General features: G+C 42.1%; 3 protein-coding genes across 4 annotated transcripts; all 3 read left to right on the forward strand.

Moving 5' to 3' along the window:
• The first annotated feature begins 11,109 nt into the window (after window positions 1-11,109).
• LOC115678278 (ABC transporter G family member 29-like) lies at window positions 11,110-20,836 on the forward strand. Of its 2 annotated transcripts, XM_056311953.1 has the most exons (23): window positions 11,218-11,374; window positions 11,743-12,143; window positions 12,530-12,739; window positions 13,215-13,299; window positions 13,416-13,575; window positions 13,687-13,763; window positions 14,017-14,070; window positions 14,781-14,871; window positions 15,234-15,535; window positions 16,066-16,664; window positions 16,837-16,997; window positions 17,090-17,199; window positions 17,332-17,485; window positions 17,565-17,720; window positions 17,806-17,978; window positions 18,071-18,403; window positions 18,502-18,792; window positions 18,883-18,966; window positions 19,050-19,183; window positions 19,275-19,502; window positions 19,620-19,791; window positions 19,994-20,248; window positions 20,352-20,836. In XM_056311953.1, the coding sequence occupies exons 2-23, from the start codon at window positions 11,752-11,754 to the stop codon at window positions 20,622-20,624; spliced, it is 4,494 nt and encodes a 1,497-aa protein (XP_056167928.1). In that variant the 5' UTR covers window positions 11,218-11,374; window positions 11,743-11,751; the 3' UTR covers window positions 20,625-20,836. The 2 variants fall into 2 exon arrangements, with proteins under 2 accessions (XP_056167929.1, XP_056167928.1); XM_056311954.1 differs by lacking the exon at window positions 14,017-14,070 and having other exon boundaries at window positions 11,110-11,374.
• Window positions 20,837-21,367: 531 nt separating this feature from the next.
• Window positions 21,368-39,022, forward strand: LOC115678486 (ABC transporter G family member 29-like). Its single transcript, XM_056311660.1, has 43 exons — window positions 21,368-21,719; window positions 22,108-22,541; window positions 22,645-22,854; window positions 23,221-23,305; window positions 23,518-23,677; window positions 23,771-23,847; window positions 23,967-24,017; window positions 24,139-24,229; window positions 24,529-24,830; window positions 25,134-25,729; window positions 25,812-25,972; window positions 26,127-26,236; window positions 26,339-26,489; window positions 26,603-26,716; window positions 26,855-27,012; window positions 27,103-27,435; window positions 27,528-27,818; window positions 27,898-27,981; window positions 28,074-28,207; window positions 28,310-28,537; window positions 28,706-28,877; window positions 28,980-29,234; window positions 29,326-29,594; window positions 32,228-32,237; window positions 32,533-32,846; window positions 34,030-34,150; window positions 34,264-34,338; window positions 34,755-34,906; window positions 35,026-35,131; window positions 35,287-35,352; window positions 35,846-35,941; window positions 36,039-36,110; window positions 36,199-36,282; window positions 36,351-36,449; window positions 36,662-36,709; window positions 36,815-36,868; window positions 36,960-37,058; window positions 37,195-37,284; window positions 37,361-37,438; window positions 37,556-37,630; window positions 37,720-37,810; window positions 37,989-38,117; window positions 38,680-39,022. Exons 2-43 carry the CDS (start codon window positions 22,222-22,224, stop codon window positions 38,766-38,768), a joined length of 6,300 nt encoding a protein of 2,099 aa, XP_056167635.1. The 5' UTR covers window positions 21,368-21,719; window positions 22,108-22,221; the 3' UTR covers window positions 38,769-39,022.
• Window positions 39,023-41,135: 2,113 nt separating this feature from the next.
• On the forward strand, window positions 41,136-44,528 carry LOC115662618 (transcription factor MYBS3-like). Its single transcript, XM_030584736.2, has 3 exons — window positions 41,136-41,601; window positions 42,933-43,141; window positions 43,766-44,528. The coding sequence occupies exons 1-3, from the start codon at window positions 41,193-41,195 to the stop codon at window positions 44,276-44,278; spliced, it is 1,131 nt and encodes a 376-aa protein (XP_030440596.2). The 5' UTR covers window positions 41,136-41,192; the 3' UTR covers window positions 44,279-44,528.
• Window positions 44,529-56,473: the final 11,945 nt, after the last annotated feature.

Consider the following 56,473-nt stretch of genomic DNA (forward strand, 5'->3'; position numbering starts at 1 on the left):
TTGCTTCGAGAGAAAATCTTGGAAATCTAACATGCCACGTGCATGTGCCACCGTCAAATTCCGCTTGATGATTACAGATTGACCCTTTCTTTTTCCATTTAATCTGAAAAGTCGTTCTTTCTAATTCTATGAGTGGTTTTCTTGTTTACGTTTGGAATCATTGGGGCCAAAAAAAAAAAAAGCCCTTGAAAAATTCGTCGGGTAAAAATAAGTTCGTAAAGTGAATTTGAAATTAACTCAAGCGATGCTTTGTGATGTAGCTAGCAAGGATCACCTAGAGGGGGGTGAATAGGTGATCTTAAACAATTTTTTTATAATTTATGCGGAAACAAAATAAATCACAGAAGAGTCTAAATAAAATTCAGATTCAAGACAGATTATATAGACGGTGCTTTTGATGTGTAGAATGTAAAGTAAGAGATAAGGGATAAAGAATCTGCACACAAATTTATAGTGGTTCGGCTTATAGCAAGCCTACGTCCACTCTCCTACGCTTATAGCCTACCGGCTGGATTTCACTATGTAATCAAGAGGACTTACAACTTCTAAGTGTTAATACTCTTGTGTATGATAGGACTCTCTATCTCACACAATCACTCTTACAAAGTGTTCCTCAAGATCTTAATGTATGGCTCAGAAAGACAAGAGAAAATGATCGGAATATGCTCAGACTTTAGACTTGTTGATTCTTGATTTTGTACTTCCTTCTGCTGCTCGTTGATCTCCTTAAATACTCCTCTACTTCCAAACTAGCCGTTGGACAGCATTCAGATGATCATCTTCCAATCTTCACCTTGGACACATTTGTATAGAAAGGATTGAGTAGCCGTTGGATGACAGATTCTGAATCCCGCTGATTCTGGTCGCCCATACAATCAGAATCTTGGTTTCCATAAGTAGAGCTTTGTCCGTTGTAATGCTTTTCTTGTCGTAATGTTTGATTGTCAATCAATTTGATTGAGATTGAGACAATCAGAACATTCCTTCTGTGAAATCCATGCCAGATCACTAGCTGTTGTGTTTCGTTCTGAATTCTGCGTTTGAATAATTTCTGCGTCTGCGTCTTCAGAACTAAGATTATGTGGATCTTCAATAAGGTATTTGCCAGCTTGTAAAATCTGAATAACTTCCTTCTAAGCTTCCAGAATATACATACCTGAAATAAATTAGTTCAGAATAAGTATTAGATTTACAATAATATGGAAGGTTTTGTCAACTTCAAAATCAATAGGAGTTTTCCTCAACACTTTGAATTCGAAGAACGTGAGAGGAAAAATCTCATTCTCGATCTCGTTAAGTTAGGTCGATTTTGCAGCTTAATCCATGACAAGGTCACGTATTGGTCTCCAAACTTTTTTCGGTACGCCATTTGGCATCTTATATCAGCTGCATTTACCCGATAGACTGGTGGAAATATTGCAAAAGCGACACGAGAAATCGAAAATATTACATTCTCGATAATAATATACGCCAATTAAGAAGGAAAAAAACATTAGTTATTGATTAAATCGAAAACATGGGGACAGCTGAGTTGCATTGCATGGAAGTTTCGTGCACCGTCGTGGTGCACCTTCCCCAACCAAGTCAACGTTTGACTGCATTGGGTCAACAGTCAACACCAGTTCACCTTTTGGACTTTTCCTCTGGTTTTTTTTTCTTCTTTGTTCTATTTTTTTTCCCACCCTCTCTCCAAGTTGCCCTTCCAATCGCTCCCCTCTCTTGCGTTCTTGTGCACGATGATTCCATCATGTACTCGAGCTGAATCGGCCTTTCATCACATGCCGGAAGGGGAAAAGTTTGACCCGGACGGTGTTCGAGCTTTAACTCAACGTGTAATGTCGTTCCTGAATTTTTTATTTGTTCAATGTAGGTCTCCCGTATGCTCAAACGACAAATTATACGTTATTTGACGATGCGGATTATTATATGCCGAGTTGTGCTTTTTTTAAAAACGATGAGTCGGTATGTCCATCTTTTTTATCTACCTCCTTTAGAAGATGGAAAAAAAAGATTAGGGCGATGTAGATTATTACATCTCATTACTTTGGAAATCCAAGTTTAACTTTTCTTTTTTTGGTTGTGCACCGCTCAAAGTTAATGGATTGGAAACCATATCAGCAAGTTCTGTTTACTTGAATTAACGGAAGGACGACATTGAACATTTTCCTATAGTTTAGAGACCAGATTGGACATTTACTAAAAGCACATGAACGGTATTCACGTTGGACCAAAGTTCAGGTACTGTTTGGAGTCTCTTGATAAAAATTGGCCTGTTAAAATCTTTCGCATCTTCGACGGGGTTGATTCCGGTGCTTTACCTAGCCTCATATTAGTGGTACTTCTCTGGGCAAATTGGACGTTGGTTCCTCCATCCTGCTAGAGCGAGCAGGTTAACCGGCTGGTGGCCATGGCCTCGATTCGCCACCGACGCCACTTCGGGCTTGTTTGATTCAGCATTTGAATGCTGCTTTGGGCGTCTAAAGTCTCTTGAGCAAATGCAAAATTGTTTGGCAAGCTTTTATGGAGATGCAATTGCATCTCCAAAGCTTTCCAAGGGCCTTTGGCTGAAAGGAGCTCATGAGGAGCCTTGGCAAGTTGCATTTTCGGAATGCAATCGGGTACCGTTCATCGTCACTGTTCATCCTCTTCCCGAGCAGCTGGTCCGGCGGCCAGCGACCACCGCCCGAGGGCTAGCACCCCGACGACCGCTGCCTGGGGGTCGCGCAACCCCGGCGACCGCCGCCTGAGGTCGCGCGACCCTAGTCGGTGGTCACCGAGGTCGCGCGACCCCAGTGACGCCACTTGGGTCGCCAGACCTCAGGCCTCGCCTAGGTCGCGCGACCCCGGCGACTGCCGCCTGGGTCGCGCGACCCAGGCGGCAGTCGCCGGGGTCGTGTGACCCCCAAGTGACCGCCGCCTGAGGTCGCGCGACCTCAGGCCGCCTTCCCTGAGGTCAGGCGAGGCTGGCCGGCGACCAATTTGACCGGCGGTGGTGGTCGGTGGCCAGTTTTTTTTTTTTTTTAATATCAGCAAAAGTCTTTTATAAATAATTTTTACCAAACAGTATTTAGGCCAAAGTTGCTTTCAAATGTGATTTTAAAATACACATTACCAAACACTACTTATATTTTGGAAAACTCTTTTAGCTCAAAGGTCTTTTTATTTTGCCAAATACATTTCCCAAAAGCTGAACCAAACAGGCCCTTCGTTACCCGGAACCAATCGGCTCTTCGAGCCAAGAGCTTTGAACCAAGTAGCAATCACGTTCGGCCTTCCAATCAAATAGTCGTCGCCCTCACCATCGTTCTACAGCCCGTTGAGATGCCCTTAGGCTCGGGTGATTTTTAAAAGTGAAAATCAAATCACGTAAGATAACTAGAATACCATCTAAAAATTCATTAAAAAAATTCCTAAAATTAAGTAAAATAAAGAAAGAAAACATCAAATAATAAGATCCTAAATATATCGAGTAATAACTTAAAAATCGAATCTTGGAGCGCCCCTCATCATCGGCGAAAATAGGAGGAATTACACCAAAAAGAAAAGGGAATTATTATTTTTTTTACCTCAAGCAAGTGGTCACCAAAAAGGCTACAATAATAACAATAATAAAAAAAAGCACCAATGTCACTTTCAAATTTTCAATTGTAGTTGGCATTGGAGGACAATTTGTCAAAGTTCGCGGCCATCACCTCCATATTTGTTTGGGTTCGAAAAGTCAGTCGATCTTGACCTCCTTTGATTTATAAGATCCTCCTTCCTTTTGTTTATTTGTTGTTGTTCTTCCCTTTCCTACCACCGTTTTTTTATTAGTTAATTAATCTCATAATAATTAACTTTAAGGATTAATAAAACGAAAAACCCAAATTAGTACACCTGTGATAAATTTAGCCCGAACTCATTTTTTGACCACAAAAAATCTTAGACTGGTACATCTGTGATAAATTTACCCCGAACTAATTTTCGAACAATGAAAAATCCCAAACTAGTATACTTGTGACAAATTTACCCTCCGTCAATTGTCACGTCTTATCCAACTTAGCAATTTGACGGTAAAATTTAACGAAAACTCTCAGAGGGTAATTTTGTCACAGGTGTACAAGTTTGGGGTTTTTCGTGATTAAAAAATTAGTTTGGGGATAAATTTATCACAGGTAGGGCTGTTTGAATCGAACCGAAAAATCGAACTGAGATACGAACTGAACCAAACTGAAAATTTGGTGCATTTTGATTCGGTTCAGTTTTCAGTTTGGATAACGATTCTTTTTTTTTTTTCAATTCGGTTTATTTCAGTTCGGTTCGCTTCGGATCGAACCGAACTAAAAAAATAACTCCGGCTTTTACCCTAAAAGAGCAATCCCCTCTCCCTCTCTCTTGCTCAAATCCCCTCTCCATCGTCAGATTCTTAGCGGCCAGGTCGCCGCTCGGCTTCGGCGCCGCTGCGATCCTCGCCGGCACAACCTCCACTGTCACGTTCACGCGCCGCGTCCGCCACGCTACCGCCCTCCCTGCCGGGATCTTGCCCTCGCCGACGACCTCCCCCCCGTACGATATCTCCGTCGCGGAGCCGCCACACCGGAAGGACGCGATGTTCGGGTTCTCGACAGAGACGTCGGCGACGACCGTGTTAATCGTAACTTTAATATATCAAGTTGTTTGCAGAATATTGTATTTTCACTCAATACCAGTCACAGTCCCCAGTAAAGACAGTATAATTTGTTTATGTTTTGGATCATCAGATAGCGTTATTTACTGACCCTCGCAAAGATAAGGATGCTAGTTTTATCCCCCATCTCTATTGGCAAGAGAGAGAAAAAATGTCTTTTTCCATGATGTAAGGTTTGATTGCTGAGCTTTTGTCGCATGGGATTTGCTTTACTTATTACTTTTCTCTCATGAGCCTATGTTATTATATCTTTCTCCCTTAACGCTTTGGTGCATTGAGGATGTGGCATTATTAACCCGCTAGGGGTCACGAGAGAGCGATCTCGCACTCGTCCGGTGACCGTTCATGTATGCAGCTCGTGGCTGAACGATCAAAGATTGAATAGTCTGGCCAGCCATAGTTTCCAAATCGAGCATTCGTTGCAATTAAAGACGGCGGTGACTCGTTACAGGGTTACATGATTGAAACGACACGCCAGTAATTACGCGAGGTCTAGAATTTGAGCTTTTACTCTCCCCAATCTCATGCTGAGCTTACCCACCTCCCTCGTCTGATCATAGGCGGATCGTGTTCATGTCGATATTTAGGCCACTGTAAGGAATTAGTTTAGCAAGGCTTCTCGAGTGATCGAGTCGATGTCGACACGTAATATCTCACTGATTTCATCTTTTGAGCATGCTCATGCGCGTGCACATAAATATAACTTATCTCATAGTTCACCTTGTTCAATCATGGTCATATTTTAAGTGATTTGGATTCGATGCACACCATCAACAGCTCACGAAAGTAATGGGAAGCTACCATAGACGGCGACAAAAGTTTCCTGGCAAATTTATCCACATGTCACCCGATTTGTTCGGCTAATTTTTTCAAAAATATGTTCGATGGGGCAGTAGCGTTTTCAAAAGCACAGCGACCCTAGTTTGAAAATCCCGACTGATTAACAATGCATTAAACCAACTAACATCGCGACAAAGGCATGATAAATAAGAAGTTATTTACCAAGGTCTAACATTGGTGGGTTAAAGTTTGAAAATTGCTTGACCTGTTCCCACCCGCATGCGAATGACGAGTGCATGATGGATGCAACAGCGTAAGATGGGATCGGAACAAGCGAATTGATGAATCAGCGTACGTGCTGTCTCGTTCATATTACGAAGGCACACACATAATTTCTCCAGAGATTTGGTGTGACATCCGGGGATTAATTGTCCGCTTTGACACTGTCCGTTTTGGCAAGTCTCATACCGAACCTCACGATTTTATCCTTTGACGTATAGGGAGGCACTTTCCCAGGATATCACTCTTCGATATAGCACTCTAGCTTAACCACGCTTAACTCTGGAGTTCCAAAACAAAACTTGTCATTACGTTAAAAGGTTTCTCCGTACACATATATATATATATCCTAAGCACGTTCTCCTTGTCTGATGTATTATTCAGTTCATTTCTGCCCTTTTCGCCATGCTAGAAGCCTGCCGGGAGCCGCTCCCCATTCGACCTCTCCGGCCCTGGTGATCACTCGCTGCCCCCTCGTTGGACCGGGACGTTACGTTTGGTACGGCGAGAGGAAGCCGAGTTGAATCTTTCTAGCCAGTGATGAAAGAAAATCCATAAATGAAGAAGCCCCATAATTGATTACATGATCGGGTTGAAACGCAACTTTTCAAAGTTGTGGAAAGCGAAGTGCTTCGATCCCAATTTCAACAGAGACGACCCACACGACTCAAACCGATGACCCCCTTCAATGTTTGGCTCACCTACCACGGTCCCCAAACGTCGTCTTCATGTTAATCTGCAGCACAAGTCGTTAAAAGTACTTCTCAATATTTACAACACTTTTAATTTACTGTAAATTTGGATTTTTTATTTTTGGAGAAATGAACTTCTCAATAATTGTTTCCCTAGCATAATGCTGACGTGGTGCTGCCGAGCTAGAATTCTATTATTTTGTGAACATCAATGCAAATTTTTATTTCTATTCTTGTAAGTTTCAATAAGCCTCGGTAAGTATCAAAAAATTGTTTGGAACAGTAAAATGACCGGGTAATTTGCTGGTAACTTACCAATACTTTCACGAAATTACCAGCTTTTTTTGGATTGTTTGCATATTACCATCTAACTTACTACTTTTATTTGCATAACTTATTGATGTTACGAAATTATAAACTTAAATTAGAGATACTTACTTACCAATTTTTATCAAATTAAATTACTATATAATTTTGTGTTGCCAACTTTCTTTTGAGTTATACTTACCAACGTTCAATTGTTGTTACTAACAAGTTACTTTGAAATCGGGTGACTGGTAATTTTCTTTACCAAAAGATTTTTTTGACACTTACCAGTATTTTTCACGATTCTACTGCACGAAAAAAAAGTTGTATTTTTTAGATTGAAATAGTAGAACTGTCCAACAAGGAAATGTGCTGAATTTTTCCGAAAGGAAACTCGGAGATCATTTATAAAGATCAACAAGTAACTTCTTGATTACATAGTCTTATCCTATACAGAATCAAATGTATACAAGCTAATGTTATTCTTTTATCTTAGAACTTCACAATGTCGCAACAAAAAGAGATGTACCCATTTAAGGGTACCAAATTGACTATCGCATGGAGTCACTCGGACGGTGTGTTTGTCCTTGTGGAGGAGAGGTGCTAGGCTCCCACAGGAAAGATAAAGACACATGCACACATATATTCACATGCACACATGCCTAAAATGTTAGGTGAACTTAAAAAATAAAACCGAGCATTGAATTTCTCTCAAACGGGGAAAAAAACAAAACACACAAGGAGAGAAATTTATTCGTAGGGTAGACATGTGGAGTGACTCACTATTTGCTTGTCATTACATTGTCATATCCTATACAGAATCGAACGTATACAAGCTAATGTTATACTTATATCTTAAAACTTCACAATGTCAGAACAAACGACATGTTCCCCATTTAAGGGGTGCCAAATTGACTATCTCACGGAGTCACTTGGACGATGTGTTTGTCTATGCGGAGGAGAGGTGTTAGGTTCCCACCGGAAAGATAAAGACATATAAATATTCTTAAAAAATGCCTAAGAAATGTTAGGTGAACTTAATAATAGGACCGAGCATTGAATTTCTCTCGAACGGGGAAAAAAAAAAGACGCGATGAGAGAAATTTATTCACGTGGTAGGCATATAGAATGACTCACTATTTGCTTATAAATTGACTACGAAATGAATAATAATTGCAGCAAATGAAAACGAAAGAAGCGAGCAGGTTATCTGTCGGCAATGAGCATGGCCTTGGAAGGTTATAAACAATTACGAAGTTAGGTCAAGAAATTCTTAAAAAACGAAGCAAGCAGGTCTTCTAGCTAGCCTAATTTAAACAGGGTTCTGGACAGATTCATTAACTCCACTAATTATATTCTTCTAATTAACAAGAAAACCGAGATAGATAACCTAGTTTCTACGTGGGGATACACAGCACTGTTCAAACAAAGCAAAGCAAAGCAAGTGCGTCAGCTTACGGGCACCCACTTCGCATTGTCCATGGATAAGACCGTGGCGACAATGGCAATCGATGGAAGTGTAAGAATTGGTGGACCTAAACATGGCAAAGATCGGAGACATTGGCATCACCAGTGGTTCATTTTACCAACCCCCACTTCAGCCAATACCCTTTTGATTTGGGTGAGGTTGGGTCACCAAGGAAAGTGTTAGCATATGCATGCTTGTCCGATTTTCAAGTGGTGAGAATTGGTAGCTGGCTTAGCATTTATACGTGTGAGGAAAACCATAGGCGTTGGCATGATTGGTTAAGGTGTTAAAGGATTTCCGACTTTGAAAAACCGGAGGTTGCATTTTCAAATCTCACTGACTACGTGCAAACTATTTTGGGATTCAGGGCCACTTACATAAGCCGAAAATCTGGACTTAGAAACGGGTTCATGGGTCTTGTGGTGTATTTCATGGATCTCCAAGTAGTCAGGTCTCTGTGTTCGTGCATTATGTAAAAGAGTTTTACATGTGAGAAGGTTTTGCAGTTGGCATAGTCACGTCACGATAGACTCGATTTATGCAATTATTTTAAGATTCGAGAGAGAGAGAGAGATCATTATAAGAATAATTGAAAAGCAATATACAACCATACTGTCGAAGTATCTCAATTCACCCTAGTTTATTCGGATAATGCAATTAGCACTATTGGACACGGATTTTCTATTCCACACGGTGCTCCTTTAAATATCTTGATAAATCTTAACCATCGATTTATGAAAAGCGAGCCTTCCATCGATGTTTAAGATTTATTTGAGGCACCGAACGAAATACCGCGCAAAGTAGAGGATCTCAATCTAGCTGTGCGGCAGAATTCGTTCCTATGTCTCGTCGTTGTAAAAGGGGGCCGGTACGCTTCTCCAAAAGACAGAGAGGTACGACGGCTATTAAGCCACTTAACATCCTCAGTTTGGCTTATTGATCACTTCTGGGGATCCATCCATTCGATTCCTAACAACGTTTTCAGTCTGGGGAGTCATTCTGATGTACGAGTGATGTGTTCCTCTAAATGACAATGCCCCTCACACCCTGTATGGGTCACAATTATGCCATCTCTAGACGTTTGTCGTCACGACTCAATGTGTCTTGCAAGTCGAAGCATATCAATCAAAAAATTTATTGTGCGAGAAAATGATATCAAATAGATTTTTTTAATGAGAGTGTAACTATCTAGGATAATTATCATAAAAGTCCTAAAATTATTGTACTATTGCCCATTCAATTCTAAATTTTTCAATTTGACCAGTTGATCGAGTCGTAAACCTTTTAACTATTTGCTAACATGGTCCTACACAGACGTCGGCCATCCTACGTGGCATTACTGGAGCTGGCGCGGACGATTTTTGCAATTTCTTAAAAAAAAATTATGATTGTTTTTATCTTTTTTAAAATTAAAATTTAAAAGAAATGCAAAAATTGTCTACGTATGATCCGGTCGTGCCATGTAGGATGGCCGGTATCCACATCAACGATTTTCGATTAAAATTAGTCGGGAGGACTATACGATTTAAGACTAAATTGGCTACATTGAAATTTTAGGATTGAATTGATATCCGTACAATAAAATTATGACCTTTTTGATAATTATCGTAAATATCTTTATTGAAAAGTGTGAGATCGATCTGATGTAATCAAGGTGAACGTACAGAAGAGTTCAGGACTCTACGTAGGTGGGTTTGATATGCCGGGACGAAGAGATAGAATGGAAAGGGAATATAACGATGAAAAGGGCTTGAAATTTGAATGGGTCATACCATTTCTTCATTGTCGTTTTGTAGAAGCGATCGTAACTCGCAGCAAAGAAACAAGGACAAGATGCGTTAATCGATCAATTCTCCCGGCACCAAGTACTTATAAACAGGACAAACTAGATTTGATTCGTTTTTGTCGATTGAATTTTTTTGTATCATTGATAAAAGGAGATCGAGAGATATCTTGCGTGAAATTAGATGTGGCAATTTCCGACACGACATGATAACATGACTCGAACACGAGAGGGAATAAGTGGGTTTGGGTTGAGGCTGATCGTGTTCGTGTCAATTTGGCATCAACCTGCGAGGCAAGGTGAATAGTTCTACCGTGTACGTGTCAAATCTGCCATCCATGACATCGACCTGAATAATCCAGAATTATCGACATGGCATTTATTCGACCCGTCCGGAATAGCTAACTGTAGCACCGTTCTTTTCATGTTATTCACTTTTGAGATTTTAAATTGATGATATTTCGATGACTACGAACACGTTTTATTTGATCTGATGACATTCTGTCGATGGATCATAATAACTTGTATATTAATTTTATGAAAACATTGGGAATATTTAGTCTCAAGTTCTTGTTGATGGGGTGGTTGTCTGCCTGGCCTGCCATGCGATGTCGTTCGATGAGATATGAACACGACCCGAAAACACGAACTGCCACGTCTACGCAAACGGGACCGCCTCATAGCCATTGCATGTTGTGAGCCCCCTACGTGTATCAGATCCATTCAGCTCGGGTGAATCCCAACTCGCGGGCGTAGTTGAATCGAAAGTGGATCGATCATCAATGCTGCGCAAAGAAATTTCGATCTCTCTCGTTTCCATTACCCCCACAGAAAAGAGAAGAATGTTTGACTCGATGCATGTATGCATACGCAGCCGCTCCTCTGCGCTTGTGTATAAATACACTCTTTAACAACTTCTCCTGCCGGACTTAGCCCCTTCCCAATACTCCCTCTCCCTCTCTCTCTCTCTCTCTCTGTCTTTCTCCCTCTGTGGAAATAGCAACAGCTGCAGCATAGAGACAGACAGACAACTGGTTATCCATTGATCATTGGAGAGGAGGAAGCAGAAGCCAATCTCTTCCATCCTTCTCCATTTGGTCACCAATAAATCTTCCTCCCCGCCTCTCTCCCTTCCACGAGAGAGCTGGCTTTTCGCATTGGAACTCAGAGAGCACCTTTACCTGAACCAATCCTCATTAGTCATTATGTTTTGAGGGCTCTCTGTCTCTCTGTCTCTCTGTCTCTGTCTCTGTCTCTGTCTTTCTCTCTGCCTGGAGCCGAGTGATTCATAAGTAAGTTTCTCCCTTGATTACTACTCTCCACGAGCTAACACCGTTTTTGCAAGTGTTTGCACGCTGTGAAACCACACGGGGCTGGTTCAAGAACACGGTGCCGAATCTGTATTAATTTTTTACCTTGTTGTTCTTTCGCATTTGGCAGTAGAGAGATTCGAGAAAGATTTGTGTTGTTATGTGGGCAAAAACCGATTTGCTCTTTTAAGCTCATATCCAAATACTCAAACTGCTTGCGACCCCTGATATTTAATACCCCAAGATTGCATCCTTTTATTAATGGCAACACAGGTTCAACTTTTGAAATATATACCGGATTTGTTTACCTTTTTGCAACTGATGAGAGGACCATTTCACCTGCAACTCCCAGGCAACAAACCAAGTTTCATTGTGTTCGCGTTCTCAATTGGTTCTTTTTGTTTGAGGGGGTGCGAATCGCTCTACTGACAACTTCCTCGTGTTTTTGAATGAGGAAGTCTTTAGAGATGGCCGGCACAGAGAGAAGCCGGTCCGGGAGGCAAAGCGCGGGGCACGGCCGGGCGGCGGCGAGCGTAATGAGCAAGAGCACGAGCAGGAGGAGTGGTTGGAGCATGGAGGACGTGTTCAGAGACTCCGGCAGGTCGAATAACGAAGACGAAGAGGCGCTGAAATGGGCCGCGATCGAGAGACTGCCCACGTACGATCGCTTGAGGACGAGCATCATCCAGTCGTTCACGGACAACAACAACGAGAACAATAAGGTGGTGATGGACAGTAAAGCGGTGGACCTGAGGAAGCTCGACATGGACGACAAGCAGAAGTTCATAGACAGGGTCTTCAGGGTGGCTGAGGAAGACAACGAGAGGTTCCTGAGGAAGTTCAGGCATCGGATTGACAAGTACGCCGATACCTCTCCGTCTCTCGTTTTACTACAACATCAAGGAGACGCTAGCCAATGCACCGGCGTATTCGTGTTTACGTGTTGGACACGAAAAGTTTCGATTTTCAAAGTATACAATGCAAGAGAAAGTCAGCCTCTATCATTTCCTCATGAATCTACTGACAAATAAAATCCCAAGAAAGAAAAAAGAACATCTTTAGGCAGACTATTTTCTTCAATCTTTGACGTGTACCTGGTCCTGGTCGCTTGATAAAACATCAGTTATTAAAAGCATTAAGCGGTAGATCCCGGTCAAACAGAGAAAGGGCAAATACATCACCCGATTTGGATTTTTGTGGTTGTTCCTTTTGTCCTAATTAGTTGGTGATTATGTGTTTTTGCAGGGTTGGGATAAAACTACCGACGGTGGAAGTTAGATTTGAGAAGTTGACGGTGGAAGCAGATTGCCATATAGGAAGCAGAGCTCTTCCCACTCTTCTAAATGCTGCCCAAAACATTGCGGAGTCTGCTCTCGGCTTGCTTGGGATTAGATGGGCCAAGACAACTCAGCTCACCATCCTCAAAGACGTCTCCGGAATCATAAAACCCTCGAGGTTCGAAGCCTCGACCTTCTATGGTCGAGACAAGGAGATTTTTATTCTGTCTAGTGTCGGCGGAGGATCGTCTTTTTCTACATGCAATTTTCAGGAGATCGACATTTATGTCAATATGCACGATTGAAATTTAGGGAATCAATACTGACGCCTTACAAATATTTTAGAAGATTGACATGTATGAATATTTTTTAAATGGCTGATGTTCTTATTAGAAACATCAAAGGGGAATTAGCTAGGATGGCTATAGTTAATGGCATCTACTAGGATGGCTTAAATAGATGGTTGAACTTCTCTAATTATGTGCCAACAACTTAGGTAACTCATAAATTTTTCTGCAGAGAAGATGCTCCAAGTAATCAGCTTGGAAACATTTAAATGGCAGTTCATTAGCTTTTTCCAACTTTAATTAGTTACACATTATTGAAGCGGCTTAAATTAATTTGTACTGTAAATTGTTAATTGTTGTCTTTAGGATGGCTCTGCTATTAGGACCACCATCCTCAGGAAAGACCACCCTTCTTCTGGCCCTTGCGGGAAAGTTGGACCCAAGCTTGAAGGTAATTAATTGATTAATTATAATGCATTTTTTTTTACTCAGAGCCCCTGTCAGATTAAGAATAGTTTTCCATCTAAATTGTGCATATAGTTAATGTTACATGGTGATTCAACACAGGTTCAAGGAGATATTACATACAACGGGTACAGGCTAAATGAGTTTGTACCGCAAAAGACAGCTGCATATATTAGCCAAAACGATGTTCATGTTGGGGAAATGACGGTCAAAGAAACCTTGGATTTCTCTGCTAGGTGCCAAGGAGTCGGGACTCGATACGGTAAATAAAATTCGATTAAGAACGCGACCAAATATGATTTTCTGGTCATCATCGTTAGGCAAAAAAATAAAAAGAGGAAAAAGATTGAAATTTGTGTGTAAATTTTTGCAGAACTTCTTAGTGAGCTTGCAAGAAGAGAGAAGTATGCTGGGATCTTCCCTGAACCTGAAGTCGATCTCTTCATGAAGGTAAACACATCTTGGGAACTGTTCTCTCGGATTAGTCACGTATACCTCATTAAACATGGGTCGGTCGAAAAATGAAAGCAAGAAAGAAGATGGCGTGACCATTTCCTATATACTCTCGACATGATTCGCATTGCAATTTAGATGATATCGCGTGCTTTTCAATTAATCAATGGCACGCAAATTAGTCACATGTAATTCTCAGTATGCAATTTCAAATAATGGGATTTTTGTTCTTCTTTTCTGTGATCTCCAGGCAACAGCAATGAAAGGTGTAGAGAGCAGTCTCATTACAGACTACACGCTGAAAGTGAGTGGCCCTACACACTCTTCTCAGCCAAATCAATCATGTTGAGCTAATATCGACAAAGAACATTAAATCCCATAGTCAGGAAAATCTTTCCTTACATGTATTTTGTTTCTTTCTTTTTGGTCAACATTTTCAACTCACCTACCACGTTGACGGTTGTCCAACTTTTATTGGTGAACTCTGGGGCCCATGCATGCTTGATATGCTTCACGCCTCATCTGATGAACAATTTTCAGTCGAAGAGCATGTCCGTGTCCACTACCAACCTCGTAACTGTTATGTCAGCTCTCAAGTTTAGTTCAGCGCCTTCACACGTTAGGAAATTAGGTACTGATTTGATGACTTTGACACCTCCAATTTGGGAGATCACCAACCTACTAGCAAAAATCGCACTCACGCAGGCATATGGCTAAAGCATTATTAATAAGCGCATGAAGCGACTACTCGGGTATCAAACTCTATGTGTGTTTCGCGAAGAGCTTTTTCGAAAGGTTGGGAAACTTGTAGTGCAGAGAAGATGAATTGATGACGAATTCTTACTTACAAATGACCATGAGTACTTATATACTTTAATTAGATAATGTACTATGATCTTATGGCATAAATTGAATCTACTATTTAGGATTAGTGAGGATCTCAGTTCTTTTGTTTGCATGTATAATTAACATGGGTCTCATTATAACACGTTCATATTGATGGAAAAAAAACAGATTTTGGGGCTTGATATATGCCGGGACACAATCGTTGGCGATGAAATGCAGAGAGGCATATCCGGTGGGCAGAAGAAAAGAGTGACAACAGGTTCATTCCATTCACCAAGACAAGATAAATTCTTTGATATGCGCCTTGAATCTTGTGGCCTTTTTTTCACTTAGGTTTGAATCCCGCAGACTGTTTTAGATGCATGTCGCGTATTTATATGTGAAGTTAGAAGGGTTAATTTTGATTTCTGGAGTAGCCTCCACATAGAACATGTCATGCATGGGGACATTCGGACAGTCCACATTGTTGCGAGGACTGAGTACGAGATCATTGCGATTTTTGGCTTAGTACAAAATACAAATTGAGTAAGTTAGAGGATTTAATTAAGATGGACGTATCACAAGTTGGAAGATCAGAAGTGGACTTTGACTGTAGTATTATATGTGGTGTTACACCACCAGGAGAGATGATAGTCGGGCCGACGAAGACGCTGTTCATGGATGAGATATCAACGGGCCTGGACAGCTCCACGACGTTCCAGATCGTGAAGTGCATGCAGCAGATCGCACACCTCACGGATGCGACGATACTGATGTCCCTGCTGCAGCCGGCTCCCGAGACGTTCGATCTGTTTGACGACATCATCCTCTTATCGGAAGGCCAGATTGTGTACCAGGGCCCCCGCGACCATATCCTCGAATTCTTCGAGCGGTGCGGGTTCCGGTGCCCAGAGAGGAAAGGGACTGCTGATTTCTTGCAAGAGGTAAACATATACTTGTCATACACAGTTCCTGAATAATGGGCATGTAGGGTTAAATGAGTCGGGTCGAATCTAGAGTTGAGCTGAAAAAGTAAAAATCATTGCTCGGGCAAGGCCCAGATTCTTGAGCTAGTTTTGGTTGCTCAATATAGGTTAGTACCATGACGTGCGTAGTCCGTGAAAAACCTTACTTTCCAATTAGGTAGTGATCAAAAAAGTTCATTTGATATGCTGTAGGAAATATCTCTTCCACTAATGATTAGCCGGTGGAATAACCTCTTCACTGACGGTTTACGTATGAACTTTGAAGTTAGATACAAAGGCTAGTTTACAAAGTCTGTAGGGGACTTTAAGAGGGTACTGACTCCTAAGTCGAGCATTGAACAAAAATCCACCGCATCACTTTGACAATCTATTCATTAGCATTATTAATGTATGAGTAATCACAAACTACTGGCACTTGAGCCCTTACAAGGAGGACAAAAGACATGCATAATTGCATGACATCACTCATCTTTGTGGTTTTTTGGCAGGTGACATCAAGGAAGGATCAGGAGCAGTACTGGGCAGACAGAAGCAAACCATACAGATACATATCAGTGAGTCAGTTCGCGGAGAAGTTCAAGCACTTCCATGTGGGAATGAGGCTGGACAACGAGCTCTCCATCCCATTCGACAAGAGCCTCAGCCACCGAGCCGCCCTCGTCTTCACCAAGTACTCGGTCCCCAAAATGGATCTCCTCAAGGCCTGCTTCGACAAGGAGTGGCTGCTTATCAGGAAGAACGCGTTCCTCTACATCTTCAAGACTGTCCAGATCATCCTCGTGGCGATCATCGGATCGACGGTGTTCATAAGGACCAGGATGCACACTCGTAATGAAGAAGACGGTGCTCTCTACGTCGGCGCGCTCTTGTTCTCCATGATCATCAATATGTTCAACGGTTTTGCCGAGCTCTCGATGACCATAATGAGGCTTCCAGTGTTCTACAAGCACAGAGACCTTCTCCTTCACCCTGCATGGACTTTCACCCTCCCCAATTTCCTGCTGACGATTCCCGTGTCCATTTTGGAGTCCACTGTTTGGATCGTCATGACGTACTACTCCATTGGATTTGCACCCGAACCGAGCAGGTACTTCTAAAAAACGGTCCCTATTTCTATTCAGTTTAAAGTTCCTACTGTACAGAAATTCATGTAGCGTACAGATTTAAAGGTACTCTATAATGTCTTAGTCGTAACTGATTGTTTGTAGGGAGTCTTGAAATGTGAATTGAACTGGCATCTAACATTCTCCTACTTGCAGGTTTTTCAAGCAACTGTTGTTGGTATTCCTGATCCAACAAATGGCCGCTGGAATCTTTAGATTTATAGCCGGAGTCTGCAAGACGATGATTATTGCCAACACAGGTGGAGCTCTCATGCTCCTCTTGGTGTTCATGCTCGGCGGTTTCATACTTCCGCGAGGTCAGCTTGTCATTCATTATTTCATTGAGAAACGATGTGCTGCAAAACAAAGTGGACTGTGAACATGAAAATGCTCTGTATGTATGTGGCAGATCAAATACCGAGCTGGTGGTCATGGGGTTACTGGGTTTCTCCTCTGACGTACGGTTTCAATGCCATTACTGTGAATGAGATGTTCGCTCCAAGATGGATGGATAAATTGGTAATAGTTATCTTCTTCCCTTTCCACCTTATAGACTACAGCATGTACTTAGACTCAGAAATGAGCAATACCGAGGTAGATCTTGTAACTATCCAAGAAACGGGGATCACTTGAACTTAATTTGCATTTCAGGCCTCAGACAATTTCACGAGGTTAGGCATTGCAGTGCTCAAAAACTTTGATATCTTTCCTGAGAAAAATTGGTACTGGATTGGAGCAGCTGCACTTCTGGGGTTCACAGTTCTCTTCAATGTGCTCTTTACCTTTGCCCTTATGTACCTAAACCGTGAGTAACTAACATAAACTGCAGTTTCTTCCCTTGTATCAAATTCTAAAAGCTCTTCTGTTTTATTGGAACGTGATAGCTCCTGGGAAACCACAAGCTATAATATCTGATGAATCTGCGAAAGAGATGGAAGTTCAACAGGAAGGATCGGAGGAAGAACCGAGAATGAGACGATACCCTTCCAATAAAGATCGGAAAACTAGATCATTATACACCTTCAGTGGAAGCAATACGGGTAAACAAGCATGAAGAGCTAGACTAACAACTTGTAGAGTGGACTAAAATAGCTGAAATGACCATGGCTCTAATGGATCTTTCAGGGGAAATGAGAACTCAGAGAGCGAGTAGACCACCGAACACTAATGAGTTAAGTAGGCATCATTCATCTCCTGAAGGGGCAAATGGTGTCACTCCGAAGAGAGGAATGGTTCTTCCTTTCACTCCTCTGGCTATGTCCTTTGACAATGTGAACTACTTTGTAGACATGCCGGCAGTAAGTTTCCATGTCCTGTAAGCCTCTATATATGTTTTTATTTACAAAAATGAAGTATGTTCAGACTTTAATCCTTTCTTTGCGTTAAATAGGAAATGAAAGAACAAGGAGTTACAGAGGACAAGCTCCAACTTCTTCAAGAAGTAACGGGTGCGTTTAGGCCAGGAGTCTTGACGGCACTGATGGGAGTCAGTGGAGCTGGAAAGACGACATTGATGGATGTTTTAGCGGGAAGGAAGACGGGTGGTTACATCGAAGGTGACGTTAGAATATCTGGATTCCGGAAGAAGCAAGAAACCTTTGCTCGAATATCCGGGTATTGCGAACAGAATGACATCCACTCTCCTCAAGTCACTGTGAAAGAATCTTTGATCTACTCGGCTTTCCTCCGGTTACCAAAAGAAGTCAGCAATGAAGAAAAGATGGTAAAGACTTATCTGGCTTTCTATATCCAAGAGTCAGAGAAAGAGCTTGTAAAAATTCAACTCAAGAAATGTATATTTTTTTGTGTTGAATTTTCCAGATTTTTGTGGATGAGGTGATGGAATTGGTGGAGCTGGACAACCTTAAGGATGCCATAGTAGGCCTTCCGGGAATTACAGGCCTGTCAACTGAACAGAGAAAACGGCTGACTATTGCAGTGGAGCTTGTCGCGAATCCTTCAATCATATTCATGGACGAACCTACATCAGGCCTCGATGCAAGGGCTGCAGCCATTGTCATGAGGACAGTGAGGAACACGGTTGACACTGGCAGGACGGTCGTTTGTACGATTCACCAACCGAGCATCGACATCTTTGAAGCCTTCGATGAGGTAGTTACTGAAAAAAAGGAAATCTCTTCACATGTCTTACACTCATGTACATTAGATGACGCAACGCTGACCAAAAATGCTCTATATCAGCTTCTACTGATGAAAAGAGGAGGACAAGTGATCTACTTGGGTCCCCTAGGTCGGAATTCTCACAAGATCATCGAATACTTTGAGGTGACTAATACTCTTAAAGTTGTTTGGACACGATGATAACTAATCCTAGATAGCATCAATTTACACGTGTTAACTAAATGCAGGATATACCCGGGATCCCAAAAATTAAAGAGAAGTACAATCCGGCTACATGGATGCTTGAAGTGAGCTCGGTAGCAGCAGAAGTACGATTCCAAATCGAATTTGCCAAACACTACAAGTCCTCATCCTTGTATCAGTAAGTCAAGTTATTCTAGCAAGAGCATGTGTTGATGAAGATAATGGTGTCACCTTCTTGATCTTGAGCTAAAATGTGTGACCTGGAGCAGGAGAAACATGGCTTTAGTGAAGGAACTAAGCACGCCTCCGCTGGGAGCCAAAGATCTCTACTTCCCGACCCAGTATTCTCAGTCCACATGGGGACAGTTCAAATCATGCATATGGAAACAATGGTGGACTTACTGGAGAAGTCCAGAGTACAATCTTGTTAGGTTCTTTTTCACTTTGGCTTGTGCCTTGATGGTTGGAACAATTTTTTGGAAGGTCGGCACTAAAAGGTTGGTGAGGGCTTGAGGGGAAAAGACACAAAATTTCCATGTACTAGTTGTGTCGGTCTCTTCTTGCTTCAAACTTGCTATTGATTTGGTGTTCTTTCGTTCATTCCACCATTCCAGGGAAAATTCTAATGATCTTACCATGGTAATTGGAGCCATGTATGCGGCTGTGCTATTTGTTGGAATCAACAACTGCGCTACCGTGCAGCCCGTTGTAGCCATCGAAAGGACGGTGTTTTATCGAGAAAGAGCAGCCGGAATGTACTCCTCACTGCCTTATGCCCTTGCACAGGTGACGAGGAAATAATTCATTTCAACTGTCTGTTTCTCGATCTCATTTTAGTGTCAACTACTAAAAGTCCAATCGTTTGCCCCGCCCTACAATGAGCTCAGGATAGTCGCGGGGGGGTGGGGGCGGGGAGGAGAGGGAGAATTTTAGCTTGATGAATTTCTAATCCTTATGGTCATAATTTTATCTTTATATGTCAATGTAGGTTATCTGCGAAATACCATACGTGTTCGTTCAAACCACGTATTACACATTGATAGTGTATGCAATGGTGAGCTTCCAATGGACAGTCGAGAAGTTCTTCTGGTTCTTCTTTGTCAGCTTTTTCTCCTTCCTCTACTTCACATACTATGGCATGATGACCGTCTCCCTCACACCCAACCACCAAGTGGCCTCCATCTTCGCCGCAGCCTTCTATGCGTTGTTCAATCTATTCTCTGGATTCTTCATCCCGAAACCAGTAAGTTATTCCTTTAGACCCTCATAGAATATGAATTTGTTTTAAATAAAATTGTTTTGCCCTGAATCTTGATGCAAACACAATTCTCTGTTGGAACTTTCAGAGAATACCCAAATGGTGGTTGTGGTACTACTGGATTTGCCCTGTGGCATGGACAGTGTATGGTCTGATCGTGTCGCAGTATGGTGATGTCACAGACCACATCAGGGTGCCTGGGATGTCACCTGACCCGACTATCAAGTGGTACATAGAGCATCACTTTGGGTACGACCCTGGTTTCATGGGGCCGGTCGCCGGAGTCTTGGTAGGTTTCGCGGCGTTCTTCGCGCTTCTGTTTGCCTACTGCATAAAGAGTCTAAACTTCCAAACGAGATAGGTTAGATGGAGGTCAGTAGGGACAAAAGAACTCCAGCTAAGCAGAGACTGATGTAGATTTTTTTCCCGAGTTCCAAAATATATGATGTAATTAGTGTTTTAAGTTGATTTTTTTTAATCAATGTTGATCAAAATATAAGAGACAGCACAACAGTGCTTTTCCTACTTATAGTAGATGATGATGATCAATATAGCCAAGTTTCTGAGATGCAACTTGTGTATGTAATGCTATAGCATTTAGGTACAGAGCAATTTTTATCTGCCTCCGACAGTTTCATTATTCCTGGCAATCGATTCATGCTAGACTCCACATTTATTTTGCCCTGATTTACGTCTAATACATTCCTTAAGGTTGTGTATAATGAGTACTAACAAACCAAACCAAGGAGGGAAATCATTACAGTGCGATCCAGCGCATGTGAATTCAGTACGTCCCAGACACTCGAATGTGTAGGTCTCGTGGCAGGTCCGTGCAATCCAAGATTCATATATGCCATTGCATCTTTAAAGAGCGCCCTAAATGGTATCCTCTTTTCAATATCTGCTCATGTGAACCCTAGATTCCAAAAAAAAAAAAACCATAGATTTGCTTTCTAGGCGAGCCATTTGATTCGCATGAAGAAAACCAGCCAGCAAAAACGAAAATAAAAAAGGAAAAAAAACAGGAAACGGAGAGATGGAAAAGGAAATGGAAATGAAAGATGGCCAATTTTACACCATCAATGATGTGAAGATGGAGATCCTATTTTTCAGGTCACAACGTGGTCAAAAGGCCTTAGAATCAGCACAGTATAAGTGGACACTAGCAGAGCACAAGTCTTGATGAGAGCCAAAATAGGAACCAAATGCACAATTGATCAGGATTAGCAAACTGCTGAATGCCCATGACTCTTGATTGAAACCCCCTCCCAGAAAATTGTTTGATCACTAGCATTCATAAAAGTTACTCCAAATCTCTGTAGAGATCACCCTCAGAGAGAGAGAGATACGAAAACGCCGAGCACAGAACATATGGGGTGGTGGCCACCGGATATCCCGACCACCACGACAGATGGCTGAGACCGGCCGTCATGGTGGTGCCCAAACTGCATTCCAGGTACGTTCTGTCCCTCCAACTGTTGACTGCAGCGATGGAACATCGCCTTTCACAAGTGGCACTAGTAGATCTCGAAAAAACCTCACCTCTGATACGTACATGTATGAATAAATGGAGACATACTGCTAATGTCACTATAGAAAGCGACTTTTTTTATTTAGTGACGCTGGACAAAATAAAGGATCTTTGTAATTTTTCGAGTTTCACCATCTTTGCATGCTCAGGATTAATTGCCCTCCAAGCTACCATGCAAAAACAGGCATGAAGTTCTCTCTCCTCAAGAAAAAGTTGGCAGTTTTCAAGTTCATGCCAATCTAGATATGTTAAGCCTGAAACTACACATCTATCTTCTTCACGGTTATCTTGATAAAAACCATTCTTACTCCAGGTTCTTAACAGAATCCATCTCTCTCAACAGATAACAGAAAGCGTCTGCATAAATAGAGATCAAGACGAGGGAAAGAAAGTTCAAGAATAGTCACAGGAAAAGACAGAGGAAGGAATGGATAACTGGGGACCGGAGGACGATCAGTTCTTCAGCACGTCGAGTTCGAGGAGGGACGAAGAGGACGCGCTGCAATGGGCGGCAATAGAGAAGCTCCCCACGTACAAGAGGCTGAGGACGAGCATTCTGCAGTCGACCCCGGAGGAGGATGGCACTGTCGATGACATCGAGCAGGGCATGGGCAAGACAACGCAAAAGGAGGTTGACGTCCGGAAGTTGAACAAGGAGGAGAGGCACGAGTTCATCGAGAAGCACTTCAAGGTTGCCGATGTAGATAACGCCAAGTTCTTGACCAAGCTCAGAGCTCGCATCGATAGGTTTTATATAACTTTCCAAGATTTACATTTGGTGATGATATATTTATTGTTTTTGCCCGGAAGTTGTACTTGATGCATTTTCACACTGTCAATTCAATTACAGGGTAGGGATTCAACTCCCTACAATAGAAGTCAGATTTGAACAATTACGAGTAGAAGCAGATTGCTATGTCGGGTCCAGAGCTCTTCCGACACTGTTGAACGAAGCGCGTAACGTTGTCGAATCAGCGCTTCGCCTGTTTGGTATTAAGCTTGCTAAGAAAGTGAAATTGACAATCCTTAAGGATGTTTCCGGAATCATTAGGCCATCCAGGTGATACTACATGTATCTAAAATGTTTCCATTAGTCTTTTGGAGTAGATGCACTTCAACTATGTGTTCTCTCGCTTGTTTCGTTGTATCTTTGAAATTATTTATTTTGTTCTGTTTGAGCAGAGAAAGTTGAACCTTTGGTATCGGTTTGATTAGATTATTTAAAACTTTCTTGTTTATAAATCTATCACTTGGTTTAGTATTGGGTTATGCATTTTGATGTATTTAGTCGGTCACATTTTGGCTCTATTTCTTCAATGAAGTGACTTTTGTGACAGTCACCAGATGCATTTCATGTGCATCAAGATCGAAACAGAGGGCGTAACTGGCAATGAACTTTTATTATCTTATTCTCTGATGTGATCAGGATGACTCTTCTTCTAGGACCACCTTCATCTGGGAAGACAACTCTATTGTTGGCACTAGCAGGAAAGTTGGACTCAAGTCTAAAGGTATGTTATAACGCTGTATTTCAAACCTATACACCAATTAATTTTCTCTTTCTTTTTTCCTCTCTCTAAGGATAAATTCAAGATTATTTGGACATGATTTGGACATGAGCATATTAAGCTTGGTCTTTAAGCTACTAAATGCAAACTTTGAGTTAGTTGCACTTTCAGCTAGTCATCAGAAGTGGTCCTAGATTCTTATATCTGTCCATCAGGTGAAAGGACAAGTCTCATACAACGGCTATAGATTGAAGGAGTTTGTGCCGCAAAAGACATCAGCATACATCAGCCAAAACGATGTGCATTTGGGCGATCTTACTGTCAAGGAGACATTTGATTATTCAGCGAGATTCCAAGGAAGCGGTCCTCGTTATGGTATCACCTTCTAAGAATGTCTAACTCCTGACTGTTCTTTTTCTTGCCAGTCACTTGAAGAAGCTTAGATCTGTTTCTTTGTTGCTATATTAGATTTACTAGCTGAGCTCTCAAGAAGAGAGAAGGATGCCGGAATACGCCCAGAGTCCGATGTTGATCTATTCATGAAGGTACATGCTACTAATGTTTGAATTTAGTGCGAATGATTAAACTCGCGCAGTCACACACTAGTGCATGCCATACAAACTCATTCATATATGTGCCTTCAGCACTCTATTTCCAAATGCAGGCAACTGCTGTTGGATCCAAGACAAATCTCATTACCGATTATACGCTCAAGGTTAGTTCTTGAACAGCCATCAAAAAGTAATGTAAATCGTCCATTGAGTTGCGGTTGATACTCTCCCCATGAAGCCATTGAGTTGTTGAATTACCGATCAATGTATAGTTTGCTGGAACAGCTTCTAGGACTTGACATATGCAAGGACACCGTCGTTGGAGATGAAATGAAACGAGGAGTTTCAGGTGGACAGAAAAAGCGAGTGACAACAGGTTAATTCTGGTAACCCAACATTGCCGACAAATTCACGGTCGAGTTTCCGAATAATGGAAGATATCTTTTTGCATAACGATTAGCTGTTCTGTACTATGTGTTTTTCTGAAATTCTATACAGATGGAACTAATGGCTTGATGAAATGGATCATATAGATGCACTATTAAGACACGTGACTACAATGCAAGTGACCACCGCAATCTTTCATTTTACTTCTGATGGATCTTTGACATGTCAAGTGCCTATTTTCATTTCCCAATCATTTGTCATAAACATGTTGCGTCTCGTATCATGCAGGTGAGATGATGGTGGGACCAACGAAAACTCTTCTTATGGATGAGATATCCACTGGTCTGGATAGCTCAACAACATTTCAAATTGTGAGGTGCATGCAACAGATCGCACATTTAGTCGATTCAACCATATTCATGTCCCTCCTCCAGCCAGATCCTGAGACGTTCGAGCTGTTTGATGATATCATCCTCTTATCAGAAGGCCGTATCATTTATCAGGGTCCTCGGGAGTATGTAGTGGAGTTCTTCGAGAGCTGCGGATTTCAGTGTCCTGAGAGGAAGGGTGTCGCTGACTTTCTGCAAGAGGTGAAGACGTCTAACCTTTTGTTCACTAGATCCTTTTGGGAAGCACTGTTTTGCTTCTTGAACTATTATTTATGCACCTAAGTATATCTGCTGGACTTTTTGTATAAAAATAAATGGCTTTTTTGGTTGATCATCAGAGCAGAAGAAACCTGTTATCCTTTAACAATTCCTGAAACATTTCTTGAGCATCTGGGAATGCTTCAAAACATCAGCTTTCTAGTCCGGCACTGAAATCGCTAGCGATTGTAGATGGTGTTAATGTTAAAAAGCCCTGCTTAATCACTTGCCATAGCATTATCACAGGTTACATCCAAGAAGGACCAAGAGCAATTTTGGGCAGATAAGAACAAGCCCTACCAATTCATTTCGGTTGCAGAGTTTTCTGACAGGTTTAAAGCCTTTCATGTGGGTCAGCGGCTAGAAAGGGAACTCCGAACTCCTTATGACAAAAGCAAAAGCCACAGAGGTGCTCTGACCTTTACGCGACAGTCAACTCCCAAAATGGTTCTCCTAAAAGCATCTATCGATAGAGAATGGCTTCTGATCAAAAGAACCAGGGGCGTTTACATTTTCAGGACTTCTCAGATTATCATAGTCGGGTTTGTGGCAGCGACTGTTTTCTTGAGAACGAGGCTCCATAGGACGTTTGATGATGCGACTGTTTACATCGGAGGAATTATTTTTGCCATGGTTATCAATATGTTCAATGGCAATGTTGAGCTATCTCTCACTCTTATGAGGCTTCCAGTATTTTATAAGCAAAGGGATTTTCTATTTTATCCTGCGTGGGTGTTCACCGTCCCGAACTTCTTGCTTCGTGTGCCCATCTCAGTTTGGGAAGCCACAGTCTGGACACTCATGACTTACTATCCCATTGGATATGACCCGGGAGCTAGCAGGTACTAAACCATGCATGCTTTTATGCGCTCAATCTACTTTATTCGCTAGGAAGAATTTATGGTTCTTTCTTCTGTTTTCCAGGTTTTTCAAACACCTGCTCGTGGTATTTTTGATCCAACAAATGGCTGCTGGGTTGTTCCGGTTCTTGGCTGGTGCTTGTAGGACTATGATGATTGCCCAGACCGGCGGTTCTCTTGCTCTACTCCTTCTGTTCCTGCTTGGAGGTTTCATTCTCCCAAAACGTAAGAGTTTTTGTTCAAGAACCTTCCCATGACTATTATGATAGATTATTTTGAACAGTGCAAGCAGGCAAAATTTATTATACGGAGTCGAGGATCTATCTCTTTTTGCAACAGCTTATTTTAGAGAGTAACACAATAAGGCTTCTAAGTGCAGGCCAAATACCAGTATGGTGGTCTTGGGCTAACTGGGTCTCGCCTCTATCGTATGCATTCAAAGCCCTGACCATCAATGAGATGCGGGCTCCGAGGTGGATGAACAAATTGGTAACTCACTGAAACATGTGTCGGGTTAACGGAGTGGTTGGACGCTGTCTGAAGTTATTGTGCTACAAGTCAGTAACTCAGCACTACTTGATATTGCCGCAGGGACCGGATAACAGTAAATTGGGTGAGGCAGCGTTGGAGGTATTCGACATCAACTACAAGAGCTACTGGTTTTGGATTGGAACTGGAGCACTTTTTGGATTCATTATCCTCTTCAATATCCTATTTACCATTGCCCTTAAGTATCTAAACCGTGAGTTCTAGCAATTTCTGTGGTTAATCTGTGATGCCCGGAATATTTGGATGCAATATTGCAGCAGCAGTTCAATATATGCTGACTAGTTGAGCTGAATGCACATATTGCAGCCTTTGGAAAGCCACAAGCTGTTGTTTCTGATGAGGACGAGCAATCAAACGGGGAAGTCTCCCCAGGAATAGAACAAAGTAAAGCAAGAGGATTAGCGACGAGAAGTAGCATGGGTACACGATTCCTTTTACTTTTCGTGATTCCTAGTTACTCAAAAGTATGAGCAGAAAAATGCAAATGGCTATGTTATCTCGAGTTTTTAGCTTTTTACATAATTTTGACACAGAAAAAGTTTCTATCTGAATAATCAGGGGAAATGTCCACTCGACAAAATAGCAAGTCCAATCTTCTTGGTGGACCTGCCATTCCGGTGGCCGATGGCGCAGCCCCAAAGAGAGGAATGATACTCCCATTTCGACCTCTATCAATGTCCTTCGACTGTGTCAATTACTACGTTGACATGCCCCCGGTATTCTTTCTATTTCTCGTGCTATTTTAAGTCGACAAGCCGTTCTTTTCCCCTTGCATGGAGCTGAGCAGACCATCTGTATGAGGACAGGAAATAAGAAGTCACGGAGTGACCGAGAACAAGCTCCAATTGCTCCGAGAAGTGGCAGGAACATTCAGGCCCGGTGTCCTAACTGCTTTGATGGGTGTTAGTGGTGCTGGAAAGACGACACTAATGGACGTTCTCGCGGGGAGGAAAACTGGGGGTTATATAGAAGGTGATATAAGAATATCCGGGTTCCCCAAGAAGCAAGAAACGTTTGCGAGAATTTCAGGCTATTGCGAGCAGACGGATATTCACTCCCCTCAGATCACTATTAGAGAGTCCTTAATCTACTCGGCCTTCTTGAGACTCCCTAAAGAAGTAGACGATGAGGCAAAGTTGGTAAGAAATCCTTGACTGTTGCCAGGGTAATTGGCTTATCGGTCTTTTTCAAGCTTATTTTGATGTTAATTTACATTCTGCACGTGCCCCAGATTTTCGTCGACGAAGTGATGGAACTCGTTGAGCTTGGTAGTATCAAGAATGCCATAGTTGGGCTTCCAGGGGTCTCTGGGTTGTCGACAGAACAGAGAAAGAGGTTGACTATAGCAGTAGAACTCGTTGCTAACCCTTCGATCATTTTCATGGACGAGCCGACTTCGGGTCTTGATGCCAGGGCAGCAGCCATTGTCATGAGGACCGTGAGGAACACGGTGGACACGGGACGAACCGTCGTGTGCACAATTCATCAGCCAAGCATCGATATATTCGAAGCATTTGATGAGGTAGACCTCTTAATAACCTTCCCACTTCTAGGAAACATTTCGCTATTTCCAATATAACGCTTGCGATGTCTTGCGACAGCTGTTGTTGCTGAAAAGAGGAGGGCAAGTTATTTACTCCGGACCACTTGGTCCGCGTTCCTGCAAGCTCGTAGAGTATTTCGAGGTGCATCTCGCCTTTCCTTGTCCCCACTTTTTATTATAGCATCGATTGAAAACCCGAACGGTTCACTCTAGGAATACGTGGATTGTTTGCAGGCAATCCCCGGAGTCTCTAAAATACGAGAGGAGCAGAATCCCGCGGGATGGATGCTGGACGTGAGCTCAGTTGGGAACGAGGTCCAGCTCAAGATGGACTTTGCCGAATACTATAAATCATCAGCGTTGTCTAAGTAAGTGCAAAAGATAAGGTTCAAATGTTAAAAAAGGCTTCTACAGTTGTTTGTCGGAATGAGGTGGTCATTTAGCTGAACTGCATTTCATACATGTAAAAGGCAAAATAAGGATCTCGTGGATGAGCTGCGCACGCCGCCGGCAGGTGCGAGCGACTTGTACTTTCCCAACCAGTACTCGCAGTCGACGTGGGGGCAATTCAAATCTTGCTTGTGGAAGCAATGGTGGATCTACTGGAGGAGCCCCGACTACAACCTTGTACGAATCCTATTCACCTTGTTGGTCGCGCTTGTGCTCGGTTCGATTTTCTGGCGAATCGGAAAAACCAGGTGATGGTATTTTCCATCCCGAGAGCCTTCGAATTTGTCCTACTTCTTTAGCCCGGCTGCCCCTGAAAATTCCAAGAAAACTGAACCATTCTGATTGAATCTCCTTGACTGAAAACTCTTGCTGCTTATCAGATGGTTATTCTAAAACACATACATTCTTTTAACTAGGGATGAGGTTCATGATCTGACCACGGTCATCGGAGCCATGTACGTTTCCGTCTTGTTCGTGGGGATTAACAATTGCTCAACCGTTCAACCGATAGTTTCCAGAGAGAGGTCCGTGTTCTACCGAGAAAGAGCCGCCGGCATGTATGCCGCTCTGCCGTATGCAGTGGCCCAGGTAAAGCAATAAGGAACTCTACTCTTTTAACGGTTCATGCTCAAGAAGGAATGGTTATGGATTAGTCGCTCTATTTTCTTTTCGCTCGCGGGTTCGGAACAGGTGATCGTGGAAATCCCGTACGTGTTGCTTCAATCGGCATGTTACTCCGTGATCATATACGGCATGATGAGCTTCCAGTGGACTACGGCCAAGTTCTTCTGGTTCTTCTTCATCACCTTCATCTCCCTTCTCTACTTCACGTACTATGGCATGATGACGGTCGCGCTCACCCCGAACCTTCAAGCGGCAGCTATCTTCGCGTCGGCTTTCTTCGGCTTCTTCACTCTATTCTCGGGATTCTTCATACCTAAACCTGTGAGGCCTCAAATTCCTATCTCCAACTACCGGCATAGTTCCTGCGCAGAATACAGAATCTGACGAGCTACTACTCGTTTGGTGATTGCAGAAAATACCCATCTGGTGGAAGTGGTACTACTACATCTGTCCCTTGGCATGGACGGTGTACGCGCTGATCGTGACGCAGTACGGGGACATGGACGACCCGATCAAATTGCCCGGGACGTCTCCGGATCCGAGCATCAAGCAGTACCTCGAGGACCATTTCGGCTACAACCTCCACTTCATGGGGCCAACTTCAGCAATTCTGGTCGTCTTTGCCGCGCTTTTCGCGCTCCTCTTCGCATTCTGCATCACCCGCCTGAACTTCCAAAGAAGGTAGCGTAGGTAAAAAAAATGGGGAAGCATTCATCAGGTTGCTATCTTCTCTTGTCTTTCTTCTTCTGTCTGCCAATCGTGATTCGACACTACTTGGCCGAACAAAAGTACAGTCGAAACGTATAGATCATGTTGCTCTTTTGCTTAATGGCCCCGCGGAAATAGTGTTACCGAGTCTAGTCGGGACGGCACGGCGCTAACGGTGATAACTCGGGCTTAGATGGATCGAGTCGATGCCCTATGTGGGACGCCCGGGACGGCGACCCCGGTACTCGATGCGAACCGATCCTACCGGTTGCTTTTTCTTTTCTCTTTTTTCTTTAATTGCTCTAAAAGAAAATTGTACTAAAAAAAACAAATGAATAAGTTCAATCGGATCGCTTTCTCGGGAAGACAAAAGAAAATGATATGTTTGAGCCTCATTTAAAAGATGAATGATATGTTCATTTTTTGGGTAGTTGGACCAAGCTCCTCCAACTACCACCTTTGCCAAATGAAACCTTCACCAGATGCAACTATGCTTCTTTAAGAAACAAGTGGAACGGGTTTAGCATGTAAAATTAATGAAGTAAGGTCGATTCCCTTCTCTATGCTAAGGATACGTTCGTCTCGCGGAAAATGAGCGATTTGGAAAATATTTTCTGATAAAAAATCGCCGGTATCGTTTACAATGATAAATGAATGGAAATTTTTTTTCATTGCCCACGAAAATAGTTAGGCATAAATTGTTATCGATGATGAAGATATTTTCTGTCGGCTAGTTTTTCTGAACGGCATAAGCAATTATTTATCGGAAAATGTTTTCCAAATCGCTCGTTTTCAATGAAACGAACGCACCCAAGACTCCATTTGTTTCGTGGAAAACGAATAATCTAAAAAACATTTTTATAAAAATAATCGTTTACATCATTTATAAAAATGATCGATCGAAAAATATTTTCATTGTCCACAAAAATATTTAAACATAAATTGTTATCGATAATGAAAATATTTTTTACCGTCTAATTATTTCAAGCGATACGAGCGATCGATTTTAAAAATATATTAGCTAAATTATTTATTTTTCGCAAAATAAACCAAACTATATATTTTTGTAATAAGTCCGCTTCATTTTCTCGATGGGGGTGTAGTGACCATTAAAGCGACTCATTGACTTTTCTCGTCTAGTAAGAATTCTTCGACAAGTCTCGTCTCTTGCATTATTCAAGCATTAAAACCCCATCTCGATCTAATTAAAAGGACAAGACAATTGGTGCCCCGATTAACAGGATTTATAAAAAAAAAATTACTTCCTCTTACCTAACTAAAAGTCGATCACATCGTGTAATTGCGCATCGAACACTTCTCCGTGACATTTGAGTCGTTTTATCGATTCATCTGCATCTAATTCTGTAATGTCATCGCATATCGACACTATCTCAAAGAATTATGAATATCCCATCAGTGCCGAATTATCATATGACGAGTAATGCGAATTCTCGTTTTGACTTGAAACCGAGGTGTGACTATTCTTAGGAACAACGCACCACCATTCGAGTCCTCAATTCGTATTTAGATATGTTTTTATGGCGAATGCAACAAGCCGTGAAAAAGCTCATTTAAATTTCCTCGAGCCGGGCATGGAAATCGGGGTGATCATCGATATGAAAATTGGGGCGGGGTCGTATACGGACGGGGATGCGAACCAGGAATTTGCTCGGCCAATTTGTAATTGATTGGGACCAATATGATTTCCATAATATAGGTTAGGAAGATAGGTGGGACAAATTCATGTTAAGATTGACCGGTAAGGACAATCCTTGACGCCGTGTTCAAGGTCCATAATCTCACAATACAGGTAGCGCCAGCACATTGTACACATCGTTAAATATTTTTTTATTTATTTATTTTTAATAATCATCAACCCTTTCGTTCTATTTCCCATCGGCACATGCAATACGCATGACCCGGGGTGGGTAGAAGTGAATTTTTATCTCGTATTTTGGGTAGGAAATCCCTATCTTGTCCCTGTAAAAATAAATGAATGTGTATATAAAGAAAATGGAATAGCAAATGAACTAAATTATCGATATCCCTTTTCTACTTAATTTGTATATTATTCTTTCTCTCCATAAATCGTATTTAGTTCCATTAAAGCGGCGGTATTTATATAAGTCTCTACAAACGTTTATCAACACCGCTTTGCATGATTCATTTTTCTCCCCCGTTTTTTTTTTTCTCTCCCCGTCGAAGTCGCGAAAATAGCATTAGAAAAGTGGGACGGCGTTTATTACGTTAAGTATTATTTATTATTTTTGAAGAAAACCCAAAAAAGGGGGAAAGAAAAGGAAAAGAATCCGTACCTAAAAAAGGGAAACCAAAATTCGTACCTGAATCTCGGACGGAGAAAGAGAGAGAGAGAGAGAGAGAGAGAGAAAGCGAGCTTCGCTTCCTCAGACGGACACGCTCACTCTCTCTCTATCTCTCCTTCGTCCTCCTCTGCTCTCGTCCTTCTTCTTCTTCCTCTCTCTCTCTCTCTCTCCCACACCGAAGGCATCGAACAGTAGAGAGAGAAATTGAGAGAGAGAGAGAGAGAGATTCAGGACTCCCCCATTGCCATTTCCTGTCGCCATGATCTCCTTGAATGGAAGCAGCAGCTTTCTGGTAAGCCTCACTTCACCTGAAGCATCGTTCGCGTTCCGCAACTTTCGTCTCGCTCTCCTTCATCATCCTCTTCAGCCCCCGCGCGCGCGCGGTTTTCTCTCTCTCTCTCTCTCTAGAGCAAAATGTTCTGCTCATTGTCGAGCCTCGCGTGCGTCCGAATCGACGTCTCGACCTCGGTCTTTTCCGTCTCCCATTTCGCTGGCGTGAGCTGATCGGAGACGATCGGGTTGTTCTTGTCCTGGTCGATTTGTTCGCTCAGCTTCTGTTTTTTCTTTTGACCTGTGTGTGACGGCAGAAGAATTCGAGCATCTGCAAGTCGTGTAGCACCTCCGATGAGGCGCAGAGGAACCCCGTCGCCTTCGTGCGAGTGCGATCGAAGCCGACCGGGCGGTGTCGAGCGGCGAGCGACGGGAACGGCCGCGCCGTGGTGGACGGCGCATTGAGCGAAGACGGCTCCTCCTCTTCTTCTTCGTCGTCGTCGGCGTCGTCCGTTGTGGAGCTGGACTCGAAGTCCGTCGTCGGCGTCGGCGGCGGCGGCCCCGACGTGTACGGTGAAGACAGGGCCAGCGAGGACCAGCTCGTCACGCCTTGGGCCGTCTCGGTTGCCAGGTTAGATTCGTTGTCTTCCGGTTTCGATGGTTCCGATGCTCTCTCGCTATTGAATTTTTTTTACTGTTTATAGGCATTAAAATGTTTCGTATTTTCCTCCGATTATATTTACGACGCGATAATTACCTTAGATAGACGCCGACATGTTTAGGTAGTATTGAAAAAGGGATCATAGTAGTGTATGATTGAGGGCCCTGGCACAGTGGCACTTTATGAAAATATTTAAATATTTTCTATTAAGCATGCTCAATATGTGTTAATTAGTGTCTAACAAAATCCGTTTAAAATATTGTCCTTTTTTCTTGGATGTAATGAAATTATTTTCATGCGTTTTGCCCTTTTTTTTTCGTTTTTCGAAATGGTGGATGCTGTGAGATTGACGGCACTTCCGTTCTGACTTCTCCAGCAACGAATTTTCTAAGCAAGATTTGTACTTTTGTTTATGGCACCCGGTGTTAATGTTATTACAGATATTACAGAGCTGTCCAATTCGAGACGACAAACAACGGTGGTGGCTGATGGTCCTGGAAAATTGAGTATTCTGTTAATGATTTATAGGCCAGCGAGAAACAGATTAAGAAATTATATTTGCCACACTTGGAGAATTATCATAACAGTTTTCGAAATTTAACACAATCGGTGGTGCAAAGCACCCTAAATTGCTTCTTGAAGATTATCTTTTGGACTAATCATACGGTACCAAAGCATCTGTGTTCTCCATTTTCTGGATGCATGCATGTCTTCTGTATATTTGACTTCATAGAAGAATTAGGCTGCTATTCATATGTTATCTTCATTCAGCGTTAGACACAGTGTTTAGAGAGAAGTTGGAGTGGCTGTGATTGAGGAGAATTTGAGTGGTGCTCGTTTGAGGTGATTTAGACATGAGAAAAAACGTTCTTAAAAAAAGTTCAGATGGTAAGGTGTGACCTATGCTGATATACAGGTTTTGGATGGACAGAGAAAGATCTGAAAGATATAGATGGGGATATATAGAAAGATAATGAATATCAGGACGTCCTAATAGAGCACAACAGGGCAAGGGATCCACTCAGCCCAGTCTTTTGGCGTGCTCTCTTCTAAATTCTATTGTCCTTTAAGCATAAATATGAGTTTTTATATGCTTGCTTCTCTACTGCTTAGCCTTTTAGTTTCTAATAAGCAATTTTCCCCTCTTTGTCAGTGGGTATACTTTGCTTCGAGATCCACACCACAACAAAGCACTTGCCTTTTCTGAAAGAGAGAGAGATGCGCACTACTTACGCGGTCTTCTCCCCCCAATAGTTGTTTCTCAAGATCTTCAGGTTATCTACGTACCGGATAATACTTTTAATAACTTTTTTCATGCCCCCTTCTTGTGCATTTTCATTTCGGGTCTATCACATATGACATTTATTTTGTGACTCAAAAACGTCAGGTGAAGAAGATAATGCACAACCTCCGCCAGTACCAAGTCCCACTGCAAAAGTACATGGCAATGATGGATCTTCAAGTGAGTTTATGTTTCTTCATTCTTGAAGACATCCAGGTTTTCCACTTAGGATCATGTTTATGTGATATTCATATCTCGCTTTGTACGTGATCAAGCGTCTCAATGGAACTGGCCATCAGAAATTCTTTTCTTTGATGTGCTTCTTCTTCCTTTTTATACTTTTTCTGCAGACATGGCTTATCCTCATTCATCTCAAAATTAGAGAATCATGCTTTTTTAGCGCTTTGTAAAATTGTCAGCCTTATTCAGTCACGTGAGCAGACCAAGTGTGCTGCCTTGATAGCTTTATGATTTTACGGCAATGCCAACTTTTGCATTTTGCTATACGTATAACTTATCTTTTCTATCGAAATGAAAAGCTGCACATTTCTCAACTTCTTGCATAGTTTCATACTCTTGGAGTATCCATTTCACAGGAGACAAGTGAGAGGCTGTTCTACAAGCTTCTTATTGACCATGTTGAGGAGCTTCTTCCTGTTGTCTACACACCAACTGTGGGTGAAGCTTGCCAAAAATATGGGAGCATTTTCAGACGACCTCAGGGTCTCTTTATCAGTTTGAAAGAAAAGTATGTCTCTGTGTCTGCTGTACTTCCTCTATTGTGGTATTCTGTTTTCCTAACAGACATTCCTTTGTTATCATCTGGTGTTGGATGCATATATGGTACTCACAAATAATAAATCTTAGGGGCAAGATTCTTGAGGTCTTAAAGAACTGGCCACAGAGAAACATTCAAGTTATTGTCGTGACGGATGGTGAACGGATCTTAGGACTTGGAGATCTTGGTTGTCAAGTATATATTTTCTTGGCTGTCAAGTATATATTTTCCGTGACTGTCTCTCTCCTTCACATACACGTGCGCACGTGCACCTCAAGGACACATGCACGCCCGCACGCATGCTCACATGGCACAATTGATAACTGTCTCTAGAATTGTCTCTTTGCTAGGGAATGGGGATACCAGTAGGGAAGCTTTCCTTGTACACTGCTCTTGGCGGAGTCCGTCCTTCTGCAGTAAGTTATGGTTGTGTGTCAATATGATTGTGAAATATACTCGAGTCAAGAACCTGTTACATCAAATGTCCTTGAACTTCCATTAGGTGCTTTGTTTTCTTTAGATAGACTCTATCATTCTCTACCTTCTCTCTCTTGCTACAGCAGGCTTTAGTGAAATTTCCATTGTGTGGCATTTGCAGTTCTGACTTCAGCAAAATGATGCAACCAAGTTACATGTACATTTTATTTTTCCAGTTAGTTTTCATTTAGAATGAGATGGCAATTAATAGTGTTGATTTTAATTCTTTGTTATGCCTCTATTTGCCAATGTTCTATGAAAACTATTGGATATTTAAAGACTGCTAGCATTCATCTGAAGGTTGTAGATGTTTTATCTTGTTCACGATAAACTGTGTTTGTAAGACTGTAACTCGAGTAATGGTAGTTATGTTTCTCCAATCATTTTTTCTCTGGATACTTATATAATAACTGTACATCTTATCATTTACAGTGCTTGCCTGTAACTATTGATGTGGGGACTAATAATGAGAACCTACTGAAGGATGAGTTCTACATTGGACTCAGACGGAGGAGGGCAACTGGGGAGGTCTGATTTGCTTTTAGCACTTGACTTGTCATTTTTTTGCTGCATGCAGTCTCACATTATGCGATGGAGAAATCTGAATCACATGTTCTTCTTTCAGGAATATGCTGAACTTTTACATGAATTTATGACTGCAGTCAAGCAGATTTATGGGGAGAAAGTACTCATTCAGGTTTGACTATCATTTTATACTTTGTGCTGGTCATCATTTTTTTAACATCCTTATAGATACCTCGTGCCTTAAATAATTTTTGGTGCAGTTCGAAGATTTTGCAAACCACAATGCTTTTGAGCTGCTTGAGAAGTATGGGACGACTCATCTTGTCTTCAATGATGATATTCAGGTGAAAATCAGAACACTTTTAATGTGAGTCAAAATATCCCTTTTTACCCTTCCACTACTTTGCTCCAGGGAACAGCATCTGTGGTCCTTGCAGGGCTTATTGCAGCATTAAAGTTTGTCGGTGGAACCTTGGCAGATCAACGTTTTTTATTCCTTGGTGCTGGGGAGGTTCGTTGTCAAATTTTGTCGTGATTTCTTTTCAAGTAGCTCCGTGTATCTTTATAAAGTCCTATAGTATGCATTTATGTATTATGGTTTTGCTGCCTTGGAGTCATTGGAAGAATACAAAGGCAAAGTTGCTCCTCTTTCTTATTTCATTAGCTTGCGTATCTATAATATCTGGTATAAGGAAGTTCTGCTGTAACTGGCGGTTGTTACAGGCTGGCACTGGTATAGCTGAACTTATGGCCCTCGAAGTGTCAAAACAGGTTAAAACATAGCATTCAATATTTATTTGAGTATTCACTTTGAGAAATTCTGGACTGTGATATGACATACAAAATGTAAGAAGATATACCTGATGTTTTTTGCAGACAAATGTTCCAGTGGAGGAAGCTCGTAAGAAAATTTGGCTAGTCGATTCGAAGGTAGTAAAATGTGCTGTTTTCTTTGTGAATTGGACTGCTTTAGTTGTTATAATTCATCCTTTGCTAAACCATTGCACGTGTTCTTTTGCAGGGTCTGATAGTTAATTCGCGCTGGGAATCACTCCAGCATTTCAAGAAGCCTTGGGCTCATGAACATGAGCCTATTAATGAACTTGTGGATGCAGTAAAGGTGCTCTCTCTCTCTCTCTCTCATGTGCCCGCTTTGATGTGCATGATGCGGGCACTGGATATATGAACTCAGGCTGATCTTAAAGTCTCTCTTTGTTGTCTAGGTTTCTTATTCTAATGCTTTCTTATTGTCTTAGGTAATCAAACCAACGGTGCTTATTGGAACATCAGGTGTGGGAAGGACATTTACGGAAGATGTGGTCAAGGCTATGGCTGCTCTGAATGACGTATGTATCACTTCTGTCCACTTGACCTACCCTCTAAAGGACAAGATGCTTAATTAGATTTGTCTGGGACTTGCAGAGACCCATCATTCTTTCTCTTTCCAACCCAACTTCACAATCTGAATGTACAGCAGAAGAAGCTTATAAATGGAGTCAGGTAACATAATCACGCAAGTCCTGTCTTGCTAAAAATTGTATCTCCCTCTTCCCGAAATATAAATACTCGTTACCTTGTTGGTTTGCTTAATGTTTACTGTGATTTCTGTTCTTGCAGGGCCGCGCTATATTTGCAAGTGGGAGCCCATTTCCTCCTGTTGAATACAAGGGGAAGACTCTTGTGCCTGGCCAGGTCTTTAACTAAAAGCATATATCTCAACTCTGGATGCGAGTAAATGAAATCTTGACGGCTGACTTCACTTTAATTATCTTCTGTTCCAGGCCAATAACGCATACATTTTCCCAGGACTTGGTCTAGGCTTGATAATGTCCGGTGCAATCCGTGTTCACAATGAGATGCTTTTGGCTGCCTGTAAGTGCACCATTTTGGGGTTAAAAACAAATTCTAACATTTAGCTCGGCATGCACGTCATTATTGACATTGGACCAATAACTTTCTTGACATGGGAATGTAAGCTAATTCAAATGCGTCAATTGCATGTCTGCCTTTTCTGATTATTTTTGCCGTTATGCATACTTCTTTGGAACAGCGGAAGCCCTGGCTGCACAAGTGACTCGGGAAAACTTTGACAAGGGACTCATATATCCGCCTTTTACTGACATAAGAAAGATTTCAGCCCAAATAGCTGCAGATGTCGCGGCAAAAGCTTATGAGCTTGGTAGGTTCTTTATTTTTGGAAATATCTTATTGTTTGCTCTTTTACTTTATGCTTTTTTTTAACAAGTACCTGTATTTGTAATTTGTCTAATCAACTCTTTCTACTTTCTAGAATTTTCTAATCAAAGTCCCAAAATTCCAAATCCAACTAACATGGCCGTCGAATGACGCCGTAATTTGACGTGGATAAAATTTTGACATCCACATTGGCTACTTTCTATCCAAATCATATGTCAAAATTGTCTATATTCTATTTTTCCACGCACATCCACTTGGGCATCTGTATATTTTATTTGCAGCATACTTTGGTGTCGTCCGACGGTCGACACTTTGGTTGGATTTGGTATCAGAGCGACTCCGTTAAAATATTTATGAAAGTAGAAAGAGTTGACTAGACAAATTAGAAATAATGGACTTGATTAGAAAAAAAAAAAAAGGGGTAAAGGTATAGGGTCGAAAAGTAGAAATTTTTTTGAAATTTTTAGAATTCATCAATTGAGCATATGCACGTATACGTCCCCTCATTTTCTCATGTTCCTTTTGTGGATGAAATGCTTTAACAGGCTTGGCTACTCGCCTCCCTCAGCCGAAAGACCTGGTGAAGTACGCTGAGAGCTGTATGTACAGCCCCACCTACCGTAGCTACCGGTAAAACGAGGGCAAGTACTGTATACGTCTCAGACCATGGAGTTCTCTTCAACTGTGCTGTTGTCATCTGTTGTTTTGTTTCATATGTTGTGTCCTTGTCCTTCCTCCTCGTTCTCTCTTTATCATCTGTGGAGATTCAGCTACCAGTTGGTGAAGACAATATAATAAACAAAAGGGTGGCAAGGAGAAAGCTCATAAAAACAAAAGCATGTTGCAATTGTAGAAATATCTGCATTGATATAGTCAATTAGAATGCAAGATTGTGCCTCAGAGAGAGAGAGAGAGAGAGAGAGAGAGAGAGAGATTCCATATCGTCACGTTTGACTAATCTAAGCGATTGGGTTTTATTCGCATCTTCTTTCTTTGATGGAACGCTCGGTCCTTTTCTTGACTTATTTAGAGGGCGAGGGACACATATGTATCCTATCACGCTTGACTAATCTGGAAGCTATTTAGGCTATTCGCATTGAGTATGCTTGATGGACCACCCTGTCGTTTCTTGACTTATTTTGGGGGCCAGAAAAGTTGCAACAAAGGCAAACGCCAGACAAATCGCAGTCGGTTTCTGTTGAGCTTTGAAAGTTCAAGGTAGTAAAGTGTCATTTCTTATAAAAGTTAAGTATGTCAAGTATCGAAGTTTATCAGGACTTGGATGGATAAAGAGCCAATTTAAGCTAGAAAAAAATTGTAGGTGGACACCGAGATAAAAAAAAACCAAAATCTTATGCCGTAGATCGAAAGCACCGGAAAATTATCAAAAAAAAAGTCAAACTTATTATAACTGTGTTAATTCGATCCATCCGGTCAAATTTTGGGCAGCGTCCATCCGACATGGGACTTGAATTGGCAGATCGTCAAAAAGTTTATGACTAAATTTGTTAAATTGAAAGGTTTATGACTTAATTAGCACAAAGTGCACTAGTTTTAAGACTTTTTTTTTTTTGGTAATTTCTCCTTTCGTTTATATGTAGACTCCGCTTTTACAATAAATCCCCCTGCGAACAATACAATCCTTATTGGATTTGCCAATTTGGCAAACCAAATTCTCAATCAGATTTGGGCATCTTCAATGATGGTTGTAGATAACTCTAGTTCTTGTAGAGTTGCAGATGCGAATTCCATGATCCCATCCACGGTCCAAAGTGGATGAAAGTGAAACCAAATGAGAAGTCCAAATTGCAAGCCAGACCAGATAAAAACGTCGTCGGACTCGCCCCCCTTCAACTCTAGACACGCACCCCCCGCGAAGAAAAATCCACGTTGACTTTGGGCCGACGACGGCGAGGTACGGAACACAACAAGTAAAAGTCGGGCTGACAAAGGCGTCCAAAAGTATTATTTTCCACTGTTGGTTTTGGATCGCATTAGATATTTAATCTTTCTTTTCTATGGTGGTTAGGCTCACGTCGGAAGCCATAGCTCCGGCGACGGCGTGGACGTGACATGAGTAATCACTGAATCATTTAGGATTTCGTGCGCCCATTTTGCGAAAATTTTAATTTTTTAATCTCTATCACATTGGTTTTTTTTTTTTTTTTTGGTCGAACTCTATCACATTGGTTACACAGTTTGATTTCGTGGATTATCTTCACGTAAGATTTCGTGGATTATCTTCACGTAAGCCCTATAAATTTTGAAAAAAATAAATTGCTTTTCGGGGTTCTCTTTATTTCGTGGAAAATGAATGAAATGAAAAATATTTTTCATTTTCCTAAGAACGATCTCTCTATCGCTTATAAGAATGATTGAATAAAAAAGCATTTTTATTATCCACGTATCGATTAATTATTTCAAGCGACATAAGATATCGCTTTTTAGAAAGTCTTTTTTTTTTTTTCAAATTATTCATTTTTCACGAAGAAAACGGTGTTTTAGTATACAAATCTATTTTCCGAAAGGGATAAGCACGGGTGAAATGCATCATAAATGAAAAGCACCGTCTTTTTAATCTGGTTCCAACTCTGGCTTTCGCGATATGAAATTTTCAAACTGTTGGGATTGGATCTGAGATTTAAGTTAAAGTTTATGATTTTTTACGAGATCCAAAAAATAAAAAACAAAAAGGGGTTCAAGTTAAAATTGTCAAAATTTGTACGGATGAGGAAACCAAAAGAAAAAAACAGTAAAAAATTAAAAAGCCGAGGGGTCAAATTCCGTGAAGAAGAAGAAGCAGCAGAGGACGTGTTTTTATCTTCTCCCCTCCCTCCCCCACACCCTCCTTCTTCGAAACTCTACACGAACGACCGCCCGCGTTTTCTCCCCCCCGCTGTGCAATCCCCGATTTACCCCTCTCCCCCAATCCTCCTCCGCGCGTATAAAAAATCTCCTCGAAGACGCACTGCAACTCGCTCTCCACCCCCACCCCCACGCCCCACCGCCCACCGCCCGACTCGGACCCCGACTCGGTCGAGTCAACACACTCGTCGCCATGACTCGGCGATGCTCCCACTGCTGCAACAAGGGCCACAACTCCAGGACTTGCCCCGTCCGCACCACCGCCGCCGCCGGAGACGCCGTGGCCGCCGCCGCCGCGGCCGTCAACGCCTCCCCCTCCTCCTCCTCCTCCAGCACCGCCGCCGTCGCCGCGGCGGCCTCCGGCGGCGGCGGCGGCGGCGGCGGCGGAGTGAAGCTGTTCGGGGTTAGGCTGACGGACGGCTCGATCATGAAGAAGAGCGCGAGCGTGGGGTGCTTGTCCGCCGCCCACTACCACTCCTCGTCCTCCGCCGCCGCGTCGCCGAACCCCGGCTCGTCCCCGATCGACGGGAGCGACGGCTACCTGTCGGACGATCCCGCGCCGGGCTCCCGCTCCTCCAACAGGCGCGTGGAGAGGAAGAAAGGTATCGAGGATGTTTTGATTGCTTGCGGCTCCTGATTCTTTGGGATGTCGAATTGTGCGTTTCTGGTTGTTTCGGATTGTGCCGCTTCTTTTCCTCCTGATGAGTTCAGATTGGAAGTCTGTGCGTAATTAGTTGAAATTTGGAGCTTGATACGTGTGATGAGTGGCTAGGATATATCAGAGATGGTCCCTGCCTTTTGGATTTCCAGTTTAAATGTAAAGATCATTCTTTTGCAGCTCTCGACGAATCGAAGCGATCGAGAGCAAATTCATGAAGAAAAATCTCAGTTAGAATTTCATGTGGCCAGTTAATTCTAATCTCAAACGCTGTAGTCTTTATGTGCAGGTGTTAAATGGTACTACAACCATTGTAATGGATTGCTAATGAGAATAATTTGACTCGAGTAGCAAAATGTCGTGTATTTGGCATCTGTTATGAGTTAACATTTCGGAAAGCTTACCGGCTTTTGGAGATTATCTTTAAGAAAAAGGCTAGTTTGATGATGTTAGGGAAGGCTCCTACATTAATTTGCTTGTATGTTCTATTTCCCAGTTACTTTGTGGGAAATGAGATCTCAATTGATGCGGTATAAGAAGACGGACATGAATTTTGTCTTTTAAGTTCTGAGATTCTTCCTTTTTCGGTTGCTAAACAAGAGATTCAGTCATCTGTGGCTCATAAGTTACTGCACCTGATCTGTACAAATGATCAAACTCGATAAATGAGCATCAAAACCTTATGAAGTCATTAGGAATTGCCTACTGAACAAATGAACGAGCTTCACTGTTGTGAATTCTCGTTCTTAGATCTTAGCTCTGCGAGATTGGTGGTACTGCATGTCTTGTAATTTCGATGCGAGGAATTATATCAGTTGGCTGGCATGCTTCCGTCAAAGTTTTCTCCTGCCAAGTGGGAGGCAGCCATCTCATCTCTGCATTCGAAGTTGAATCATGTTAAGTTTCTTCTTTTGATATCATGTATATCATACAACGTCGTTAGCGTTCCAACAGGATAGCAACATCAGCAATAAAGTATTGCGCGGGATAGGCAATATGTTGCCATGGGTCCATAAATCTTTTTATCTGTTATCTTTGTCAGTGTCAGATTAATGATCTTTTTTGTTTTGGTTTTCGCTTAGTGGATTCCATGTTTGACTGCACTCTAACTGCCCAGAGGTGGGTATTGAGATGATTGCCTTCTAGATTGTTATGTAGACATCATTATACATACTGCATAATGCTGAGCATGTAGTATTTGATATTAGAAGTATATGGCGTCTCCTCCGTTTAGTCGGTGGATGTTACTTATTGTTCAATTGGATTTGATTCCAGGTAACCCATGGACGGAGGAAGAGCATCGGCGGTTTTTAATTGGTCTTCATAAATTGGGTAAAGGAGACTGGCGAGGGATAGCTCGTGACTTTGTGACAACAAGGACTCCTACTCAAGTGGCAAGCCATGCCCAGAAGTACTATATCCGGCAGAGTAATACTGGCCGAAGAAAGAGGCGCTCCAGCCTTTTTGACATGGCTCCAGATATGGTTTGTCTTCTCTATGATGTTGCTTCTGCACATTTATTGCACTTCGTTCAAACATCCTGCTTGTGCACGTTTTAAGATGTATTCTTAGCTCCTGCTGACGTATGTTTTAACCTTGCTCTAGTGCTGATTACATGATGAAGGTCATTCCCCTTAGACCTTTCGTACACATTAAATGATACTAGTAGGAATTACTTCATCTTTCAATGAATTATGACCTGATCATTACTTTCTCTATAAAATATATAGAAAGAAAAGAAAAAAATGGACGGGAACGGACCTCTTTTGGGCAATTCATTTGTAATGACCGTAGAAATTATTAAATCCATTGCCAATAGATCTAATGTTTAGATTATTAATGTTGACGTGGTTTAACATTTAAATAGCATAACACTCATCGCATGTAAGCTAAGATTTGGCTTACCACTTGAGCAGGGAAATTGAATATACTGAATGGGGAGGTAGATAGGGGAGATAGATAAGAGGCCTGGAGACTTTGCGAAAACAGTACTGTGCGTTCCTATAAGCTTAAGCTATCGTAGAGGAAGGCATTTCTTAGTATTTGAATGTTATAGCAATTTTATTCTGCCAATACGTTCCATGAGATCCATCTGTTGCTTTTGTCAGGCTACTGCTGACCAACCCTCGCTTCCAGAAGAAACATTTCTGCCTCCTTTGGTGAGACTTAACGACAATACTAACTCAACAGCTTCAACGAGTATCGGACTCGATTTAGAAAGAACGCCTATGGAGACCTCGCAACCAGAAACGTCTGAAGGGTGCGGTGATGCTGCGATGGAACCAACTGGTCAAGTACCTCTTGTCCCCTGTTACTTCCCATACTATTTACCAGTACCTTTTCCCATGTGGCCGCCCAACGTGGCGCCTCCTGAAGATGGAAGGGTGGCGGAGACATCTCATCACCGTGTGCTAAAGCCAATCCCGGTAATGTCAAAAGAACCCATTAATATCAACCAAATAGTTGGAATGTCTCAGCTAAGTCTTGCTGAGAATGAACCTTCACCGCTCTCTCTGAAGTTTCTTGGGGAAACTTCTCGACAATCGGCATTTATTAAGGCGCCTTCGGTCAATGAATCGAATCTTGACAACTGCAAGGATGGCGCCACTCAAGCAGCTTGATCCGTGCCTAAGATGAGCAACGGTTTAGTTCTTGTGAATCTTTCTGTTTAAACCATAATGTATTGGTGACCTCCTTTTCCTTTTTGTTTCTGCTCCACACAGCCCTTAGCTAGATCATACTTCTCGTAAGGATATATTCTTTGTGCACCATGTGGATGGAATCCAAAATAAACCTTGTCCCCGAAATTCGGGCATGGCTGCAAGCTTGTAACTTGGTGATACAGCAGAATTGCCTTATGCATTAGGCCTAGTTGCTAACTTGCTCGTGCATGCAGTGGAGTCGCTTCACCTTGAACAGTGCTGAGTGTATCTACTATCTACATTATCATTCATTCTCTTTATTATAGCACGCAAGTCGGCAAGAAAGCCCTGAAATCAGGCTGGTCGGTGGTTTTCTTGCACGGACCTGGATCTACTGGACGGGACGGGATCCACGGATCCACAGCATGGGCAGCTCTGAAGAAGTCGATCCAGTGTGAACCCGGGTCCGTGTAAGAATTTTCGCAGATATAAGATACCACGTTGTTTACGACATTCGAATAGGGTTCACACAAGGCCCACGCGAACAACAGCTCGGATGGACGCGATCCACTAGACCCAGACCCGACTTGGGCCTGAGTCGGGTTTAGACAAGTCGTTTCCATCGAATAGTATCTCGGGGACCTAAAAACTATTTAGCTGCGCCGGTTTAATGAAACAAAGGGAAGTTATCACATAATTATAGGGAAAACATAATTCGATGTGTCTACGATATAAAAGTTTATATTAGAGAATTTCAGAGTGCAACATCCCAATTTCCCAATTACTCTGCCAAAATTCGGTTGGGTCACCTACTAGTACCCTTGCTATATTTCATTTTCCGGTTTACTTTTCATAAGAAAAATTACCAAAAAGTTATAAATCTATTACAATTATGTTAATTCAGTCTTAAAGTTTTTTTTTTTAATTCAATTCTAAACCTTTTGCATTTGTGTCAATTCAATCCATCCGATCAATTTTAGTCAGCCGGCGTTGTCGTGGACGCCGGTCGACGTTGACGTTTTATAAGAGAGAGAGAGAGAGAGAGAGAGAGAGAGAGAGAGAGAGAGAGAGAGAGAGAGAGGGTTTTCGATGGGTGTCATTTAAGGGGAAGAAAGCGGGCGGTGGGGGAACACGCGGGGGTCGAGCGAGTGAGGTTTTTAGAAGGACGGATTGATTGTCAATTGTCAAGTGAAGGTGAAAAGGTCATTACTGAAGTCAAATTAATGTGGTCCTTCCGTTTGCTCAAACGATGAATCATGCATTATTTGATGACATGGCTTATTTATTATATGCTACGTTGGATTTTAAAAAATGATGAGTCAACATGTCTATCTTTTTATCCATCTATTTAAAAAAAATTAACATGTTAACATATCCATTATTATTATTTGATAACGGGGACTATTATATCTTGATATGGGGAAAATGGTCATAAAAGTCCTAAACCTATTGTACAGAAATCAATTTAATCCTAAATTTCATTTATGAAAATTTAATCATAAATCTTTTAATTGTGCCAATTTAGTACTAAACATTTATTTGTGTCAATTTAGTCGTAAATCTCTTAACGATTTGTTAAAATAGTCCTTTTGGAGACATATTTAAATAATAGGTAAAAGGTTTACAACTAAATTGACCAAAAATGTTTATGACTAAATTGTGTCGGTTTAGGACTGAATTGGTTGTCTTAGGGCCTGTTTGGTAACCGGCTAAACAGGGCCTGATTTTATTTTTTTGTTACCTGGAACAAAAAAAAGAACAAAAATCCTCGCCCAGGCCGCGAGGGCGGCCCTCGCCCAGGCCGCGAGCTGCCCTCGCCGGCCCTGGCCTATGGTCGATCGCCGGTGCCGGCGACCAGGCCATGGGTCAAGGAAAGAGAAGAAGAAAAAAAAAAAGGAAAAAAAAAGGAAAGAAATATTAAAAAATTTAAAATATTATTAATAAAAAGAAATTTTGTGCAGTTACGAAACGCATTTTTGTTCTTTTTCTATTTCAGAAATAGAAATTTTAAGCAGTTGCCAAACGCCTTCAAATGCTTAGAAATTGTTTCCGGGAATAGAATAAAAAAAATCATTTCTGAGTATTTCGGGAATAGAATGGTTACCAAACGCACCATTACAATAGGTGTAGGACTTTTTGGACAATTATCCCACTTGATATGAGATGAATATCTTACTTGAATAATCTACATATAACTTCTTCTTTTTTTTCACCGTTCAAACTTGATTAGAAGCCATATCGGTATATTTCGTTAGCTTAAATTAAGGGAAGTATGACGTCGAACATCTTTATATAGATTATGAACCAAATTGAACATTAACTGATAATTCATGGATCACATTAAACAAATTAAAAGTACACAGACGACATTGCACAGTAAACCATCGACGTCTTTTTCCTCTGGCCAAAATTTATCCAGGAGGTAACTAAAATTACAAAAGTAGTCATCTTTTGGAAATCAACTATACATCACCTAAATTATAGGGGTGTGCAACGGGAACCACCCGGACCAGGACCAGACCGGACCGGTCGGTTCTGGGCAGGCCTAGGGGGTGTTGGTCCGGTCCCCGGTTCCCATTTTTGGAACCGGTGGACGGTCGGTCCGGTTCCCGGTTCCATGGTGAGAACCGGACCGACCGAACCGATAGGACCGGACCGATCATTTATGCGTATTTTTTAAAAATTAGCTAGTTATTTTTTTATCTTTTCAAGGAATTTATTTGTTATTATTGATTTGCCAATTTTGTGAGCCATCAAGCTGCTGCGAATGGGTTGACTTTTTTATTTTTTTTTAAAATTTCTAAACAGTTACTTTACTTTCCCAATTTTCTGCCTTCTACTTACTTTCCCAATTCTTCCTCTCGGTAACCCTAACCACAGTAACTTGAGCAAAGCCAAGCCTTCCCGCGTCCAAGCCTTCCCAGTTTCCCTTTTGCCGCCTCGCCTCACCCCTTGCTCCGAGCGAGTCACTCGACGTCAGACGCCTTTCCCTCTTGTAGCCTCGCCTCTCGCCTCGCTCGACGTCCTCTCGCGGCCTCGCCTCACGCCTCGCCTCACGCCTCGCGGCCTCACCTCACACCTTGCTTTGAGCGAGTCGCTCGACGTCGATCGCCTTTTCCTCTTGTAGCCTCGCCTCTCGCCTTGCTCGACGTCCTCTCGCGGCCTCGCCTTAGGTCTCCCTTTCCGCCTCGGGGCCTCGCCTTCCGCCTCGCGGCCTCGCCTCAGGCCTCGCAGCCTCGCCTCAAAGTTCCGCCAAATTGACTATGATGATGCAGTCACACGTGAGCTTCCATTTTTGTTATTTCTATGTCCCTCCAAAGTATAAATGATCGTCTTCAAATTGTTGTGTTTTTTGGCAGATTACTTAATGGAGAACAAGTTGGAGGTGAAGAGACTACGGTGGAAGATGATGGATTTTTGAAGGCCTTCAAGGGTTTTTACTTGACGTTAAACCTAGAAGATTACGTCGGTGAGCTCTCTCTCTCTCTCTCTAGTGTTGTACCTTTCTTTCTAGCTGACTTGATCTGTCGTGGAATTAATTTGTGTGGTGGGGGGCTCCTGATGATTTATGCATAGTTTGGTCATCTCTTTTAATGCGTTCAAGAGTCTGAACCACCTGTGATTTTCAGGGAAATTCTTTCTGGATGAGTTTGTTCAAGTAGGCTAACAAAATATTAAGCTTCTTAGATTGTCTGTCAATCACAAAGCGAGGAACAAATCTTGTATATTTCACGAGATTCATCATTACCTCACTTGACCCTCAATCTCAAACGAACAGTCCTTTCCCGATTTCCTATAATCAGTAAGTTTTTCTCACTCAATTTGCTGAATTTGGTGGCTGAATTTGATGGCTATTCTGGTGTGATGGCTCATTTCTATGTTTTGCTTGATTTATGCGATCTATTTACATGTCAATGGAAGTGGATCAATCCAATGATGCTATGAATCCAATAATGGACTCACTAGAACATGAAAGTGAAGAAAACCTCGAAGAAGCATCCGACACAAACAAGGTATCTAATGCTCGTCCTGCTAGTTCTGGAAAACGAACATCAGCAGCCTGGCTTCAAGCTGCTGCTTCCACAAAGAGGTTGGAGGAAGGTAGGGCAATCTACTGGAACATGAGCTTAAGTCATTGAAATGGTTGTTTTTGCACCTTCAACGTATGGTTCTTGCTTGGTGTGTAGTGCACTACCATTAGATGGTGCAGGGGAGGCTTGATAAATTAATGGCATTTCTGATGCAGGGAAGCCATTATCTATCTTGGACGGGATTTTCATGACAATTAAGGATGACATAGGTTGCCACCCACAGGTAAAGTTTGTTCCGAAAACTATAATTTGCCGCGGCACTTCATCTATGGCCAGATTGAGTGTTGAACTTCAACACTTAAATAAATGTAATTTTTGACTTCCAATGGATAGTATTGCACAATGGCAGAAGTGTGTATTGAACTTTTGTTGATATGGGGTTCTACTCTTTTTTTTTTTTTGCCTCTCTAATAACACGTGTTTAAATTAGGGGATGTATATTTTTGGAAGCCTACATGGGACATATATTTTTTTTTTACAAGTATTTGATTCATTTGAACCGGTCCCCGGTTCCAAGACTAGTCGGTCCGGTCCACGGTCCCAAAAATTGGGAACCGGTCCTCTCGGTCCGGTTCCCGGTTTTTGGATGGGACCGGACCGGACCGGGAACCGATCACCCCTACTAAATTACTCATATTTTCTTGCGAATGAATTATTTTCTCGCTTTTCGCCACGTGTACATATACAGCAAGGTCCTAATAAAGCAACAAATCTGCTTCCTTATCTCCCCTTTAACTATACTTCCCATGATACTTCTCCCATACATGCTTTTAAGGAAGACACCCCGTAATCTGACCTTATCCACCATAATGGTCACTGCATTTAATTTTGAAAACTACACGTTGTAAAGTTCTCTACTTGGTATCCATCTGTCGAGAATGTATTGGGTAGTTCGGCCTCTCTACGCCGGCCAAGTTTCCCTCCATTCATTCATCGCCATGTGTGTAGATGGATCCCAGTTTCTGCTTGTACCACTGAAATCGGCGGCTCGGCCAAAATCTCACATGCGACAGTTGCATGCAGAGGTTGGCACCCAAGATGTTAGAAAAGAGAAGGGTCCCCTCTCGCCACAGCTTCGTATCGATCGACCTAAACTTTATCCGACCGTAAAACTATCGGCACCAATACCTGGACGCCACGTCAGAAAATCTCGCGAGTTACTGTTTTCTCCCGGCGACGTGGCGGCATGCGATTGGGGCTTTGCCGAACTTTTACTAGGAAAGAAATTGCCCCCATGTAAGTTTAAAAGTATATATGGGAGTGGCCAAATGCACTTAATGATTCCCATCTAAAGCCAGATTATGTATGCCTAATACGAAGCGAGACATTGATTGTTTGCTGCCATATTTGCAAAAAGGGGTCTTGTTAACGAATTGAAATACGCTTAACGCCGTACCCAAAAAACTTTTGTGCGTAGCGCGAGAAAATCGGTGTTTGCAGTCATATCTCTTCTCTTGTCTCCTTCTCGCCCTTACAACCATTTCTTTAGCGTCCTGTAATTTCCTGATAATCAACTTCTCAGATGGCTGAAATCCCAGAGAACCTTGTCGGAAACGAGCTCAATTTGGTAGAAAGCACTGCCAAAGGCACCGATAACCCGCCTGCGGGGCCTGGAGAGACCAGTATCAAAATCGCCGTTGCTGCCGAAGATGTCCCTCAGAGCCCCGCAGCGGACGGGCATCCGAACGAGGCGGCGGCGGTTGCCCCGGGGAACGGCAATCCCGTCGTCCCGAGGGAGATCGTCCCTCCAACAATTCAGAGGGCAAGGGAGATGGATGATGTGGGACTAGGCTTGGACGAAATATGGGTCGCGGCCACGTCCATCAACCGCAGGAAGGCCATGGAGGACTTCGTACGAGTCAAGCCGGGGTTCATCGCCGGCCCTTGCGACGCGCTCGGGGGATGCGTCGCGCCGCCAAACGAGCACACGCTCCACAGGTCGAATGCTAACTACTTTGCGGTGTTCGACGGCCATGGCGGATCGGAGGTATGCTGATTAGTTCATGATCTACGTACATTACCGCGATTTTCCACGTGATTGCCTGTTCAATTTTTTATCTCTGTGCATGCACCTGAAGATGATATATACTTGGATCACGAAATTTTTTGCTTACTCTTTCTTCCATTAGGGGGGGGACCGTTAGAAATAGAGCGATAGCTTTACGTTGAGCTCGACCGTTAAAAAGGCGGCGCCTAGATTTGAATTCATAACCCCACACTCCTGGCGCCGTAATTTCGTGCTCGATTTTATCCAACGGTCAACGGTCGTTTTAATGTGGAAGCGGCGGAGGCGCGGCTTGTTTTCATTGGTTGATTCGCTGTGACACGCCGGCAGGAGTCGCCGCCGGCGCTCTCTTTTCGATCGCTATAAAATGCGCTCAGATTTTTTTTTTCTCTTACAAGCTAAAAAATGGAAAATCAAGTCCATTCTAATTAGATTTGGAATCTTGAAAAAACTCTTTTTACTCGTCGTTTGACGGCTAGCCTTTCGGTTGACCTTTTAATGAGAAGCATTGAATTTTATGTATTGTTTTATAAGCGCTCGCGACTATAATAGCGAATATATGTTGAAATTTATGCAACCTTTTTGTCTTGTTGAAAAGACACTCATTCGCTCGCTTACAGTATATTCTTTTCTGCTTTTAATTATTTCATTTTTCTGAAAATTTTTTTTTTTTATCTATTTTCCTTCACAAATATTAAACGTAAAAAAGATTTATTAGACACTATTTTCCATTTCGGCATGCCGATGTGGATTTTCGGACTTTTGATTTTTTATTTGCACTCGTAGCATATATTTCTTTTTGTCAATGTACCCCTAGTATTGACTAATGCATGGATAGTATGGAATAGGACCGGTTCCGAAAAACTAGAATCGGGAACTGTTCATTGGTTCCATGGATCCACCCGAGACCGCCGGTCTAGTCCGGTTCCTGAGTGGGTCCATGGAATTGGTTCCGCCAAGTTTCATGTAAATGGAGGTGATCGAGAGCGAGAGAAAAGTGATGAACGGCCGGAGGCGCGATCGTGAGTTGAAGGGAGTTGAGAGTCGAGTTTCCAATTAGGGATTTTAGGGTTTTCATTTTTCTTAAACTATTTTTTTTGAAATTTTTCTTAATAATTATATATATTACCGGTTTGGTCCGAGTAAATGGCTCCACGCCCAGAACAGCGAACCGGACCGGTTCCGGGCGGTTCCCAGTTCCTTTGCACACCCCTCGATCGTTTAAATTTAAATATTATTTTTCACAAATATTATTTTTTTCTTACTCTATTCATCTCCTATTTGCCAAAAATAAATATACCCATATATATATTTTTTTTGGTCGAAATATATATATAAAAAAAATACTAATTAAGGAAATAGAATATCAAAAAGTACGTAGAAATGCAAACGTTTGGAAGAGGAGCCTTCTTCTCGTCGATCGGACGGAGATCGGAGAACGGAATCCCGATGAAGGCGACGAAAGCGGCGGAAGCCGAACCGCCTGAAACTTCCGGTCGCCGGAAAACGCGGAGCGACCTGAGCAGGTACTCTTCACGTCCTATTTCGGTGGATTTTGTTGGTCGCCGGTGCGCGGTATCCGATTCTGGCATGGTGTCGGTCGTGCTGTTGTTTGCCTTGCCGATCTGTTCCTGCGTTCGCGCGAGTCTGGAGCGGTCTCGCTGCAGTGGCGGCTCCTGATTTCGCTCTCTCTCTCTCTCTCTCTCTCGTCTCGAACGGGGACGTGATTTTCGCATTCGTCGATGGGCTGTGTTGTGTGCCTTGCTCTCTTTGCTTTGTGTTTTGGCGGAGGTGTGCTTCGTTTCGTGATCTTTGGCTGCTCCTGTATGTGATGCGCGCGTGAAGCTGCTCTCCGATTGTGCGAATTGAGAGTTGTGTGCGATCTCGCGAAAATGGCGAGAAGATTGGACTGTGGTATCCTGAATGATAGGCGAGTCTGGTTGCTCGGGATGTGTATGAAAAGTGACCGAGTGTTCTGAGCTTTGTAGAAGATGAAGGGGTGCATAGGTGTTGATAAGGAGTTGACCGCACGCTTGGAGTCGTTCTTTTGCTGAATTGGCAATTTCCATCGGCCTTTGAGTTGGAATGCTTGACTTGAAAAAGGAACAAATCTGTCGAAAAACTTCGCAAGATGAGCACCTGGCTCAGTTGGCAGTGCAACTGAGACGTAGTTTACCACAGTCTTTTAGAGCAAATTGACTGATATTAAAGAAATAGAAGAGTATCTCTGTTTTTGTGGCTGTTCATGTCGAGGAGATACCGAATCAGCAGTTCTTTCTACGAGTCTTGTAATTTTGTGAAACGACTTTAGGATAAGTGCATGTGCTCTGAGTATTTACGCAGATGTAAATCTGTTCGGGAAAATTGAACCTTCTGCCATGGTAGTCCTAGTTAACTGTATGTGTGATCCGTAGTGGATATAAACAGGGCTTCTTTATCAGGCAGGCTTCTACTCATCCTTTTAGGCGATCTTGCTGTTTTTGTAAATGGTAAAAGAGGTTCCTACTTTGACTTGCAGTTATTATGTACTCAAGGAACCGGATGATTTAGATTCCTGCTTGTTTATAGGCTCATAGCTGTGATTATTTACAAGTGTTCTAAAGTGCATGAAGAAGCATGGCGCAGTTTAGCTGGAGATTATCGGTGGATGTATTCTTCATTGTTCATGTCGAGTTGTATAGAGTGGAATTTTCGCAAACTGAGATTTATTTGTCAACAGATTTTTCTTCGTGCCATTTGAGTACATTTCCATAGTTCTTTGAGTTGCTTTTGATGGGGTGCAACTGTGGTTGCTCACCAGTGATATATCTTTATTACTATTGACAACCATCCAAATTCATCTTTGTCTTTATTCATTCGCTTCTGCTCTTGGAATCGTATTCAGCAGCCGTTCAAAATTTTCTCCAATTCCAACCACTTCACCTACCTCATTACCCCAAACCTTTCTCGCAGTTCTATTCCACGGGAATGGTACCAATTCAACGATAGCAATTCTTGGTCAAGCTAAGCATTCATTTATAGCTAACCAAGATCACTTTGCACTGGGTCACCAATATTGCTGCACTTGCTTTCCAATTTTGGTTCACATGCACAAACAAGGGCATGGAAGAAGTCCTGCTCAGTTACCTTGCCATTAAAGGTGGTACCCAATGATAAAAAAATATCTTAACGCATCCTGGACCAGACCTCAAGAAGGTAACCCACTTGAGTAACGCTTTATCCTTTACGAGATAAACGTGTCCCACTTGGCAAGATCCAAGCTCTCCTCTTATGAGATGAATGATGAATTTCAACAAAGTCAAAGAGACTCTTCTAGTTGCATTATAGCTACCCGACATGGTTGCTTCCTTGCTAGATCTGTAGCATGATGTGTATGATGCTTATGAATTACGAGGTTTCCACCATTTTAAGAAGTTGATCATCATCCGGAAACGAGATACAATTTTGTACAAGGTGGAAGGAAGTTTAGAAAATAGTTCAACAATTTTGCATACTAAGGTTATGACTCAGGGATTGGTCAAAAGCATCAAGCTTCTAGGGATTAAAGACTTTGTAGGATAATGAAGAAGTTTGACCTGAAAGGTTTTCAGAGGTCATCATTGTGACCTTTTAAAGCGTTACATTCATTAGGATGGGCATGCAGTGGGGCAAGGTCATGGATTGCATTCCTCACCCCCGCCCCACTGGGCGTAGCATTGCGTCGCCATTGCTGGCACCCCATGCTGGGCAGGTTAGTGTGTGTGCACTTGTCCCCATCCCCACAGGGCAAGTTGGTTCCCCGGGAGGAACTCTTGGTCGAAAGAGAGCCATCAAATGGAAAGGAAAGGAATGGAAGTGCGTTTTGATTTTGACAGTGGTACAACACGGAGCAACAACAAGTTTCAGTGCTGTACAACAATTATCTATCGAAAGGTAGAGAGAGAGAGAGAGAGAGAGAGAGAGAGTCACTTAAGTTCAGTCCAAAGGCGATGTGCCAGCAAGGTTTGATGTTCGTGGGAGGAGTTGGAGTCGAGCGTCTATTGAAGAAGCGAAGAACTGCCCAAAAAAGTGAAGAATTTGGATGGAGTAGGCAGAGTAATGAGTTGAGGAACAGGAGCTTTCTAGGGTTTCTATAGAGTATTTGTTTGCAATAAACAAGTTCACATGCTAATCAGCAAGTATAAAGAATGCGCGAGCGGATTAGCAACCAACCCTGCCCTGTTCCACAAAAAAACTCGCAACTTGCTCGTTCCCCACCTGATCCCCGTTTTCTCAACCCGAGATGCGCAATTAGGGTGGGGATCTGAGGTTGTGCCCATCCCTACTCCGGTGATTGTTTATGATGAGATATTTCAATGCAAGCTAGATACCTTCTACCTCAACTTGGGGCAGGCAAGTTCCGTAGCACAAGTCAACTCTTAGACAATTATAAAATCACTCTTGTAAACCATAGAGTAAACCAAATTATTCTTTCTCAAGATCATTTTAAAATGTGGAAACTCCACCAAGTTTTTATCGTATGCTTTGATGTCCCCATCTGGCACATTAGTGCTTTTGGAAATCCGCGTATTACACTATGAAGTTCAAGATTCGATGAGCAATGTATGTTTATGTTCAATAATGTACCTAATGTTCAGGAGTTTGTATTTTGTTTGGGTAAATTCTATGAGCAGGAAAAGAAAGACTGCCCAGAAATCCTCACATACGCTTGCATGGCATCCTCTAAGGTTTGTGCATTTTCAAATTGAGGTTCAAGTCTTTTCCCCGAAAGACTATGCCTTAAATAGGCATAAAACAAACTCAACCTTTCAACTATGGTTTCATTTATAATAAGAAAGTTTAGATTATTGAATCTTGATAACTTAACTAAGGTTTAAATATATGGATCGATCTTGCCAGATGCTCAACATCCGTGATTATGTTATCTTGAATATAGGATTCCATGTCACCTGTAGAGCTTACTCAAATTGGAAGCACATAACTTACACGCGCTCTAGAAGGTTGCGTAGGGTCTTAGTAAAGGGTTAAGGATTCACCCGGAGTGTCAGCCTAGCAAAGTGCTTTTGCCGTTGCGTTTACCTTGTCGAGGTAAGGAACCATGCTCCACCATTAAATACATTGGCTCTTGCAGGGCAAATGGTCTTTGTGGATCTTGTCTATGCAGATAGTTACCTTATGGGTATGACTAAGGTTAACTTAGCTATTGACTTCAATTATTTGTCATTTCTGAAGTCAGGTATAGGTTCTTTATTATTTCTCTTATTAGGATGCCCATACATGGAATGAACATACTGTATTTTGCCTTTACGATATTTTGATTTTCAGTCCTTTTAGTTCCATTTGTGCTACAAAACGATGCTTAAGAAAGCTCTGATAATTCTCTTAAATAAGTCAATCGGCTCAGCCACAACTTAAGACATTAGTTAGTTAACATTTGAAACATATGCAATGTTCAAATGTAAAGCTTGACCTGGCCTGGTGGTTGACATACTTATTTGAAGCATCTAGTCGCACTTTTGAGGATCCTTGGAAGTCACAAAGGTGTATCTTCTACTCTTCTTTTTTCCAAAAGAATTATACAACGGACAATTCCATGGTCCGATGCATCTGAATAACTCCCACCAATTGAAAGGGTGATCATGAGGCTTTCATGCCTTGCTTTTTTTTTTTTTTTTCATGCCTTGCTTGCTTTTACTGTTTTAGTCCTGTTTTCAAATTTCAACCGACGTTAGTTGTTAACAGATCGATGCTTGGTGTCCATTGTTGTTTGAGATTGATTATAGAGTGAAGCGAAATGGCTGGGAGAACCTGCATAGGTATCAATATACTGGAGGTTACGGTCCTCAAGGATACTACGTGGAAAGTTGAGGGTTGGCTACTTTCCTGAGAACATCTTGGAGTCAGCTAGTTAGACTCACATTGCATGCTTTGTCCAATCTCCTTGTGCATCTCCCTGCTAAAGATAAACACTTTGTGGAGCCCCTGATTCGTTCTTCTGTTGCTTTAATAGAATAGGGTTAACATTAGCATTTAACATATACTTAATATGCTGGTAGCGTACTCTCTGAAGCCTTAACGGGCCATCTCCTGAGGGTTCAT

The sequence above is a fragment of the Syzygium oleosum genome, unplaced genomic scaffold (assembly GCF_021117445.2).
Source record: "Syzygium oleosum isolate NSW1041296 unplaced genomic scaffold, Sole_v2.1 Sole_v2.05, whole genome shotgun sequence".
NCBI lineage: Eukaryota > Viridiplantae > Streptophyta > Magnoliopsida > Myrtales > Myrtaceae > Syzygium > Syzygium oleosum.

What these genes read in the sequence shown, in the direction of transcription:
- LOC115662618 (XM_030584736.2), top strand. Translation starts at nt 41,193, where the DNA reads ATGACTCGGCGATGCTCCCACTGCTGCAACAAGGGCCACAACTCCAGG. An exon ending in GCGCGTGGAGAGGAAGAAAG is followed by an intron (nt 41,602 to 42,932) that starts GTATCGAGGATG and finishes ATTTGATTCCAG; the next exon opens with GTAACCCATGGACGGAGGAA. An exon ending in TTGACATGGCTCCAGATATG is followed by an intron (nt 43,142 to 43,765) that starts GTTTGTCTTCTC and finishes TGCTTTTGTCAG; the next exon opens with GCTACTGCTGACCAACCCTC.
- LOC115678486 (XM_056311660.1), top strand. Translation starts at nt 22,222, where the DNA reads ATGGATAACTGGGGACCGGAGGACGATCAGTTCTTCAGCACGTCGAGT. An exon ending in TATGACCCGGGAGCTAGCAG is followed by an intron (nt 25,730 to 25,811) that starts GTACTAAACCAT and finishes TCTGTTTTCCAG; the next exon opens with GTTTTTCAAACACCTGCTCG. An exon ending in CTATGGCTGCTCTGAATGAC is followed by an intron (nt 37,285 to 37,360) that starts GTATGTATCACT and finishes TGGGACTTGCAG; the next exon opens with AGACCCATCATTCTTTCTCT.
- LOC115678278 (XM_056311953.1), top strand. Translation starts at nt 11,752, where the DNA reads ATGGCCGGCACAGAGAGAAGCCGGTCCGGGAGGCAAAGCGCGGGGCAC. An exon ending in CTTCAGTGGAAGCAATACGG is followed by an intron (nt 17,721 to 17,805) that starts GTAAACAAGCAT and finishes TGGATCTTTCAG; the next exon opens with GGGAAATGAGAACTCAGAGA. An exon ending in TGGAAGGTCGGCACTAAAAG is followed by an intron (nt 19,503 to 19,619) that starts GTTGGTGAGGGC and finishes CCACCATTCCAG; the next exon opens with GGAAAATTCTAATGATCTTA.